Here is a 56,124-nt window from a genome sequence, read left to right as displayed (position 1 = left end):
AGAAAGTAATTTTTCTAGCATCATTTTTCTTTTATAAATTAAATAAATGAATAACAACCAAATTAATCGAACAATGTTACTTATACTACATGTGTTCACAACTTTGCTTATCACCTTTCTCATACATTGGAATTTATATACGAAATTTGTTTTGTATTAAATATGTAATCAGCAATATAATTAATAAAAATGATTCAAATTATGGCAGCACTCAAATAAATATAACGCACATAACTAGTTAACATAGCGGAACTCTTTTTACTTAATTAGAGGAGTTCTAAGTCTCATATTAGTTTTAAAAGATTGTTTGAAGAATATGCTACTTTTCTCTTAAAAAAAAGGGACAAATTAAATTGTAATGTAGGGTAGGTTGAGCTCATTTGCTAAAGGAAAATGAAGGTAGGTAGGGCGTGGATTCAACTACCAAAGGAAGCAAAGTGTTTGGTAATAAAAAAAAATCAAAAGGGTTTTTTTTTTTCCTTTCCTTTTTCTTGTTTTGAAACATGGGGCTAAAATCAAAAGCTCAACCAAACTTATTCAATAATAAATTTAAACCAGGACATATTAAGTCGATCTTCACGAATAAAATTAATTGAACAAGAAGGAGGAGTATCAGAATTAAAATTACTTAAATCTAAATTAAGACTACAGATAACTAAACTGTCCATCATAAAAAAAAATTTATCAACAAACATGTCGATTTCCCCTTTACCAACCTCTTAAAAGCAATTATTGACATGCCAAAATAAGAGGACCTAAAGAATCTTTTTGTGGAGCGAATCGATTGGGAATTCAACGTCACCTAATTATCGTTTGTTTGGCTCTAACGATTAGTACGGTGCAATAGAAGTCCAAATTTGACTTGCAAAAGTGGGGCCCTTTGTATTTCTCAACCAAGGGCGTGCAAAGAACGTCATTTTCATGTATATTAATATTTGAAGTGACAAATTGGCCCTTTTGCTAAGATGAGGAAGTCAATTTTATGTTCCTCAAAATCGATGCGCAATTTGCATTTTATCACAACGTTTGGGTCTAAAAACTAAATAAAAACACTTAAAATCATTTCAATTAGTCGATCGACTTACACCATAAATATCCATTGCAGAAGGACAATAATAACTCTTGAAGAAATGAATACTAAACTCCAAATTTGGACTAAGTATGTTTTTCATTTTGATACATCATATCCACTAAATCGCGATGTTAAAGCAAAACATTAACAAATATAGGTTTAGGAACCGCACAATATCTCTTCTTGCACATACCGACCCACGCCACAAGAATGGCTCTCAAAGATGTCACAACCAATTTCCAAGCTTGAATCTAGCATGAGTACAGTGATTTATGTACAAATTTGCAAAATCAACAAAAAAACAGTAAGTGTTAATCCACGTTTTTGTAAAAAAAAATGCACATTTTTTATTTTCTCAAAATATTTTCCGTGAGCATTAAGAAAATCTTTAAAATGTTTTTCGAAGCGGATTTGCGATTTATTGACCAACAAGTGTATATTTAGTAGAATATTTAAGCCCAAAAGTAATTAATGAAATAGGTGAAAAATATAGAGATGTTAAAATGTATATTTAGTGTATATTTTTTAATATATTTTTTTTAATTAGAGAATTTAAAATCACCTATAGGGTAAGGCTTCGACAAAAAATTAGCAAAATTTTGTTTTGTTAAATAGTGTTTCACCCTCTTCTGGTTGACAAATAGGGTTCTATTAATATATAGTTTAGATTTAGATAAAAGAAAAATTAAAAAAATATAAAATAAAAAAAAATAAAAAAAAAGGTCCAAATCTCTACAAATTTAGCTTGTGCTAAAAGTTGGGTGGTGATTGTTTTCTTTAGTTAAAAGTCCATGGTTTAAAAAAATTTAATTTGACGGCTGTGGGATTTGAACCCACGCCCTTTCGGACCAGAGCCTAAATCTGGCGCCTTAGACCACTCGGCCAAACCGTCTCATGAAATAATTCACCTAATTAGTTTATAAGTTTTGATAATTTGTTTGAAAATTGTTAACGGATTTTAAGTTGACTCGTTGGGCTCTTGGGTGATGGGCTTGTGTGACACGAGTTTGATACTACTCATCAATTGCACATATGAGCCCACGTCGCTTATTATTGCTTGGTTTAATTTGGGTCTAGTTGGTAAACATTTCGTTTTTAGCATTTAATTTTTATAGTTGATGTTTAATATAGACGAAAAATATATGATAAAGGGTTTAGGTTTTTAAAATTTCATTTTGCGTGTCATTCTATTAACATTTATTTTTCATTTATTTCACCATATATCCTTCGCCCTTCTCCAATTTTCTCACATACTTTTGTTCTATATCATTATATAATATTAAAACAAAAAACGAAATAATTATTAAAAAAATGTCCTTATACATGTAATTTTTCCTTCCTCTAAGAATTTTTCTTGTTTAATAATTATTTGTATATTTGCAAAATGTAATGTATAAGTTACAATCAAGGGCGGGGTTAAGATAATCCTAAGGGTGAACTACAACCCACTCCAATAAGGGGGTGTCTCCGCCGGTAAAGTTGGGATGTACGTATTAATAGAACCTTCTTTGTCAATCAAAAGAGGATGAAAGACTATTTAACAAAACAAAATTTTGCTATTTTTTTGTTTAAGCCTCAACTACAAGTGATTTTAACATTTCTAATTAATAAAAAAAATATACACTAAATATAAATTTTAACATCTCTTTATTTTTCACTTATTTTATTACTTTTGCACATAGAGAACGAGGATGTCTCCGTGCACGCCAAAACGATGTGGGCTCTGTGGACGCAAAACAGTGGCATGCTTATGGCACGCAAAACGATGCAAACATCTCACATGCAGAACGAGGCGAACCCAAGCACACAAGACAAGGCAAGCTCTGCTCACGCAGAACAAGGCGAACTCCCAAGTGCTCAGAAAACAAGTCAGGCTCCACGCACGAAAAATATATTTTGAAGAACATGAATACGATAGTTTTGTTGTAGTGGTAAGAGAAATAAAAGAAAAATTAACAAAAATAGTTCAAATTCCCAGAGTGTCAGACTTTCTGGCACCCTCAAGAATTTGAATCATTTTTATTTATTATTCTTTTATTTCTCTTACCACTACAACAAATTATCGTATTCATGTTCTTCAAAATCTATTATAATTCGTATTTAACCACTTGTTATCAACAATTTAAAACCTAAATTTGTAGAGATTTGGACCTTTTTTCTTTTTGTTAATTTTTCTTTTATCTAAATATGAACTACATTTTAGTAGAACCTTCTTTGTCAACCAAAAGAAGGTGAAAGACTATTTAACAAAACAAAATTTTGCTATTTTTTTGTTGAAGCCTCACCTACAGGTAATAGGACGGGCTTCTGGCACACAAAACGAGCACGAGCTTCGCGCACGAAAAATGAGGCGGGATAAGGCGCATAAATGAGGTGCACCCAGAAAACAAGGTTTGCTCCGTGCATACCAAAATGACACGGGCTCCATGGACTTAAAAAATGGGCGGGCTTTTGACACGCAAAACGATGCGGATACCACATATGCAGAACAAGTCGAACCAAGGCACATAAGACAAGGCGGGCTTCTCGCACGAAGAACACGGCAAACTCTCGGGTGCTTGGAAAACGAGTCGAGCTCCACGCACAAAAACATATATTTTGAAAACTTTCTGGCACCCTCAAGAATTTGAATCATTTTTGTTAATTTTTCTTTTATTTTTCTTACCACTATAACAAATTATCATATTCATGTTCTTCAAAATATATTTTTCCGTCAGTTTTCAGTCAGTTTTGAATTTTTTTACAAAAAAACGTGAACGTTGACTCACGGTTTTCAGTCAGTTTTGCAAATTTATACAGAAATCACGATTTAATCTTTTTATTTTCACCTTTGCCTCCCTGTGAAGTTTTAAAAATTAAGGTGAGACTTTCCGTTGAGATCCTTGAGTGTAGAACCCCATTGGACAATGTTCTGAGCCTCACTACTATATTTTTCATTTATTTTTTTAGTTTCCGACTCAAAAATTCTATTAAATATACATTTGTTTCTCAATAAACAGTAAATCTACTTCTAAATTCCTTAAAAAGTTTAACTTAATGCTTAGGAAAAATATTTTGCGAAAATAAAAAAATTGAATTTTTGTCCAAAAACATGGTTGTTAGGCAGCCTCACTGCATGCAAAACGATTTGAACTCAGCTCGCGCAAAACATGGCGAATCATGACACGAATAATAAGGCGGGCTCGACTCATAGAAAACGAGGCAGCCTTCTAGCACACAAAACTAGCGTGAGCTTCGTGCATGAAAAATGAGGCGGGATAAGACGCATAAATCGAGGTGCACAAGGAAAACAAGGTTGGTTCTGTGCACGCAAAAATGACGTGGGCTCCGTGGACTAAAAAAAAGGGCGAGCTTCCAGCACGCAAAATGATGCATACACCACACATGCAGAATGAGGCGAAACAGGGCACACAAGATGAGACAGGCTCCATGCATGCAAAACAAGGCAAGCTCTTGGGTGCTCGGGAAACAAGTCTGGCTCCACGCACGAAAAAATATATTTTGTAGAATATGAATACAATAGTTTGTTGTAATGGTAAAAGAAATAAAAGAAAAATTAACAAAAATGATTCAAATTCTTAGGGTGCCATAAGAATTTGAATCATTTTTGTTAATTTTTCTTTTATTTCTTTTACCATTACAACAAACTATCGTATTCATGTTGTTCAAAATATATTTTTCCACCAAAATCTATTATAATTCATATTTAAACACTTGTTATCAACGATCTAAAACCTAAATTTATAGAGATTTGGACATTTTTTCTTTTATCTAAATATGAACTACATATTAATAGAATCCTCTTTATCAACCAAAAGAGAGTGAAAACCTATTTAACAAAACAAAATTTTGCTATTTTTTGTTGAAACCTCACCTACATGTGATTTTAACATATCTAATTCAAAAAATATACACTAAATGTACATTTTAACATCTCTATATTTTTCACTTATTTCATTACTTTTGGGCTTAAATATTCTACTAAATATACACTTAGTGGTCAATAAATCTTAAATCCACTTCCAAAAACATTATAAAGATTTTCTTAATGCTTACGGAAAATATTTTGAGAAAATAAAAAAATGTGCATTTTTTTCAATAAACGTGAATTAACACTCATGGTTTTCAGTCGGTTTTGAAAATTCATGTAGAAATCATAGTTCAATCTTTTTATTTTAACCTTCGCCTTACTGTGAAGTTTAAAAAATTGAGGTGAGACTTTCCGTTGAGATCCTTGAGTGTAGAACCCCATTTGACAATGTTCTGGGTCTCACTACTATATTTTCCAATAATTTTTTTAGTTTCCTACTTAAATATTCTACTAAATATACATTTGTTGCTCAATAAACCGTAAAACTGCTTCCAAATTCCTTAAAAAGCTTAACTTAATGCTTAGGATGACACACCCTGACCCAGAAAGTCCACTTGGACCCTGAATCGAGCTGTGCTGGCCGACACCTGGAAGGTGACGAAACCATAAAATGTGATAGTGTATAAAAAGTGAATAAATTTGAATCTAAAAGTTTCTAAATACCAGAGTGCGCTATGAGTGGGAGCGAACCCATTTCACGCGCGATGTCAGAGCAAAAGTAAGGTACAGTAATGTGGGTAAGAATCATACCCTCAAAAATATCCATCAATACTAAGATTCGCCACAGATTCTTGTTGATACAAACTCAGCAGCTAAAACCTGGAGGGCACCAAACAGAAGGTGTGAGTAAGCAATAAAACCAAGTTTCCCAAAGTTACTACCTCTCTAAAAGTCATGCCCCTAAATGTAAAACCCGTATCGTTTTCCATAAAACAGTACAACATATATACATATATCCAAACCATACTCAGAAATGACCAAAACCACAATTTGCCATCAAATCCACCATACATTAATAAGTAGGCCAAATGAACTAAATCAATACAAAGTGATATATCAGTTAGAGTCATCTAAAATGACATGTACAACTTATCCGTATCTCATCAATCATGGCTAGCATATAAGTCGGAGTCACCTACAGTGACCTGTACGACTTATCCATATCTCATCAATCCTGGCTAGCATATAAGTCGGAGTCACCTATAATAACCTGTACGACTTATCCATATCTCGTCAATCCTGGCTAGCATATAAGTCGGAGTCACCTATAGTGACCTGTACGACTTATCCATATCTCATCAATCCTGGCTAGCCAATAGCTCAATAAGTATACCTGCACACGAGTCGGAACCACCTAAAGTGGTCTGTATGACAAGACTGGGTGTAAATAAATACGCTCAAGTGCTACGATCACGTGAAGGCTGGGCGAATAATCGCGGGTCACCTACAAGTCGGAACCACCTAAAGTGGTCTGTACGACAGGACGTGCACCTACCTTGGATCCAAGGTGAGCGTAAGGTGTGGGAGGTGAACATCACGTGAAGGACTGTGCCCTGGCCACGGGCGGGAACACTAACACCGGGGTGCAGGTTTATGAGCTCTCAATGCATCTCAATATAACATGTGCAACTCATGGCAACCAGTACGACAGTATCGAAGTTGCCTAACTCATAATTGTAGTCATGCTATAACACAATCGATTCAACTAGTACTATAAACTCACCTGAACTTACCTGGGTGTCCTGAGTTCACCTTTGCACTTGAAAGCATTCCCAATAATTATATGCAAGTAATATACATATGAATATATCATGATGCAATCTACTACTCAACCATGTCGTAGCATTTTCAATTATAAACAATATGGTGTGAAGTGTACAATCAATAACGCCCTACTCCCAAACTACTTATTTTCAGGGATAATTATCCCTAACAACCCAATTACCTCTAATTTAACTAACTAATTCACAAAACTAAAACTTGTCTTTACCAATTTCCTTCGTATTACTCAATTTCCCAAGCAAGGCTTTTGCCTCAAATATTTTATGGCTGCATCTAACGTCTCGTTAGACTGCCTACGTACCCTAAATAGGGATCAAGCCATTCGTAGTTCATATAGGTACTTCAAGCATTCACAATAATTATATGAAGGTAATATACCTAGTCAATTTAAAAGTGTCGATAGAACTCTCAATAATATGCACAATAAAAAGGAAAAGATTCACTCACCTCGAGTCCACGCTATACTTCTCTAGCACACGCATCGAGGCGTCCTGAATGATCGGTCCCTGTGGCCAATTATCAAATCACATCTCAGAACTCTTATCCGTAGAATACGTAATTCACGTAAAACACAACCTCAACGACATTCTAAAATAGTTTGATACCCATTGACCACAAGTCAACCGTCGATCAAAGATCGACAGTAGGGTTTACAACCCTGTATAACTTGACCCGGAAGATCCGCATATCAGATTTCCAATCCGCAACTCCCAACGATCCACAATATGTTTCTAGAATAACATATTAAAATTTCATTACGATCCAACGGTCAGATCTCCGCCAATTGCCTAAAACAAGTGGTCGTGAACATTTATTTTACTAACTTACAAATCCAATTCAGGAAGATCCATAAGTCGGATTCCTGATCCGTAAATTCCTATGATCTTTAAATATTACGTATTATAATGTATCCAATTTTGGTAATGATCCAACGGTCAGATCATCGATTCACATTTTTATCAAGTAACGTATCATAACGAATGTAGGTTCCAACGATCAACCTACGTCATTCAAATGACAAAACTGAATTCAAAATATTCGACATAGCCTAAAAATAACACTGGCGGCTCACTGGCCACGCGCCGCCGCTGGTGGCGGTCGGCCGCCCCGACTCGCCGGAAAATCCAACTATTTCCAAAAATTCTCAAACTTAACAAAAATGAAGATCTCAGTGAGTGGAGCACCTTTCATACCTACCACGAAGTCCAAAAGTGGACGGAAGATGGTCAATTTTGTTCACGAAGCCGACGGGTGCCTAAAACTTCCCGACATCGATTCGTCGTCTACGGTGGTCCAACGGGGTCAAGGTTGGTTGGGTTTTGCTCCTGGGATGATGGGCTACAAAGCCCAAGTGGTGGCATCGGCCATTGCTTTGCCGATTTGCCGGAAAATCGAAAAGGGTGGGCGGAGCACCATTGATTTTCGTCAACTTTCGTGGCCTCAAACCTCCACATCCCATGGTTAATCAAGGTGGTTCTTGGGTGGGTTTTGTAGAGGGGAATGAGAGCTTCAAGATGGTGGTGGTGGCATCGAAAAACTCCACCGGAGTTGGCCGGAATCGGCCTTGGAAAATGGACTCGCGGTGGTGCGGGTATGGGTGCACGGGAAGCTTTCCCCCCCTTTTTTTTTTTTTTTTGTTTTTTTCTTTTCTTCTTTCTTTCTGATTGGCTGCAAGCTTCACTTCCCTCTTCTAATTGGTTCCTTGTCCCTTTAATTTAATTGGTCTACTAATCCCACAAGGTGGGAATTCAAATATTTAAATAACCAATTTCAAATGTCCATAAGTATACCATTATAATCCGGACTCGCAAACGGTTTTTGCCTATACGTTTGTACCAATGAGTACTACGAGGATATGCTAAAAGAATAAGTCTCACATCTCCCAAGTCGATGGTCAACGGAAGTCAAAGTCCTTGCCTCTAGGGCAATTTCGCAAATTCACGCTTTTAAAATAAAATAAAAACGTAAAATTTGGAACGGGTTGTCACATAGGAAAAATATTTTGAGATAATAAAAATTTTGAATTTCTGTCAAAAAAACATGGGTGTTAGGCGGGCTCGCCGCACACAAAATGATGTCAACTAAGCTTGCGTAGAACGAGGAGAACCATGACACGAAAAACAAGGTGGGCTCGGCTCACAGAAAACAAGGCGGGCTTTTAGCACACAAAACGAGCACAGGCTCTGTGCATGAAAAATGAGGTGGTATAAGGTGCATAAATCGTGGTGGGCACAAAAAACAAGACTGGTTCAATGCACGCCAAAATGGTGCGGGCTTCGAGGACTAAAAAAAGGGGCAGGCTTCTGGCATGCAAAACGATGCAGACACTATACATGCAAAACGAGGCAAACAAAAGCATACAAGACGCTAGTCGGCCCTGAGAATTTGAGGCCCCTAGGCGAGCTTTCAAGATAAGGCCTTAAAGTTTTCTAACCCATGACTTTTTGTACATTGATATGTAAAAAAAAGAAATTTGCTAAATACACAATATATATATTTCAACATCAAATACCATTAGAAATTAATATCAAAAGAAGAAATACAAACATTACTTAAATATTACATATCTTGCGTTTTTAGACACAAATGCACCAATTAAGTTTACATAATCTAATTTTTCAACCAATTTTTTTTCAATTGATAAAATAGCTAAGTTGTTCAACCGTTCTTGTGACATAGTTGATCGAAAATAAGATTTTATCAACTTTAATTTTGAAAAACTTCTTTCAGCATACGCAACTGTAACTGGTATGGTTAACAAAATTCTATAAGCAACCCATGCATTTAGGAAACAACCATCCATTTGTCTCAAATAGTCCAACACTTCCATTGCCTGACTATCATTCGGTAAAGTCTCTCTCAAGATTCTTAGCTCTAGAAATAAGTCTTTCCATCAATATCAAAATGCTTACCATGTTTCAAAAATTCTTCAAGATTGATACAAAAACTCCTCGAGCTATCATTCTTTGCAGCTTTTAACTTCTTCAAGTTAAACAAAAGCCCAAAAGTTTCTTCATTTTTCTGAAATTGTTCAAATCTGTTATCAAGTGAAGTACGAGCTTGATCAATTATATAAAGAAAGTAATCAACTTTAGAAGTTTCAATAGCTAATTGTTTTACCGTATCACCAGCACTCTCATCAAACAGTTTCTGTCTTCGAATGATGCGTTTCTCATGAAAAATAGGATCAATCCCTATCTCACTTGCTATTTTCTTAGCTTCATTCATTGCCTCATCAAATCCATGTTCTCTATACTGATCAAGAATGGTTATAAGTCTTTTTAACTAATCAATAGCAACATCAATATGCATGTCTTCTTTTTGAAGAGCTTTGCTAACATTATTAATAACAAACAAGAATTCATGCCATATAACCATACCTAACAAGAATTCAAAATTCTCCAACTCATGAATTGATAGTGACTCGACACCACTCATTGACTTAGGATCTTCACTAGTATTTGCAAAGTGAATTAAAGCATCTCTTATATGTTGAGTGCTTTCTCTTATGGGTTTAACACTTTCAATATGACTTTCCCAATGAGTTTGTGAAAACGGTTTTAGGGTGTGACTTCCTTGCACATGATTTGTAAAAACTTTCCATCGCTTTGTAGAGGATGAGAACAATGTATATATGTGTTGTATTACTCCAAAAAAAAAAAAAGACATAGCTTTAGGGCAACAGTTTGCCATATCACAAAGTGCAAGATTAAGGCTATGACATCCACATGGAGTGTAGAATACTCTAGGATTTATTTTAAGTACCTTGCACACCTTTATTTTCCCCTTTCATATTAGAATTGTTGTCATAACCTTGTCTTTTGGCACCATCAAGAATTTGAATCATTTTTATTAATTTTTTTTTATTTCTCTTACCACTACAAAAAATTATTGTATTTATGTTATTCAAAATATATTTTTCCGTGTAAAATCTATTATAATTCGTATTTAACATTTGTTATCAACGTTTTAAGGATGGAATGATGAAGTGGTAATTTGAAGTCCAAATTATACCTTTAATAAAAATTGACGCTCATACACCTCATTGCATCTAATTAAGAAAGAGTAATTTGTAGTTAAACGACATAAGCAAAATTTCTTTTTTTTTTTTCTTTGACACAAAAAATATATATTTCGAATTAAATTGGTTGAAGTGATATTTTCAATGAAATGGGCTAAAGTGATATTTCATTAGTGATCCTGCTAGAGTCGTTGCTTCTCACATGAATCAGAATTTTATACTTTTATGGAAAACTAATTTTTGCACACCATTTTTTCATCCCATACAAAAAAACCCAACCTAAATGGGCCAGATTGAACAAATTGGGCCCAAAATCGAAAGAATAAATAAGCCCTGTAAAAACCCACCGAATCCAATAGGAGATCCAAACAGAGAACAAAAGGGGCGAGAGAGAGACAGAGAGAGAGAGAGAGAGAGAGATGGCGGGTGCGTTTTGGGGGACGCGAGTGCTGGAGATAGTGAAGAAGCACGACTCCGGCGGTCTCGTTTGGAAGAGAATAAAGCTGACCACCACCCGTAAAGCCAACGCCAAGAAGCGTCTCCTCCGCGTTTGGCAGGTTCTCTTCTCCCCCCTTTGACTGTTTCATATCATTTCTGATTTCCCACTCTCGGATGAGGGTTTTAGGGTTAGGGTTTTACTGAATTCTCGAAATTTCGTAGTTATTACTTGCTCGAAATCGGATTATTCCACGTTAAATGTGATTTGGAGTGTACATAGAAGCCAGGCAGTAGTGCATTGCTTCACTTGAAAGTCGAACTGTGCGTAAACCTCAGCATATGTGAAGGGATGTTGAGTCTTTTGGCAAATGAAAACTGAGAAATTCCCATTTGGGTTTGCTCAATCATTGTTTCAAGAGATAATTAACATGAAGAATGATTAATTTTGGTAACTTTGGTATCGGAAAATGGCGAAACAGCATTGTGTTGGATTGATTAGAAAAGGGTATCCTTCCGTCTTATTCATGTGATCATAATTTGTGGTCAATTAACCAGGTCTATTAGTTGAAATGCCCTATGAATGAAACTACACAATGTATTTACAAAAGCTTGTTTCTGTGGTTGTCATTGGGCTTAAACATGATTACCATCTAATGTGGTCCCAATTCGGAAATAAATACCAGACTGATTGTTTTTCATTTGAATTCTATTTTCTTCAATCATGGTTTAGACCCTAATTATCAATGATGGAATCAGTCTAATTATATTGTGGTGTGCTTGGAGGGAATTTCAAGTACCAAGGACTTATGCTACGTTAGTAACAAATGCACTGCAAAACATTTGATAGAGGGAATCGAAATGACTAGATGCAGGATTTATGTGTGACTACTTGAAAGCACTATTGCAATGTGCTTATGGAGTGTATGTTATACTTGCACACTCAAAACTGTGTGTTGGGATTTATGTTTATTTTTGTCAAAGTGTTGGGATTTATTTTGTGTCGCAAAATTTGGTGATCTTCTGTTAAACTGATATTGAACTCCTGGAATGCCACTTTCCTTGCAGAATGAAGCTGTCCTGAGGGCATGTGCAGAAACACCTTCACAGTCATTGGGTGCTGCCACTGATGGATTTTCTGAGAAAGATAACGCAAGTAGCCAATAATGAGTAAGAATGACTTAGATGCATTAGTTCAGGATAGCAATGCTATAAATGTCAACTGTTTGTTATAAACTTCAACTGAATGCCGTCCTGAACTTCCATTTTGATCTTTCTATTTCTTGAGTTGAGCGTTTTAAGTCCTGGACCAAAAACGATCATAATCTTGTGTAACGTGGATTATTCTGATGGCCAATAAGACTTTTAAGAATTGCTTGGTGTCGATGTGTATCTTGAATATGAAGCTTATTGGTTTTATAGTACCTGTATTGCCCTTTAGGATTGTGGTTTGAGCTGAGCAGGCCGTAAGAGATTGGCTGTTGGATTTCAGGACATCTTAAGTTATGTTACTTTTAAAACTCATCAGATGACCATTCTTTATGGTGGAAATATCTCTAGGCCTATTGTAATATTTACTTCTAAATATTGTTTGAAGAATTAAGAGTTTTATAGTCGAAAGGGGTCGTTTAATGAAATTCCATCGGCAAGTTATCATTGCTCATGAAAAGTCTCGTCTTGGTTTGAAGGGCTGCTGGAATTAGATTTTCTTTTAAATAGGGAATCTTTGCACTCGCAAACATAGGATACTACTGAGTTTTGTCATAGAATCTTGTATGGTCCATGTGTAGTTTATAAGATTATTGATCTATTTTCTTATCAAATGTGAACACAAAAACCGCCGAAAGACGGGTTGAAAACTTCCTTCTCCTTCCCAACCCCTTCTAGAGGATCGATCTAATACTGATTTTGACACCGGAAAACTTAAATAAATTAGTCTATTTTTCATTGCCTGCATATGTCGCTATTAACTCATAGAATATGAAGAGAGATGCTCGAGGCCATTCATTGACGATGAGTTTATGGTGGTACACGCAACCGTATATGATTTATGCAAGATTTTATGCTCCTCCATGGAAAATCTTGTGAGTGTTCAACCTCATATGTACGTCTTTGTCTTGTATTTATATAAGATTTATGTGGCAGGGAAATTTAATATTTTTGACAAGTTATTGCATCTGTGATGTTGAAATGTCTCACTTTGTACTGCAAAAAAGATGGAAAATTAATCATCTTTTAGCACAGGGAAAAAAAGGTAGGAAACTAGTCAGCCATCATGGAGGTTGTTGCCGTCCCTTATTGCTTGTCAATGAGCTCATCACCTCTAAATCCTTCAATGCTTTAGGAAAGAGAAATAATTTTCGCCCGTCCTGGTTTTTTTGCACACCCATGTTTATTTCTTCTTCTAATAGGAGCGCAGGGGAGGGGTGTGGAGAAGTTACTTCCCGTTGGAAAATCTTTTGGGGAGAAGAACTTTAGTAGGGGTGCTTTTTTCTGCATGTATTTTTCAGAAGGCCTTAAGTGTGTGATCGACCCCCATTTAATTGAATTAGGCAACATAATTTTACATCTTGTGCAACGGTTGGAGGGGTGAGCTGTGGGAAATAGCTGCCGTGTGGGGAGGTGTTTCCTTATGCCATAGGGCACCTACCCACTTGTTAAATGCATTAAATATAGCAAAAAAAAAAAAAAAAAAAAGAAATCTAACCCACCCTCGTGAGATTCTCAAGCATTGGATTCCTTTTTAGCTCAGGGCTGAAATTTTCTGAACCGAATACTGAAACCGAACCAAAATTTATCGAACTGAAATTGAAAGTTCCGAAAGCAAAAATTACCGAACTTGGACTCACATGAACGTTAGGATACTATACATTGGGAGGGTTTAATTACACATGATTTTTGTAGTTTACTCGGTTTTTCGCTTATGCCTCTATAATATATGATACAGGTATAGTTTTGTTGCGGGTGAATTATCTCGTCGCATGTGATAAAAATACCTTGAGCTTTACATTTCCCGCCATCCTAATTATGTAAGTTAAGTTGAGGTTTACAATAATTAAGATTTAACTTTACATAATCATCTTGCTCACTTGGCATGGAGTTGTTGAGAACCTCCATTTAAATTTCACAAACGGCATTAATTTAATGTGGGAGATTAATATTTGATTAGTGTTTGATTTGACCATGTCATTAGAAGTGGTATAAAAATTGGAGATGTCTTTGTTGCATAGATCCTAAGCAACCCCCTTAAATAAAACTTTAATTTTCTCCTTAAACATGAAAAATAATATAAAAGTGGATGGTTCTGGAACCGGTCAACAAACATTAAATACATTCCCCGTCTGCTTGGTAATGTTCTTCAAAATGTCAGAATTGCCCTTCCTCATCCCCTCAATTCATGTCTGTCTTCCGGACGTGAGATCAACTTTCATATCACAGTATATCGTTACCGTATCATTTCGTGCCATTGTATGGTGCAATACTATTTATATAAATTGTTTTCAACAAGACGTATTATTCACGAGATATTATAGAGTTGATGAACCCGTTCCATGACAAGCTAATCGGTTTGTGGCTGTAGTGTGTACTGTGGAGTCTACCATGACGGCCTGCCCCCGTGATTGACAATTTGGGAACCAAAGTCAGCATTTCACAATCCAATCCCTTCCCCCCTCTCTCTCTTTCTCTTACATACACACACAAATTTTATTTTAATTTATTTTATTTTTGTGTGATGAAAACGAAAGAAATATATAGAAAAAGTGACGTGAAGAACTCCAAAAGCAAAATAGGTGATTCAAAACCAGTGTCACAATAAACTTTGGTCGGCATATATTTATTTCTTTATTTTCCTAAAATTGGCAAATTACTCTCTTACTTATGCATTAATCAGAGTGTTAATCAAAGGTTTAATCTCATTATTTATGCCGTCCTTAGTCCACCTGGTGTCCACTCGGCACTCTCTCATGGGTTCGTGGCCCATCCTCTTCAAACCTATCCAACCTATTGTAATTTGTATCATCATCATCCATGCCTCAATGTTTGTATAGGACAACAACCTTCCTTGTAGGTTTTGTTCCTTCATTTTTTAACAATTTTTGTCTCTTAATCTTAGCATTAATCATGTTTATAAATTGACCTTTCAACTTCAATGAAAGAAGCTAAATTCAGAGAATTAAAGCTCGTTTTAGCTCCCTCTTTGCACTTCCGAATAGAAAATTAGATGCGTGAGGGATTTATACTTCTAGATGATTACTAAGTTAGCGGTTTTTAGTAACTTAGGTCAGATGTTGTATCTACACTCCATTTTTTTCTTTTTAGTACAACATGCCAATAACGAAGAGTATTAAACGTGACGATAAATAAGATACTGTCGAAGAAAATAATTAATGATCATAGAATTATATGTAATTATCATTAACTATGAATAGTTGTCTGTACTTACATTCACAATATTTTACGGATGATTTTTATGGTTAGTAATACTTTACGAGTATTGCTACACTTATCATCTATTTGTACCATCGTTTATATCATATCTCTAATAGAGGTAGGGTCCACTAACGTATGTGAGTCTTATCTCTATTAAAAAGATGATACAAATAGATGATAAGAGTAGCATGTTTAAGTCAATTATATCAGGCTCGTGGCCCTTGCATGTGCGACACGTGTGCAAAACATGCAGTCAATATAATTTGTAATTAAAAGAGAAATAATTGGGAGCTAATTAATGATAAAACTATCAAAACTTAATGCGGGTCAATGTTGCAGAGTGGTTGGAAGATTGCATTAGTGGGACAAACCTTTCCTCTAATCTGGGTTAATTTGTTGTCTAGCAAAAACTCTTATCAGAGTTATAACACTGTCTGGATTAAGAAAAAGAGGTATCGTTTACGTAAACTCGCAGGAATAAATGTGCAAGAAATCATATGCTTTTAGGAAATTTAAGGTGATGGGTTGATGGATCAGTTTTCAAAACTCGGGACCCTCCCAGACCCTCCCTACTGGCCGAATCCCATTTTTTCTTTTCAATTTGCAGCTGGTCCCTGCCAAGCAAATATTCCACTGTATTTATAGTCCCCTTCCCTACTTTCACCAACTGGTCCTTTAGATTCAATATTTAGTTAACCCTGTTTCCCTACATCACCAAACTCACTTTCGTACGTGAGAAACTTCAGTAAAACTGTTTGATTAGAGAAATTTTGGTAGGGTTGCTTTATCATGACAGCTCTCGCAATGGGCGAGAATAGCGGAGCATGGTGGAACCACCGAAATAGAGAGGCTATGTTTTGTGAAAGTGATTGGAAAGAGATAGTATGTGACTGCTTTACACAAGTTTTTCTTCCTTGGGGCTCCGGTTTCTTGTGAGACACTACAAATAGTACAAAATGGCAATATAGGTCAGAATGTCTGTTTTTTGGGAATAAGATTCTGGGATTTAATCTTGCACGATGCAGATTGGAGTGCATTTGAAGATTTGAGAGAGAGAGAGAGAGAGAGAGAGCCGATTTGGGATGAATTCGATCCATTTGAAAACAATGTTTCGGAATTGGGTTCCTTTTGAGTGTGAGTTTTTAACTTTCCACAAAGGGAGAAATGGAACCTCGTGCGAAGGTGACGATCCTTGCAAAGACAACAATTATTCCCTAGGAAAATCTCACGTTACATTTTTTTACACTTTCACTTTGCTTTTTACTCCTCTTTAGGTCACTTTTCAACACCTATTCCCTTGGAAATACCATGCCTTTCCATAAAGAAATTCTGCTGCATGATATGGAGTAGAACATGTTCAGATTATGAGCATTTTTTTACGATATCTCAGAGTATCTCATATTGCGAAGCGTTTTAGAATTTTAGAATTATAAATTATAAAAGAAAATTCATATTCAAATGTGGTTACTCCAAATCGTTCTAACAACTGGAACAAACAGAGAAAATAGAGAGTGGTAAATATGCGAGCATGTCGCTGTTAGAGCTAAAATAAGGTCCAAACAAATGGAAATAAAATGTAAAGACATCAGATATTAGAAAATTTGGGATTTGATTACATAAGGGCACACCATCCATTGCTCTCGAAATTACCGACTACAAGTAACTGCCGATTTTCTTCCTAAACTTGGATTTTTCTCAGATGATTATTCTGATAAAGCAACCAGAAGAGCCCAATTACTGGAACATAAGCCAACTAATTTAAGGGGATTATAAATTAATTAACTAAAACCGCTACTGTTTTCTTCTAATTAAACCTAAACTATTGCAACTACTGCTTTCTCCGTGATCATTGTCCACTTGCTCACTAGAAACCACATCTGTGATTCCACTCGATCCTGAGGAGGAAGAACAAGGCGCGAGGCTCAAATTTTCCCGGTCTTTTGTCATGAAATCGTAGAAAACAGGCCTCGAATTCTTCGGTTTTCGAACATTGAAGGAGGGCTGTTGAACTTGCTCCTCCTCATTTTTGCCTCCCCTTTTCTTCAAAAATATGCGGCAGAGAACCCAATTGTCCATTGGCACCACAGGGCTCTGCAACAGCAAAATAACAAAAATAAAAATGTGTTCTTTGTGGTTTGTCGAGCATAATTGAAGAAATTCTTACATGGGTTGAATTCTTTTCCGGTGCGGCAATGGAGGCCGGATTTTCGGGCAAAACAAGGCGGTATTCGTGCATAATCCAATCGGTCCTAGTGCCATGGGGAGGCTTTCCCCTATAAAACACCAGAGTTTTCTTCATCCCCACGACTTGGCCGCCCCTGCAAGTCACAATCTGCTTGTCCAATCCGGTCGCCTTCCAGTAACCGGAGCAGGTCGCTCTGTTCGATCTGTTCCCATTGGGGTACTTGGCCTCCCTAGTGCTGAAGAAGTACCTCTCTTGCTCACAATCACCTAAACCAAAACAAAACAAACCAATTGAGTCTTTCAATTCTCCATCTAATTTCTTCATAGCGGCGATTTCGCGCTCCATTTCAAGCCATCTGCGCTTCAAACTGAATACTTTACAATTTCCGCACTCACAGAACGAGTGCAGAAGCCGGGAAATGGGAGATTCGAGACCATTTCCGTCTAAAATACGATTTGGGTTTTGGTTGGTAGGCATTTGGCATTGTAGTTTGGCCAAACCAAACCAAAGAGAGAAAAAAAAATCACTTCAATTGAAGAAGTGAATTGTACGGAAATGTGAAAAACCAACCTGGCAAATCCCAAGGGTCGGCCTTGCAGACATCGACCTCCGGGATGATGGACGCAGGCAAGGGGCAGGAGTAAGCCTTGCGCCGCAAGTACTGCAGAACAAGCTCCTCGTCAGTCGGGTGGAATCGAAAACCGGGAGGCAATCTCAGCACACCATTCTTCACAAAACTAATCCTCTCCATGTCCGAGAAAATCCCAATGGACTGAAAAGCTAGAGTCTTTCAGTCCAATCCGAACTGAGAAATCTAATCCTAAGCAAACACAGTCGTGACAAGGTCTTATAGTCCGTTGGGGATTGGATAATACAAACAAAGTAGGAGATTAGACAAGAACGGGAGGGAACAAGAACAAGAAGGAAAGAAGAGTCCCAATGGAAATAAAAGCGTGGAGAGGTGGATGGTGGGGGGGGTTTCAAGGAGAGAGTGTGGCTTCTTTTATAGTAATGGGTGTTTGAGACAATGCGAGGAGAGAGAGAGAGGACGACGACCCATTTGTTGGCGTAAACAAGACTCAATCTCCTTTTCCTTTGACACAATTTTTACAAAACGTCGAGGGCTCTGCGAAAAGGTTAAAGTTTTTGACAATTAAACGAAACCCAAATTCGTAGAGAGAGAGAGAGAGAGAGAGAGAGAGATCTTTCTGGTTCTGTTCGACCTTTGTGTGTGGAAATAACCGAATCTCAAATTTTAATTGGATTATGGTTTTGCTTTGTCCTTTACCTAAATTGCCATTTTAAACCTTGCCCTCCAAGTTGGAAACTTGCATATGTTTTGGACGGTGGGGAGATGCATTGTGGTCTTCTCATAAAACAATCACATTGTGTATGTTAACCACCGATTCGCTCCTTACTTGCAATGGGTTATTTTAGAATCACGAAAAACAAAAACTGTTTTCGCATGGTCAATTTGTGATTGATTTGCGAGTGTTTTATGCAGATGATATTGTTGTTGTACTCCAAAGCAATCGCATATTGATATATAGGAAATCTTAAATGCAAGTCAATGGTTGATAGATTTGAGATACTGCGACATTAGCAATCTCATTTTAATTAGGTTTCTTCCATAGCATTTAGGAATCGAACAATGTTTGGCTTCTTACTTGCAATGAGATGCATGAAGGTTAATATCTACTTCCTGACTTGCACCATCTACCATACCGCTGCACAAAAGATGGATGAGCTATTCCATTGGCTTCCTCTGGAAACAAGTAAACTCACTTTATGACTACCCAAGAATTATGTTTTCATTCATTTATTTTTCACATCCGAAAGTTGAAATGAGGCATAAAAACAACATATATCATCTCCAAATCATAATCTAATATGCAGGGCCGGTCTAGAGATTTTTGAGGCCTAGGGCGACGTAAAAAAATGTCCCCTCACTTTATATAAGAAAATTATTTATTTTCACATGTAAGACATCAATAAAATTATACTTTGAAAAGCACTTCAAATTTAATAATTTAGAAACACGGAAAAACTAATTTATTTTGTATCGTGGGAAGAAAACAAAAAAACTCCAGGTTTACAAGTAGATAGATTTGAGTTTTGTTTTCCATCTGAACTTTTAAAGTGTTTTTGTATAAATCGTGGGGTGTTTTTTCTTATTTACTAACCTTGTCAATATGGGACTAAAAGATAATGATGTTTTTGAGTCTTTAATTGATATGTATAAGTAATAAATGGGTACTAAATTAAACTTTTGATGACACGTCATATGATTTGCAAATTTGGTCTAAAAATTTGGTCACGCATTACTCTTTTTTGAAAATCAGATTTGAATTGGAACAAATGTTTAAAAATAACAACCCGCATAGCTACTAGTTACTAATTAAAAATAAATTAACCAAACAAAAATTCGTAAAAAATGAAAAGAATAAACATGCACTTTGCATTTCGAACTTAGGATCTCTCTTTAATTTTAAACAACAAAAACCACTGGTTCTAATTAAACTTCATTTAGCCAAATTTTATATATTTATACTTTTATGAAAAGAAATTTGTAAAAATTGATACGTAAAGAAACACACATGGCGTTTTGAACCCAAGACTTCATCATTAATTTCAAACAACAAAACCACTAGTTTTAGGTAAATTTCTTTGTCGTTGATCAAATTTTATAAATTTATACTCTTATGAAAATATATATAAATATACCATCTTAATAATTTTGGTGTCTCTAATTATTTTGGGTCCCGGATGGTCGCCCTACCCACACTGGGCCTGAGCCGGCCCTGCTAATATATGCATTTTTTTTCTTATATGATACTGTAGCATACATGCCGTCATGTGCGAAGTTTAAAATAAATATCAGCATACGATCGATTTAGAATAACACCAAAGTAACCCCCTAGAAGGGAATACTCGGAAGGGTATTATGGTCCTTCTACCGGAGTTTGATGAGCAAAGGCTGCAAAGCCCAAGTACGAAACGCATAAGGTAGTAGTTGCAGCGAAGGGTTTACGGCCTCGTAGGGATGAAGTCACGTTATGTCATGCTGACAGCTGTACTTGACTAAAAGCATTTAAAGTTTAAAGTCATTGGGGGTGAAATTACGGTTGTAGCCTCTGCTCAGCAAGTGAAAAAAGTACGGACAAACGGAATATATTTGAAAGAACCAAAAGTGCCTAAACTTGTTGAGAAATGAGAATTTTGGACTTTTATTTTGTAGTTTTTTTTCAAGGCAGTTTTGTTACTTGTGTGTTACACAATTAAATATATTTTGTTTTTATAAATTATAATTAGGCATTTCAAATGTTTAGCATGTATGATGGCAATGGAGACCTTAAAATTAGGTGATTTGACACCTCAAGAGTCAAGATTCCTTATTAATATGTCTTGCTTAATGTTAGATATTACCAACTTCATGTCAAAACACTATTTAACTAAATTCACACGCTAGTGTCTCATTGACAAAAAAATCTTAAATTTGTAATAATCATTTTTAACAACAACAATTACAACTCGTCTTTGCTCAATGGATACAAAATACCCATGCTTTAGCACCCAATGTAACGGCCCTTGGTCGAGTCATTCTTCACTCCTCTTACAAGGTAGACCTCTCTTTGCATACCAACCCTCTAGTGAGTTCCACTTCTAGGGATAAGCTGAAAACTTGATGCGTTCATTTTGAACAACAAGGGGCGATTAATTAAGTTAGACAACGAGTTTTTCAGCAAGGAATTTTTTATTTTTTTTAACCCGAGTCAATAACATAATAGGACGTCTTCCCATTGTTTCATAGAGATTCGTGATAAAGAGATTCTCTCAAAAGTGAGGCTCTCCATGGATTATCCGCCACCTAATGTTTTTGGCATAATTCTTGCGTCAACATTATAACATGTTGTGCTAAAAATGTGACGTGGTAGAGAATCCATGTAGAGTTCCACTTTAAGAGAATCTTCTTAACATTTCTCTTTAGTTTTTTAGGTTAACCAATACTTTAATGAGCACTCATAAGTGTTATTCTTTTGTTTCAAACAATCTCTTTTGTTACATTTTTTTAGGTGATACAGTAGCGTTTCATTAATAAGGGAACTCTCTCAAAAGTGAGACTTTCTATAGATTTTATGTGACCTCATGATTTTCGCACAATATTTTATAATGTTGGTACGGACATTGACGTTTCTACTTTTTGGGAGAGTCCACTTAGCAGTTCTTAAATTTGCATTACTAATATCAAAGCTAGTAATCTTTTGAATTTTGATATCTTAACTAAAATAGATGGATTAAAAGAATGTTCCAAATATTTGATTGATGAGCTAACTAAGTTACTTGCAAAAATAGATCAAACCACGAATAATTGACTTATAAAAATTAAAAAAAAAAAGAGAAAAGAATCATATTATGCATGGAATATTTGAAAATTGATTTTCCATATTATTCCCCTTTTCAAAAATTGAGTCAAAGATATATTTGTTATATGGGATTGTACATTGTAGGGTGCACGCATAGGGAATTAGGGATGCGTGTAAAGCTAACTTGAATATTTCGTATAACACATGAAAAAAGATGCTCCTTGCGGTTGGATGGATGGATAATGCTTATTGGGCCCTAGCCCATGGGCCCATGTTGCCCCACTACCTTTGGAATTTATTTTAGTTTAGGATAAAAAGGAAAATTAAGGGTTGAATTTTAGAAGGGTATTATGGTAATTGGGATGATGATATGGCTCGCGGCCCGTTGGGGTGGGTGAGAGTTCAGGGACCTACTTGCCACCAAAAGGACGGCCAACCACGTCGGATTTAGGGTAACTGACAAAAATGCCACCTTCAATCAAAGACCCATTTCAAGATTTCCTCAATCTTCTTGTCTCACTATTTTCGATCAGATGAAGATTTGATAGAAATCATAACAATCTCTTTTCTGGAAAAGACACTCCTCTCCTTCTACCCATAGATTTTTTTTTTTTGATAATCTGAAGCGAACACCTCAAAAAACACTATACTATTTGAGAAATACAAACTGAACGGTTCCTAACAATTCTTAAAATATCATCAGATAAAAGATCACCGATCCAAACAAGAAGTTATTTGAGACAAAAACCCCAATCAAGGTCGCAGCTCCAATTGACTAAGTGGTTTCTACCCATAGAGTTACTCTATAACCCTTTAGTTAGAGGTTGTAGTTGACAATGGCAGAATCGTAGTAAACAGTACTCTCCAGAGGTAGTTTTGGAATAATAAAAACTGGAGTGTGGGTAACGTGGGCCGGTTGAGATTGTAGTGAACCGGAGCCTCAAAGGTTGACAAATGAAAGAGAGGCCCGACTCCGTAGGGAGAACGGAAGCCTCTTATCACAAAATTTAAACAATTTGTGGGCAGAATTATAAAATAAAAAAAAGGGAGCATTTTGTAATAAGAAAAACTATATCCAGTTAATCAGAAAAATATAAAAGTAAAGAGAATATCACAAGCAAATGAAGCAAAATGCGATTCTCAGCCCACTTGTAAAAATAAATTATAAAAAATTATTGGAAGGAATAGTTTGAGTTGGGTTTCGTAAAGACAAACTGCGGCTGTGTTTTTTTTTCTTCTATTTAATTCTTTATCTTTTTAATTAATTAATTAGTTTATTTAGGTATTGTTTTTGTTTAGGGTGAGGGTCAAAGGAGGTTGCGTGTGGGTGTTAAAGAGAGTTATAAGGAGAAAAGAGAGAAACGTCAAAGCCTGCAATTATTGTTTTTTTTAAGTAAAATATGTTGTCCAGTGGAAAATGCCTTTCTCTGCTTCCACCTCTTTCTATAATCCAATCATGTTTTCCATTACTCCAATAATTTTATTTATTTATAAAAGAGATCCGTTGATAATTTTATCATGTCAGTCCACATTTTTAAGAGTCAAAAAAACTTATAAAGATATTTTAGTCTGTGTTTCGCCACTATCATGTGATTCATTAGTGCAATAAATTAAACCTAAAACATGTCACGTAGAATACGGACTTGAAATTCGTCGTCAACTACTACTAATCTTTCAAGCAAATACTTTTTAATTTTTGGGTGATGGGGGGTTGGCTTGGTTTTTCTTCCCTTCCTCACTCCTTTTACTTTTAATGGGAACTCATCTTTTCAGGGTTGCCCCCATTACAAGCATCCTAATGGCTAATACACACTACTTCATCCGCAACATGACACGAAAAAAAAATAAATTAGGCATATAAACCATCTTTTGAAATTTGAGTTGGAGTAACCAATAAATAGGGCTACTCAGATGGAAAAACTAACTCCTCCTACATGTGAATTCAGAGAATATTTGCACAGATTCATTGTCATATGATATTACTATATTAATTTTACTATTATTATATACATAGATGGTAAATTTGAAATATGTTATGGACCAAAGATATAGTGCTAATGATTTGATATACTTTATAATATAAATGGATTGGTACGAGTACTTATGGAACGATGACATTGACCCGTCTTATGAAGTGTTCATCTTTACAATAAAATAGTGGCACAGTAGCTTTCTAAAGGCCTGCACTCTAATCTAATTAATAGTATAATTAATGAATAATTGACAACGAAACAAACAGTATTAGCAACACATTATATTAATTAGGGTTTAATTATTAGCTGGAAAGAGAGATCACCACCAAGTAGAAGGGCAGTTTGACGTGGAAGAATAAAATAGTGCCCACTCTCCTTTTATGTCAATGATTTAAGTATTATTTGGGCTTTTTTTCTTTAAAGGGCATCATTTCGCATTTTCTTAGTGTCGTCTAATTATTCATTACAACAACAGACTTCACTTGTATATGTGTCACAAGTTTATATATACATTTAAGGGTTTCGTGAGGTTCAAATTCATTGAGCTTGATAATTAATATATAGTTTTGTCCCTGAAGAAAAATGGATGAGTGATATCATATCATGCTATTTAAAATATTTGCAAGCAATCTCTTGTTACATATACATTTAACATATATAAATATAGTGAGTTTGACGGATTTTTTAAATAAGTTTACGTTACATTGTCTAATTTTTGGTATGAACAATCTATGTTGTTTGGATCATTGAACAAAGTTAATGGATGAAATCCATATAGAAGATGTGTGCGCGCATGTGCACACACACACACACAAACATATATATATATATATATAGAGAGAGATATATAGATATATAGATATATATATACACACACACACATACACTCAAACATGGTTACAAGTAAATGTATGCATGTATATATATATATACATGCATACATACATACATTTACTTGTAGCCATGTTTGAGTGTATGTTTATATATATATATATATATATATACACACACACATACATACATTTACTTGTAGCCATGTTTGAGTGTATGTGTGTGTGTGTGTGTGTGTGTGTGTGTGTGACGCACCAACAAGTAAACAAAAAATATCCACTGGGAGTGGAATATCTAGAACAAATTAAGGGTTAGTGATAGAATTTTTACCACCTGTAAAAGTACATACAAAAACACTTAAAAATACTTGCAAGAGAATAAGGTTGTCGTAGTATAACGGCTCAAGTAAGGTCGTTTTCCATAGTGATTAAATGAATAATTTGTGTTTAAAACCAACTCTTAATTAATTATTTAAAACAAAGTTTCGAAAATGTTGATTTTAGAATTTAATATAATAAAAACGAATTTTAAAATAAAACAATTAAAGAAATTAACTAGAGAACAATTTAAAGAAAATCAATTTGCAAAGGCCTAAGGTTCCTGTCACATCCCAGCCCGGAGGGGACCACTTTCCGGGCTCGCTCCACCACTGTAGCACGATATTGTCCGTTTTGGGCCCCGACCATGCCCTCACGGTTTTGTTTCTGGGAACTCACACGAGAATTCCCCAGTTGGTCACCCATCCTGGGAGTGCTCTCACACGCTACTCGCTTAACTTCGGAGTTCCGATGGAACCCGAAGCCAGTGAGCTCCCAAAATGCCTTATGCTAGGTAGGGATGAGAATATACATATAAGGATCACTCCCTGGGCAATGTGGGATCTTACAATTCACCCCCCTTAGGGGCCCGACGTCCTCGTCGGCACACACGCAACCAGGGTTAGGCTCTGATACCAAATTGTCACATTCTGGCCCCCGGGGGGGGACCACTTCCCAAGCCCTTTCCACCACCGTAACACGATATTGTCCGCTTTGGGCCCCGACCACGCCTTCACGGTTTTGTTTCTGGGAACTCACACGAGAACTTCCCAGTGGGTCATCCATCCTGGGAGTGCTCTCGCGCGCTACTCGCGTAACTTCGGAGTTCTGATGGAACCCGAAGCCAGTAAGCTCCCAAAAGGCCTCGTGCTAGGTAAGGATGAGAATATACATATAAGGATCACTCCCCTGGGCGATGTGGGATCTTACAGTTCCGCCGTCCCCTTAACAATCTTATGCAATTTTACCAATTACTTATGAATTTCTACATACATGCGTTGAATGTTAGGTTTTTCTAATACATATTTTCCTCGTGATGTTCAAGCGAAAATGTAAATCTAACATGCAACCTGTCTGTGATGTTCAGATCAAATATAAACATGCAAGACTTATTAAGCTTTGTGAAAACTCTTTGAAAAACCATGCAACTCTTAAGAGCATGATGTTCGCCTTAAGTGAACTTACAATTACTAATCACTAGAAGCCCTCTTCAATTTCAGGGTGTTGTTCCAACATAAATTGCATCAAATTACTTGTCTAAAAACCCTAATGGTCGCGAATCACTAAGACAATTAGATAGTTTAATCGCAGTGATTAATAATTCAAAGCAAGCATGCATCCATTCATAAGATAACTAGGAAATAAAAGGTTTCCTATTTGAATTAAAATTCAGACTTCTCAGAAAATTAGTTTTTGACCGACCAAATCAACTCCGATTTGGTCCAAAAATGTCTCTTTTGAAAGTTTGAGACGTCCCCTACAAATCCTCAGAAGGAATCTTCCTCAAAATATGTCATCTTGATCTCCAAAATACCCAAAACGTCTATAAACGTCAATCTGGAAAAGCTATGCACTGGGTCTTTATTTCATCACCACGGTCAAAGGGTTTGGTAGAAAAATCTGAAATTTTGATATAATCATCTTTAAAGGGGCACGAACATCCTCCAATTAGAATCACTCCAAAATTCATCTGTTTGATCATGTTTTGCTCCAGAGGAAATCGAATATCCTACATTGAAAATATATAACAAAGTATCAAAATTATATCAAAATAACCAATAAGCTATAACTAAGAATAGGGTAAAATATAGGGAATTTTAACGAAAAGCCCGGTACTGTTCACTTTAACGAAAAATCACATTTTTACACTAAAAAGTCAATCTTAGTACTATTCACTTTACCATTTATTTTGTCATTATCGTTAAAACTCAAAGTTTTCAAATCTTTTTTCATTAGTTTTTCTTAAAATATATGGTATAATATGGACTCATCAGTTAGGGACAAAGCAATTAAAAAATTGCCATTGATTCAAAGTTGACCAAGCTATTGTTTATGCTGGTGATGTAGATACCTTCCAGAGGTTATTACCTGTTACACATGCATTGCGTACACAGCGATCGATTCAACTCGTTTTCTTCATTGTCAAGCTAAAATATATTTTGTCAACCAGCCTGAAGCAAGCTATCAGATTAATGTCTGCAAAGACATAGATGTAAGCATCAAATTAATGGAAAAAGAACACTACCTGATAGAATTAATAGCTGTCTTTCTTCACTTATAGGCAAACACGACCTTACCAACAACATACATTCTTTGTATACAAGTAGCCGTCAGTCGAATTGATGTCTTGAACACATAAATATAACTTAATAGGATAATCATGAGCCGATCTTAGATTCTATGTGTGACTAAAATCACACGAAGAGAAAGACAAACAGAAAGATACGCAATGTGAAAAGTTGAGCTATTGAAATTTTAAGACGGAACTTCAACTTCTTTCACATCGTGCTCGTGACGTTGAAGTTTGACAACCGAAGCCTTGTAAACATGCATGGGGTTTCGTTTCAACCATAGATTATACGTGGGCTGCATGCAAATCCACCGCAGGTCACAAAGTACAAGTTCTATTTTGCTTTTGTTGGGTTGATTTTTAGCTTACTTGTGAATATCACCAATTGATTTATACGGTAGATAAACTAGTAGACTAGTAATACTAAAATATATACTAATGATTACATAGTATACGAATACGATATAATTATAGAAAAGTTGAACGAAGTTTTTGAGATGATCATGATTAGATGATAATGATATAGCAATGATAATCCCTCACCTGCTATTTCAGAGTCGTGATTACCTAATTAGACATAGCAAATACCATCTCGGGCTTTTTGGGGGGGGGGGGTGTGGTCGGGTGATTGAAACGAATATCAGGCTTGTATTCCACATAATACATTTTGGGTTCAAATCATGACATTGGTGAATCATACAGTGGTGCCCTGAATAAAGTTAAAATACATCTATGAGTCTTCCTCGCCTTTAAAAACCACCAGCTGGTACAATGTTGTTGCACTTACTTGTCTACTTGCTTTTGATGCTTGTACATATAAAATAGGAAACTTTAACGAAAAGTTCATAGTATTATTCACTTTAACGAAAAACTACATTTTTACAGTAAAAATTTAATCCTGGTATTATTCATTTTACTCTTTATTTTGTTCTTATTGTTAAAACTCAAAGCTTTCAAACTCTTTTCATTAATTTTATTTATTTATTTATTTATTTTTATAAAATAACGTACAATAACCATACTTTTCTTGCTTTTGTAGAAGTACTTTTAAGTGCCAACTTTCGAATCAATGCTTTACAGTGCACGCTTGAGAGAAACTTCCTCTCCTACTCAAAAGGCCCATCAAATGCTAACAAAAAGATGGGTATCTTTGGGCATGTGGGCAAATTGGCCCTCTTGATGATATGTGTATATATCACCTTCATTGTAAAGTTGCGTTTTTTTTTTTTGACCTCATTCCATGAAATTTACAAGGTATTTATATTCTTGTTTAGAAGCAAATTACATCGTCACTTTTAACTTTGTTCTGATCTTTTGGGGCTTCTAGGATAAGTAGGTTTCAACTGTAATATTTGAAAGAACAAAGAGGCTAAAACTTTGAGGCATATTGGTAAATGAGACATTTCATAACAATTTCGTTTTTAATTTTTTGAATGAATGAAACTAAAAACTAAAAACTTGAAATGAGCCTTGATTATGTCATTTTGGTCTGAATACATAGTTAATCAATAGACCAAATAGAACATATTGTTATTTACATTTCAAAAGAATCATCCTACATTTAGAACTCGTTTGGAAATGCTTCTAAAATGGTTGGAAGTGCTTTTAAAATGCTTTTAGCACATAATTGGTGCTTCTTGCATGAAGCACTTTAAACGCTTTTGAAATCCAAAAACATTTAAAAAAAAAATACTTTTAGCTATTTTAAAAACACTTCCAAATGATTTCAACTAAACCCTATATACGAAGAAACAAAAACCTTCTCGGTACCCTCTTCTTCTTCTTAAAAAAAGCACTTCTAAACGATTTCTTGTATGGTTCACCCTAAATTACTTTTTTGGGATAGGTAGTCGGGTAAACAAGCAACATGGACCTCTCCCGATAGTATCTGGTAGACAGACTTGTCGAAGCTGTGTGTCTCGATCTAGGTTGTAGTGACTACTTTCTACATTAAATAGTATTCTCATAGTTGTTTATTTATTTTAGGGAGTTTTATCAAAAATGGCTTGAGCTAACTTTTATTTAATGGAAAAACCACCCTAAACTATTATTTAATAAAAATGTTTTAATCATAAGGACACAACACTTTTATCTCAGGCCCTACAAACACTAAAACACACGGGCTCAACAAAAACCCCAAACCCCAAACCGCCTAACAATTAATATTTCAAAATTGCCCCTAACGGAGCCTAACCCAGGCCTGTTAGCCAAAGTTGCAGTTACTAAAATTCATCATTCCTCCAACGCCATTAATGTTCACCAACCCCTTCACACCGTACCAAAAAATCGAAACCTCCATTGCTCGAAACGTCAAAATCTCAAAGTATTTTCAAGTTCGATTCAAGTTTTCAAACAATAATCTACACATCAAATCTGGAATTTCTCAACCCAAAAACTCCATTTGAAGATGAAAAATTGAAAACATTTGAATTGTATATTTGCAGAGTCGAAATCGGACAAACACATGTATAAACCTATAAATTCTGATATTCTTGATGATTTCTTACTTTAATTTACTAAATGTGTACATCTGCTTGTTTGAGATTCTAAAAAATGAATTATGTTTACAGTTCAGAGTATTCTGATTTGCATCTAAACGAAAACGGACAAAAAAAAAAAAGGGAAATAAAAGCAACAGAGAAGAAACAGAGCTATGTACCACAAAATTTCTGATATTCTTGGTGATTTTACAGTAATATGTAAGTTTGCATGCTTCGAATTCATTGAATGAGCAATGTTTATGCAAAATGGTATATTTTTACTTCACTTTGATAATTGCTCGTTTTCTTATAACCTTTAAATAGTATGTTCTTGCCCTCATATGTTGGTTGCCTTGCTTAAATAACTTAAATATAATCAACATTCTATTCCGGTGGGATTTTAGTTTTTAATAAACAATGTTTACGAAATAATTCACAATTTTAAGTTTAATAAACAGTGTTTATGAAATAGTTTACAATTTGCTTCATTTGTAAATAGAATTGAAATGTACGGAAATAGTAAAATATGGGATGCATTCACAAACAAGTATAAACATATATTACGCTATTACACGAACTAGTGTGATTCTCTGTTAATAATTTGTACATTCAACAAACAGTATAGTTTGATAAATAGTGTAGTTTTTTTTTTTCTGTTTGATAAACAGTATGGATCCAGAATCAATGAGGTGTTTTAGTTCATTTTCTTAAATAGCGTGCCCTATTCCGATGTAAATCCATCAATACTTCAGTATTTTAAGTTAAGTTTCGTAAGTACTTTGAGTTATTTTGATTGATAAATTGGCCATGTTATCCAGAATCAGTGTGGTTTTCTAGTTGTGTTCTATTCAGATATAGATCATAAATAGTTCAGTTTTCTAGTAAAAAAAATGTGGTTTTCTAGTTCACTTTGATAAATAATTCACTTGTATAACAACTTTACATGAAACCTTGTTATGTCCCGAACATCCACACCTACTACAGGTGACAGTCTTCTCACTCCTACTAATTTCCCCAGTAAATTTAATCCTAGTTTTCTTTGGTCTTCCAAATGGAATCTTTGTAATTGGAGGCCTCACCATTTATGATAGTATCAACATTCGGCTTTTCCAAATCTAAAAATGGATGCATGACAAATTGATATCTTTTTTGATAAAAGCTTGTTTTCCAGTAATCATCAACGTAATAAAAAACATCATGATTATCATGTTGCAACACCTGCAAAGCATGAGAACATGGAAAACAATTATACTGCCATTGCACACAAGAACATGTCCTATCATCTAGACAAACAACAAACCGATTCTACTCCGTCCTAACTTCAAAAACATCTGCGTCAGAACGACTAATCCTCCAATGCATGCCCTCCTTCAACATCAACTTCATCTCATTTTCTTTCTTTGGACACAAAATCGTATGAATATTCTGACCAAATATTCTCTTCTCAGCCATACTACCCATCAATCGAACTCTAATGTCTTCAAGAAGATCCATAAGTGGCATACAACGACTATTCGACATCATGGTGTTAAAAGATTCTGAAAATGCATTGCTCATCGATCCCCATCTTTTACCAGGAAAATGGAGAGTAGCATTGTTCTCTTTTGGCAAATCACACAAAAAATTCTTCACATGCCCTTGCCCATTATCCTTGAATTCCGCCATGCAATCATCAAAATCAGATGGAGTACATGCGTGCGCACAATTTGCCAACAAATTCATCATTTTCTTCTTTAGTCATTAACCAGCAGCATTTGGAAATAAAGTACTCATATTCTGTTTCAAATGAACAATGTAAAATGAATGTGGACACTTGGGAAAGAATTCTCGAATGCTCTTCAAAATATTATCATGTCTATCCGACATAAATGTGATCACCATCCCTTGAGGTCTCAATATACCAGATAATATGCCAATAACTATCTTTAATTTGCTATTGTTTCTGAATCAACAATAGCATAAGCAATCTCAAAAATCTTTGCACAACATAAGTGAAAATACATTGTCAAATGTCAACTACTTCTGAAATTGTAATTGAACTATTTATTAAAATATGTTTGAACTACTTCTGCAACATTTTTCCTTTATTTGAACATAAAATCAAAACCAATGCACAACAAAAAGAAACAAATACAGTCAAGTATCACCTATTTATGAGACTGATTGAACTATTTCTTAAACAGTTCTTCAAGTAGTTATGGATATATTTTATTTGCACAGTAAGAAAACAGAAACAAATAATGTCCAATATAAAAATTTGAAATTATTAACTCACCATCGTTGTCATTTTTTCACAGCAAGATAGAAGTGTTCTCTTGTATTTGCTTTTGATAAAAGTATCATCAATGAATAACATCGGGTGACAAAATATGAAACCTTTTATCCATGCATCATAAGCAATAAACAAATGAAGAAATTTATTGCTCTCCGGTACAACTTCAAGCTCAAAAATAGATTCAGGATTGCTTGAATGGGCAGATTCAACATATCACGGCAAAAACTTGTAAGCATCAACATCATCACCATTTAACTCAAAAACTGTCATATGTTTGCCAAAGTATGCAGTAGAATAATCAATATTTAATCCATAAAATTGTTTTAAGTTTGAAATGATCTCATTCGGTTTAATAAGAGGATTTGACAGAATCTTATCCTTGATGAGAAAAGCAACAAACTGTCGTCCAACAACTTTGTTTTTCTTCTTTTGAATCATACCCTTGCATGTATGCAGATTATGCAAATTTCGAATAACAAAAAATCTTTAATATCATACTTGGATGCATACACATGTTAAAGACAACCATCAGATTCCTTCCTAGAACACTCTGCATTGATGCGATTTTTATCATTCTTCAAATACTTCAAATCAAAACCACATTTAATAGAAAACTTCTTCAACTTATCTCGGAAATCAACATAGCCTCCCCTAAAGACTTGCCCCTCAGATTCTATGTAACTATTCCATTCACATGACATATAATTATACACACCATGAGAACCATACTTCCCTAAATGATCATTTTCACTAGCAACAATTATAGAGTCTGATGTACGGTAAGAAGAAGATGTGTTTTCCGTAGGTAACTGAACCATGGAACCATCACATTTATCTATAACCAATATTTCTACAATGGATTTCTCAATAACATAAAAAACCATCAACATGTTTAGAACATTGGCATCACAATCTAACACACAATTAGGATCTTCATTCAAACCATATCGCAACTCAAACCAACCAATTCTCAAACCCTTAAACCTAGAACACATATTAATGCAAATCTGATTGAAGGTAGAAGTTGATGAAATAGAACTAACAATGCATAAACCACCATATGTAAATCGAGCTAGTTTACAATTCTCCATAACTATTGAATAAAAACAAAAAAAAACAAAACAATTCAAATCAATACACAATCTTTTATGCACATAACAATAAATAACAACAAAATGTAAAAACAACAACTGTTTATTAATCTGTTGCAAATCTAAATTTCAATTTTTGTAAAACAAATCAATACCTATTAGTTAAACAATATGCATATAAAGAGAACAAAAATAACACTATTTATACAACACAACAATCACAAAAACAAAAGTAAACTGAAATATCCACTGTTTCGTAAAAAAATAACACTATTTCTGAAAAATGTTAAAAACATCAAATGTGATGAACACCTATTAGTTAAACAATATACATATAAAGTGAACAAAGATAACACTATTTATAAAACACAACAATCACAAAAACAAAAAGTAAACTGAAATATCCATTGTTTCATAAAAAAATAAAAAATAAAAAAACACTATTTCTAAAAAATGTTAACAACATCAAATGTGATGAACACGAATTAATTCATAATAAATTTCTGAAAATGAAAACAAAATCAAGATGAACAACATGCAATATAAACGAAACAAAAAATAAAAAACAAAACAAATCAAAACTTACCTGAGATTCTTCGAAATAAGAAACTCCTAACTGAAAATTTCACAAACCGGAATCAATCTGCTAATATGAAAACAAATCAACAACAATATATAAGTCAAATAAAAAGCTAAGCATATTACATGCAAAAACGAATTCAAAATCAAATTCGAATTCAAAAGGAAAAATCGAATTCAAAACTACAAAAACAATGTCGATTACCTCCAAACGAAAATCTAACCAAATGTGAAAGACGATCACTCTAGTGAAAATATTCAAGCACAACGAACAACACCAATGACAACAATTCGATAGAATCTCAAAATATGCAACCACTGCGAATCTGTTCTGGAACAAAGGTTTATTTCGAAAAAATCCTAACAGTGACAAAGAACAACGGTGATCACGATGCGCTCTCAACATTCGTTAGCAAGCATTACTCAAACCACTCAACCAAATTTAGAAAAAATTGAAGAACTCTCTAAAACTGTTCTGCAAAAATTAAAATTCAATTGGCTTATAGGTTCGGCTAACTCCAAACTAACTAATCTAACAAAATAGTTAAGTTAGGTTAACCAAATTCATTAGGGGTAAAATTGACAAATCATCATGTTATTTTGTTTGGGCTGATATAAAAATGGGTTTTGTACTAACCATTAAATAAATACTTCCAATGTGGTTTTTGGTTAAAAATTAAAGTTTTTAAACCCTTTTGGTTAGTTTTCCTTTTATTTTATTCGTTTTGGTGCAAACCAAACCGCAGAAAGTGTTGATCTTGTTTCTGTACACAAAATACTATATTGACGATTGAAGACAATATATTCCTGAAAATCATTGTTCATAATATTTTCAACTCCAAATTCATCTTCCATTTGAGAAACCATTTGGATACTACTAAAAAAAAAGAAACTAAGGTTCGGTACACAACATTTTGCATCTGGTTCTGGCCACGTTGATGGGCCCTCGACGTCGTATCTACTCTGGCATAAGCTCTACTACGAAAGAAAGTTCCAAGTTCCTGCTTCTTTGACAAGAATTCGGGAGTTGGAAACCGCTTCTGTGATCTCTCGAACAAGGTCAACAATCACTCCCTCAACACCCATTAGAAGTTGCATGTAAATAGCGTCTGGCACATTGCTGCAAGTCCACAAACCATATGATCATATTATTAGTCGGATAAGTGTTTCTGATCTCAAAAGTGCTTTTAGGAAACAAAAATGATAGCTTACTTTAATTGTCCATAGGTTATAATGCAGAGTTTGGCCTGTTTAATCTTAGTCACTGCCCCTGGATTTCTCAAGATAGCTTTTACTTCTGATACAATTCCTTGCAAACCACCTCCCGAACACAACTTCATGGCCTCTTCTAGCGAATTCCTTCGAATGTCGGTGTAAATTTTAGACCCTCCGTTTGTGAGGAAATAAACCTGGTTTGCATACATTGCAGCATCAGAAACCAAGTCATTGAAATTTGTTCAACACGGCTTCGACAAAAGGTTTAGAATGTGATCTTACAGGATATGTCGTCTGCATTTTTCTCATCAGCAATGCAGCATCAGGCTGAAAGCTCGAAAACAGGATCGGCCTGTCCTTGGCATACTTAATTACCACCTGTTTAAAAAACTCTTAGTACATATTATGTGCCTAAAACAACATTGATCACAATGTTCTATAGAACATGCTAAACAAATTAGGCATCCTTACCTGCAAAATTACTTGAAGAACATGTTCGAGCTTTTCTTCTTTGTAGACAATCTGATCATCGAACTTCAACTCAATGTTAAAACCCTTGGAACGCTCAACTTTCTCGAACACCTCCTGCAATGTGCATAGGGAGTCATCCTGTTCTACCTTCCAGTCGAAAATTCTCCCGTCTTGTATTTTTCTGACCAAAGGCCTCCCCACCTACATTTGAGCGAATGAAAAAAAATAAACTTGTTAACAAAACATCCACATACATTTTAATGATTTGGAATCGGATAAAATCACCATTTTTGATACCTTTCCGGCCTCTTTTTGGGGTCCGTAGGAGAGAAATTCTAACAGAGTAATGTCTGTAACCCTTTCCTCCTTGAAAACACCCTGAAACAAAATTACATTTAACATCAATATTCAGCAGGAAAATAAAAACCAAGGAATTCAAGGGTCCGTTTGATAACAATTCTGAACTAACCTTGTCCTCGGCGCCAATAAAGTTGTCATGAAAAATGACCGGACAGTCGTCTTTGGTCACCTACAAAAATAGCTTTTGCTTACAATTTTCCCTAATTGTAAAACCAAGAAATGGAAACGAAAAGAAAGAAAGAAAGACAAGAAGCAGAACAATTAGTACCCTCAAATCAGAATGTAATATAAAACTTTGCACAACAAGATTCTATTTTTCTTAACAAAGATTGTGACTTCGATCAAATGTTTTCTTCTTGGTCCCTATAAAATCACAAAGATGATGCTCACCTGAACGTCGAACTCGACGAAATCAATCGGGAACTGAGTGGCGGCATTGAAGGAGAGAATGGAGTTCTCTTTGATGGATTTAAGCTTTGCATCAGAAGACTGCAACATGTTCATCCCGCTGCCTCTGTGTCCCATCACGACGAACTTTGGCCATTTGTATCCCCATTTCGTTTCCCCATTTTCATCTTTCACACCTATTCACAAAAACCCAATTCTAAAAATCAGATTCCATTTTGTTTTTGTTTCTTGGATTCCAAGTAATTTGATCGAAACGCCCACCTTGAGCCAACCACGGCGAATATACAGCCAATGCGACGGCACTTTCTGTGACTTGGTCGAGGTTCGGAACGTCGGAGGCATGAACGGCCTTTAGAGCCATTGATTTTTTCTTGCAAATTTGCAGACTTGCAAAAATGCAAGCTTTGGGAATTCAAGAAAAATGAGGACACTAAGAAAAATTGACACTCGATTTTAGAGAACACAGAAGCTCGGGACACGTTTGGACAGTGATGGCGGTATTTAAGAAGGTTCAAAAACTAAAAAAAACAGACAAATCTCAATTGCCAACTAATTTTGTTTTGAGATATTTCATTGTGTTCATTGAAAAAACGTGAAATTCGCAAAATTTCTAAATTATTCATATTCTAAAAGAATATGCTAATTCATATTTCGTTTGTCGTGTTCATCTTACGTATTTCTAAGATATCTTTATTTGTGAGGACAATTTGAACTTTTCAAACAACAAATTGACTTAACTTGATTTAGTATTTTCTATTTTGGCCTGACTAGGGAATTGCGTTTTACAGTGTTCATGCAAATCCAAAATATTCCCAAATCGGCAAATTTAATTAGCATTTCTTTGCTGACGAGGCAATGCTGACCATATTCCTGGCTTTTGTCTATGTTTAGGGTTCAAGGTTTGACTGTGTACTAAGGCGTTTGTAGCACTAAACTTACGTTAAGAGTGTTTATTTATGCATTTGAGGTATGTATTCAAATGTAAATAAACGACAAAGAGCGTACTACCAAAGGGCCTATCTAGTATAAGAGACAGACTAGTTGGGTCTCGAAACCTTACAGATGATTAGAAAGTAACTTGTAAGGTTCTCTAGGGACCTTAGCTATAACAGTCTAATATGAAACCAAATAGTGATAAAAAAATGTTTGATGAAGTGCTTACTCAAAAAATATCGGTACATAGAGCTTAGCGGATGTTGACAAACCTTGACAACATTGCTCCCAAATGTCAACATGCGCCCCCAAATGCTCAATGAAGTGCCACACTTACAAATGTTTTGAATTCTTCCCCTAAAACCCCATACCATAAGCACATACGGTTTATTTTGCATGCATGCATGGTTGGTTTGGGGGACTCCTGATTTCCCAACAAATTATTATCTTTGGAATATGAAGTGTAGTAGTCATACGTGCTCAAACATTTGCAATGATTTTCATATATTCTATCTTATATTTAAAAAGAACAAATATGAGTTCTATTTTAATGGGATGTAAATTTTAAAATTTCACTTATTTTTTTCTTTTTAAATGGCGGGTCGCGTCTTAAAGATTAAAACATGATGTGTATTTAATTATTTACATTTTTCAGTCTATTTGTATGATAGGATATATCCTGTCAATTGAAAAGCTTTCCAACCAACAAAAAAAAGAAAAAAAAAAAAAAAGAATATCCACTCCTTTACATTTTCCATCTTCATAACTAATATTAATTGACATACTCTTCCCGAGTTTTGACAGACTCGTTTAGAAATTCTAGATCTTAAAATCAAAGGTCACAATTAAAAGTGAGATGTAACTGCTAGGTTTTTTTATTTTTTTTTATTTTTTATTTTTATTTAAGTAAACGATAGTTGATTCATTGATAACAAAAGTTATACACATGCCAAAGCAAGCTTACAGAAATGCAATCCTCGACAAGAAGGTCTAACGACAGACAAATTAATGAAAGGATCCACAATTTAAAGCAAATCTCCTTCAATCAAAATATCTCGAAAACCCTTGTCGCCATCCAAGCCGCACCTTCTCTTGCTGCCAATGCCTCTGCTTGCAAAGAACGTCACTGCTAGGTTAGCCATGCATCATTAAGCAACCAAGTTGTTTGGGTGAGTGGAGCACCAACACTTGCTCAATATTTTTTCCGACTTTTTCAACATGATTTTTTAATCTGTTTCTTTTTTCGTTTACTTTATTCTCCAATTATTTTCACAATCATTACTTGCACAAATTTCACGTGAAACATACTGGACAATCAATATGTCTATGTGGGAGTTCATGAAGAATTTAATACCCGAAATCAATACAAAACTCATCAAATTTCACTAGTAGAAGAAATTCAACTTAACAAGGAACTGCCAATGCGTAGTTTACTTCTTTTTTCAAATGCATATTTTTGTACATTATCGATGTTTGAATTGAATAAATATATATATATAAATAAATACATGAAAACTAAAAAACAAAAATAAACAAAGCTTACAAAAGAAAAGAAAAAACGTGCAGAGATTATTTCTGAGAATTAATGAAAACATTTTTTATGAATAAAAATGCAAAGTATACTCTCTTAAAAGTGGGATGTTCGGGAATATTTTTGCTTACCACCATAATATGGTGTAGGTTTGTCATACACCTAATCAAATGACACGTGTTTTTCATCTAACTTTAGTTAAATTTCACTTTAAGTCTTACTTTTTCAATTTTGAAATTCACCAAGGTTAAATGAGCGGACATGTGTCAATTGATTAGGTGTATGGTGAGCATACATTATAGTTTATGGTGGTGAGGAAAAATGCTCCCTGAACTCTTTGTCACATCATGTTTTTGACACAATATTTTATAATGTTGTCATGAGAATTGACGTAAAAATGTAAGTAGTTGGCAAATAGTTCATAAGGAGTTCCATTTTAAGTGAGTTTCCTTAGCATTTCCCTTTATTTATTTATTTGGTCAAACAAGATTACTTCAATTAAAAATTAGTAAAGGCCCAAAAAGAATCAACTAAACAACAACATATAAAGTAAAAGGTTTAAGTGAAACGAGAGGGCTGTAATTCAAGATATAAAGAAAGATCCACACAATTAGGCCAAGGGCTGCCAAAAAAAAAAACAAAAAACAAAAAAAGGTAAAAACAATCACTTTTATCATTTCTTGAAATGGGCATGTGAAGAAAAAGTACGAGCTTCTTACCTCATTTGGAATAATGAAGACGTACATCCAATCCAAACCGAATTGGGCCAATATGGTCTTTGACCCAATTAATGCCATGGAACTGCCCATTTCTTGGTCAGGTTGATGTGGACTAACAAACACATAAACAACCATATAGAGATAATCCAATTGCAAACAAATAGGGACTCTTTTGGAATTAATCAATCTATATGGATATTATCCCTGATTTATCTTAAGAATTTGATTAGAATTGATAACTAATTAAATCAAAGCAAGTGGCCCTTTACCATATTGGTGGAAAGGTGTTGAGTCTTTGAATGACGTCGCGGGTTTGAACCCCGTTGACGGCTAATCTATCAAAATCTATCGTTTGACCAAAAAAAAGAAAAAGATAATTAATTAAATTAAAAAAAAAAATAGATACAAACTTCCAAATATTGTGTAAGTTTAAGGTAAAACTAAGGAAGATGAGTGAGTTCTAGCTGTAAAGACATAAAAGAAATATAATTCTGTAGAGATAAGATTACTTTTTGTAGAGATTAAAAGAATTAACTCGCTACTAATTCATCTTCTACTGTAACTAGATACTAATCTATCTTTTACCTTCTATTTTTGATAATAACGTATGGATAGATGCAATTATCAAAGTGAGGGCAGAATTATTAAGAAAAATAAATAATGTGGACCGAGAGAATGAAGCTTGGTGGTATGGATGAAATAAGTTCTTGATGGTTGTGTGAGAATGTGACATGAATTCTGTCCCTTCTGATAGGAATCAATGTAGTCTAGGTTCAGGTAATTTCTTGTATGACCCATTAACTCGACATGAATCAACATAACCTATTAACAAATCGAGTTATTATCGGGTCATTTATTAAGAATCTATTAAAATAATAATTTGATACCACACAACCCGTTATGATAATGAATATGACACAAAAACGATTGGAACACGACAAACACAATTCGTTTTCCGGAGAAATACTTCAACAAATACTTCATGAATCCCAAGTATAGAAAAATCTGTTGTTTATCAACGTCGAGCGCAATGGCATAGCCACATTAAGGGCTATGGTGGGCTGTAGCCTAGGGGGGATTTGTAGCAATATGTATATATACTTTAGTGTGTAGATATAATAGACAAAAAAAATGTGTAAGAATAATTATTTTAATGAAACTAGCCGAGTGAGTATTTAGCACAACTAAAAATATAAAAATTACCACAAAAATTGTGATGTCATTTTGTTCAAGATTATTCTGCTTTGATATAGTGGGGTTTATATTAGTTTCAACCAATTTTTTAATAGTGTCTTTATTTCTACTTTCAGTGTTTTTCTTTGATCTAGTTGTGTGATTGTAATTGAGATATTAAGTTTTCTATCTTCTTCCTATGTTTAAATCTAAATACATGTGAAATTTGATGATTTATTGTAATTTTGTTAGTTTGCAATTGCAAAGCTTATTCAGTTCCTGCTAGACAAATTTTAAATATATAAATACAAAAGTTAAACTTAAAATTTTTGCATAGAATACGTATGTAGCAAAAACCTAAAAATTTTTTAGGGTAATTTTTTTAACTAGCCCACCCATAAAATATTTTCTGGTTCCGCCATTGGTCGAGCATGATCATAATCGAGTGCAATAACAAGGTGCAGGGTACACCATTTTATTTTCTGTCATAAAGGGTGTGCTTTTATCACAAGTGCTTTTCACTGTGAGAGTATGGAACAGCAAATTAAAAGGACAACAGCATAAAGGAAATTGCAACTGAAATTGCTGCAATTAGAGCTTGGCAAATATGGGCTTTCTTTTCTGGGCAGATGCTGAGACAGCCTCCGTTAAATCATCAGATAACAGCATTGCCGAATTCCATGTTGCAACATAATCCAATCCTTGCTCCACATTCAGCTCCCTACTTCTTTGCAATACCGCTTTCGTCCCGGTCACAGCCAGTGGAGATTTCAATCCAATTCCTGAATGTCATATCCCAAAAATATTACTACTACGGGTTTATGATTTACTTCTGAAAAAGCGTTTTTTGTCAACTAAAAGCACTTCTCACTCCATATTAAAAAAGCAGGGTGCTTTTGGGTTGTAAAAGCGCATTCTTTACGCTTCCAAAGTCCACACCCTTGTCAGCATAAGTGTAATAACAAACTAATTTAATTGATTAATCACAAATTATTTGTTTTTGGAAATGACAAACTTACCCTCAGCGATGAGGCGTACACCGTTTTCCAACTCGTCCCTGGAGTCGAACACTCCAGAAACCAGGCCCAGCTGCTTAGCCTCCGGACCCGAGAACCTCCGACCCGTAAGCGCCAGTTCAATCGCGTTTCCGTACCCGACAATTCCCGGCAGCCTCTGAAGCGTCCCGAGGTCCGCCGTGATCGCCAAGTCGACCTCTTTGACCGAAAAGAACGCGTCCTTGCTGCAATACCTTATGTCGCAGGCGGTCACGATATCGATACCACCGCCGATACACGCTCCGTGGATGGATGCAATCACCGGCTTCCGGCACCGCTCAATCGCCGTGATCGCGTCCTGCAACCACTTGATCTCCCGCCGAAACTGCTCCCCGACGCGGCCTCGGTCTACGGAGACGAACTTTTCGGAGATCGATGTAAGCGTTTTGAGGTCGATTCCGGCGCAGAAGTGGTCACCGGTGCCGCTGAGGACGATGACGTTGACGTTAGGGTTTTGGTCAAGGGAAGAGAGGGCCTCGGGGAATTCGGTGAAAAAGTCGCGCGAGAGGGCGTTGCGGTGGCTGGGGCGGTTGAGGTGGAGGTAGAAGACGGAGGATTTGGGGTTTTTCTGAAAGATTTCTAGGGATTTGTAGATCGCCATTTTTGTCTGTCACTGGCTGAAGATTGTGAGAAAGGGAAGGGGAATAAAGACAGAAGCGAAATGACATTACCAAATTACCGCAACCCCCAAACGACAGCGTATAAAGATTTTTAAAAAAAAATGTTACAAAATATGAGGTCCTACCGGGAGTCGAACCCAGGTCGCTGGATTCAAAGTCCAGAGTGCTAACCACTACACCATAGAACCTTGTTGTTTAAGTTTGTCTTTTTATTTAATTTCCCCATTGTTCCATAGCAGAGTTGAATGCTGTGATATTATTGAAAAAGAAGTGCCAAAATTTACACATGATATGCATTTAATTATTAAAAATTGAAAATAAAATTTACAACGAGAAAAAAAATATAAAATGGTTGCTAAAATTAGTTTGTGAGGACTTTCAAATGATTTTTCATAGCTGAAGAGACTGGTCATAACTATTTCATCTCTGAAGTTTTTTTTTTCCTTTTTTATTTTCAGGAGAAAAATGTAGAAGAGAAAATGAGGGCAACTGATATGGTTGCCTGGCTGTGAAACTTAAAAAAAAAAAAAATAAAAAAAACCCGTTTGTATTTAAATTGCCCATAATTTTTAGTATTAGGTACCTAAAACCCTCAACCTTTTAGTGTCATTCAATGACTAGATAATATCGCGAGATGTAACCCAAAAATACTTGAAAAATGCTGAAAAATCCCAATCTTTCACATAGAGGGGATTCGAACCCCTCCCATTTTACTCCTTCAACACCTTGACCACCATATCACTTATGTTTTTGTGAAAATATGCTAATATATATATATATATATATATATATATATATATATGGTTTTGGGGATTTATCATTTGATGACTACTCTTCACAATACACTTACTCTACGCATAGAGATGATGAAGATAGTGAAAATTTTGAACCTCATAGGAACTATATGTGGTACTAAGTCACTCATGTATCTTACCATGCAATTTATAAAGTGTAAAATATTGTACTAATTCATTACATATAAATGATTATGGTGTGTTTAAACTTCTTTCATTAATTACTACATATTTTCTACACTCACAATGTTTGCTAGCTTGCTATATAATCAACTTAAATCAGTTAAATCCATCATGCAATGCATTTCCTTCCAATTTTTTGTGATAAACTAATAGATAATTGACTAAATAAACATCCTGCAAAGTTTCAATAAAAATTTCCAAGTTTTTCTTACAATTTCCGTGGTTTTTATTCAATTTTTATCAATATCGATAATATCCCAATATTTCCATCGAAATTTTCGTGTTTTTGGACTACCGATATTTCCGATATCATCGATATTTTAGACCTTGGTGTCATTCCAAATTGGTCTCAACATTTTTAAAAATTCCAACCTATTGAAAATGTCACATCCATTAAACCCCAGTTAATTTTTCTGTTAAATGCACATGTGGCAACAATGGATCCAACATGTTGTGACATCCCGTCCCGAAAGTATCGGAAACGTACGTGTGAAATGACATTTTTACCCCTAGTTCGTTCTCTTGACATTATTGGTTGTTTTTGGTGTCGTGCTGGCATGTCCTTGGGCCACACACACACTCCCATACCTGCACCACCTTCTGTTTCTCTCTGTGAGTTCCCCGAGCCCCATTTCCTTCCTCTTCCTTCTGAAAGTGTACGGACACACACAACCACACTCAACCACTTGCAGATCGAGGGAACCAAGACCACCCTCGTGCTCGTGAGGCTGAGAGGAGTCCAGTGGTACCATTTTCAGGTAAGGGTATCGCCGTTTTCACGTCGATTCGACGATGTCAGTTTTGAGTACTATTCATGCAAAATTAATCTAGCACGTTTTTGGGATTTTGAAGCTCGTAGGTGACTTATTGAGGTCCCAAGGAGCCTCGGAGTGCTTCGTTTGAAGAGTTTTGACGTCGGAATCACTACGTTTGGAGTTGACCGGAGTTGGGAGGTTTGGACAGGTATGATCTAGTAGTTTTTGACCCTTAAAAATTGTTTGGACGTGTTCTACTAGTCTTAGGCTTCATTTTGGTGCAAGATTCACGAAAAATGGTTGAAAAACGAGAGAGAAAACAAGGTTTGCAGGTTTTCCAGTTTCCGGCGCCGGCGACGTCGCCGGAGAAGGTGACGGAATATTCCGTCAATTCTGACGGAATATTCCTGACGCCGTTAACGGAATCTGTCAAAACTGACGGAATATTCCTAACGGCGTCAGTTGGCGCCGTCAGCGTGCCAGGCACGTGCCTGCGCGTGGCCGGCGCGTGGGGGCGCGTGCGGCGGTGGAAAATTTTTCTAAAAATATGGGTGTGATCCTGAGGTTGTGTAGAGCACGTTGGTATATTCAATTGTCCATTTTGAGCAATGTATGAGAAGTTATTACGAAAGGAAGGTTATGTGCTTTAAAATTAACGTTTTTATAGTATTTTCGCATATAGGTGAAACGTATCCCGAGGACGACCGTGGTCACTCGAGGCAGGGGGGCTATGACCCTTCCACATACCAGTGAGTGGGCTTTTGATTTCCGTATATACCTATATACCTATAATTCCCAGAAATTAATATAAATGCTTACTAGTTATATGCCATTCCTTTTACGTTATTGGTTGATATGCATGGTTAGTGGCATATATGTTGGTTTACATATTCATTCATATGTCATATATATATATTGGTCCTGTGGAGGCACAGGTAAGTGCCAGGTAAGTGTTATTTAACATTTGCATTAAATAGTGATTAGAGGTGCTTAGAGAGCTCATAACCTGCACCCCCGGTGTTAGTGCTTCCGCCCAGAGTAGGGCACAGTCCTTCACGTGTTGTTCACCTCCCGCACCACACGCTCAGCTTGGATCCAAGTTAGGTGCACAGTCTTGTCGTACAGACCACTTTAGGTGGTTCCGACTCGTAGGTGACCCGCGATTATTCGCACAGCCTTTACGTGATCGTAGCACTAGAGCGTTTATATATATTACACCCAGGCTTGTCGTACAGACCACTTTAGGTGGTTCCGACTCGTGGGCAGGTTCAGATATAGTGATTGAGATTTGAGCTCTAGATACAGCCGTACAGGTCACTTTAGGTGACTCCGGCTGCCAGACTATATATACTTTGATGTGATTATACCCGAGCACTTGCATTCTATTCTGAGGCTCCGACATGGCATATTATGGAGCATGATTGGCATATCTATATATGCGAACATATGTTTATTTTCTGGGAAGTATACAGGTTTTACGGCGAGGGGTTAGAATATTGTTTTTGAAATGGTTTTTGAAAAGCTTTGTTTTTGCCCACTCACGCTTTTGTTTTGCGCCCCTCCAGGTTCTAGTTGCTTAGCAGGCTCGGTGGTTTCCCATAGGGCTTCCCGGCATTTCTGACAGACACTCACCAATGTAGGGTCACCTTCGGGTGCACTGTTGTCGCATCATTTTAATTTGGACTGCTGTAGACTTGCTCTGAACTTAGCGTCTCACTTACGCTAGCACTTGTTTTTACTACTTTGTATGCTAGTTTTTAATTATTCGTACTTTTATATTACTTTTTATTAGCTTCCGCACGTGCATATGGCTACGTCACTTCCACGTGACGGCCAGCACGCCCTGATCTCGGTCGGGGTGTGTCATTTTAGCTTACATGGACACTAATAATAAAAATAACTTTAAAAAAGACAAGAATAAAAATGAAGATTGGGAATTATCATGCCCCCGCCACCACCAAGCTCAACCTACAACCACCGAAACCCCGTTCCAACCTTTATATTCAAAACCCACCAACTAGGTATAATGGAACCCAATGATCAACAAGTGTTGAATTGAATCGAAAATAGACTCAAATGAAACTACATCAGGCAGACAATCTCCTCACATAGAAGAGAGTTAAGAATTCGTATAGGGTTTCAAAAAGCTTGTTTCTGATCATGTGATTTTCTCATTGGTAAATTCTCAGTGTGTAGCTTCCAATTCTTCTTTGTGAGCAATGAAGATGGTGGTGGGCGCATTATGACAGTCAATACCATTTCAGTAACTTCCATGACCTTCTTCTTGGTGTTGGCAGTTTGAGTTGTAGGTGAAATTGGTGGTTGTTCGTTAAGTTTGGAGGTGATGGCGTGGTGACCATTAGTTGGTCGAGGCTATGCTTCCATGACTTTTTATTGAATTTGGAGACAAAATAAGTCATAGTTAATTTAACATAAATTTAATTGAGGCTTAACGAATGCAATATTTTCAATAAGTTGGGTACTTGTTTGAAATATTTAAAAATGTTGAGACCAATATGGAATAGCACTAAAATGTTGAAGATTTTTAAGTACTTAATCCTAAATTTTAGTTATTTTTCTTTAGTTTTGCTGCAGGATTAATTTAGTATTTTCACTTTTGATAAAGAAAATTATATTAATGAATATCTAATGCTGCTACTTTTCTAGCTAGGGTTTCTACCTAGCCAGAATCAAATTTCCAAAGAGAGTAATATGGTCCCACGACGTAATGCCAGGATTAAGGAATCATAATTTTACATGAATTAGGGCACAATTAAGAAGCTTCTGCTTGCACTGCACGTAATCAAACGATTACTTTTTTGCATCAACGTTTTTAATATTAGATGATTACGATACAAGATAGGATCTTGTGATTTGAATCCAATTTTGTTGTTGTGATGAATTTGACTCCAACATGATCAAAAGATGAAGCTGCATTTCAAATTAAGCTTCCTGTTCTTGAAGATAACTCTGTTCGGCATCCTCTACCTTTTGCCTTTATATCTTGTTTTTGTTATGTGACATGGTGATCTGACTCCCATCAATGGTAGAAAAGGAGCCTGGAGCCCAATGCCATCGCACCACCAATTTTAATTGAGATATCTCTGACTGATCATCAGAAATGAAATGTCGTAAACATCCAGTGATCATGATAAGATCCCACATAGTGCATTCTCATCACCAAATTAATTAGTAATCTTGGCATTGGCAATTAGGATTAGTTTTCTTCAATTAGTAAACTCATGTTGTTTGCCACCATGAGCGCATCTTTAGACAATAATTTAAATTTAGCAATTTGGTTCACTTTTATATTAAGATACTTTTTGAGTATTTAAGATTTTTTAGTAGGATAAGAATTTAGATTACTCTTCTATGTTTACTAGGTGTACCATTGTGTTCTTGTTTGTTAGGAATTGGGTCTGCAGGCGGGGATTGAATTTGGCAAGGTGTAATCAATCTTTTCGGATTATGAATCACGTCGTCCATTATGTCGTATTCTTCGTAATTTTAGTGAATAAAAATTTAGAGTTTGCAATTCATTTTTCACATTTTTTTGGTTTCTGGTCCTCTAATTTGTTAACAATATACAAACCAACATTATATATCTTTGATACATTTGATTGGTATTTCTGATAAGTAATATAACATTTATAATCCATCAATGATAAAGGGTAATGTTAGGGAGACTAAATTTATAGACAAAATTTCGAAAACTAAAGAACATGAAAGTTGATGATTGGTTTATTACTTAAGCATTGATAGACGTATTCATTCTTATTGGTGACACATCATTTAGTTTGCAAATTTTGTCTTCAAATTTAGTCTCCCTAGCATTACCTGATGATAAATGACCTACTTAACTTAATGGTTAGATTATTGCTTCCATACGGCGGGAGTCATTGGTTCAAATCCAATAGTATACTCAATGCTAGATGCAGAGACACATAATAGATCAATATGAACATCATGATTAGTCCCGTAACAAAATTGATTGTTGCCGATACTTTATTCTCGGTTCCTTCTTCTCCTTCTTCCATAACCCATGCTCAGAGATCGGAAGAGATAAGAGAACCCTATGGAGAATGTGGTCATAAATCCATAATATCGTCTGGCCACACCGACCGAATTGATTATCTTCATGCATAAGGAGACTAGATTAATGTAATAACTAAGTTTCTTCCCTTCTGAAAGTGAAATTAATCAACCCCAAATGAGTTTGGCTCATATGTAATATAAGAGTATCAATTATGGGAGGTATCGAGCTCTCTCTTAATTCAATTCCAATCATTTGAGGGTTTACGTACCTACCTAAGCTAGTCACCTTAATTTCAATAATTAAAAGTCAAATCCTTAATTATTTAAGCATAGATTATTAGCTAGGGTTTTGGGGTGTACGTAATCATATTTTTAGTTCTATATTTTCTTTTATCGATAGAATGTGTAGTGTTTGACTTCATTTCAAGCACAGTACACCAGGATGAAAAATCATGGCAATATCCTTCATGCATGTTTGGCAATATCCTTCATGTGCATGTAAGAGCAAGTCCACTGGGAGTGGATTGCCCAGCACCCAAAACAGGCTAGCCCCCAACCAAATCACTCCACCCCAGCCTAATAGGCTGGCACCCAGCCCAAGTCAGGCAAGAGACCAGCCCAGAATCGACAGACCCACATGCCAGGCCATCCATGTTGTTAATGCCGACGCCAACTCTTCCTACAACCTTCAACCTCCCGCTGGAGGACTCGAACACCTCGCGGGTGAACTTGGTCTTGCTACGCACGATCAACGCGTCGCAGAGCTCGATCTTGGTGCAGAGCTCCTCGAGGCTGAGGTTGATTCCAGGTTCTTCGAGCTTCGACGAGGTCGGTGGGCTTGGCGTCGAGGTTCATAGCAAATAGCACCATGACGAGCCGCGGAAGAGCTCGGCGGCTCAAGGCCGGAGTCACTGAGAAAGCAGAGAGGGAGGGCTTGGAGGTGAGAGAGAGGGCGGGGTTTCAGAAAAATGGGGAGCGGATTTGGGACGGCGACAATGGTGTTTTTGTATGTATAGGTGTGTGTGGGTGTAATTTATAATAATATTTTATAAAAATATCAAAAATTAATAATATTTTTTTTTATAAAGTTAGAAATTAAAAATAAAAATATTATTATTTTATTATTTTATAATAAAAAATAATAATATTTTAATAAAATTGACTAGACTATTTTTTGTTAGGAGTGGATATGCATTTGACCTATTATTGTTCATTGAAGTCTATCACTGTTCATTGAGTGGATTAAATAGGTTAGATGCTGACACATTTTTTTAGGGGTGGACTTGCTCTAATCACCTGTGCCTTTTGAAAAATTGGCAGCTTTAATTTCGATGAGATCGATATATAACAAATAGCAAGCAATCATGGATGATGAATCATACCATATGTAATCCTTTGTATTTTTATTTTTTTTAAGTTTCTTTTTTCTATTTTTGTGTGTGGTTCTTCTGGCTATACATGAACGATAGGGCAATTTCAGTGTTAGGTGTTCACTAAGCTGGCCACCGATAAATGCCAACTATATAATGCAAATGCAAGATTAGATTGCCATCGCTTTATATATATCGTATAAGGAGTGAGAGGTAGCTCAACGTCGTAATATTTGGTTGAATAATATCAACGGTATAGTATTGGTGGCACTCAATGAACATGTCGATATCACTGCATTATTGGTCTCTCAATACTCATGAGATAAGGACAAGATTCTCTTCGGATCCTCTTTAAATTTGTGGGGATCAAGCATCAATCAATCGTGTACGTTCATCATACATCGTGCGACCAATTTTCTTTAAGTACTATTTATATTCAATTTTAAATTAAAATTTTAAAATAATTTTTAACTGCATGATATACGATGAATGGACACGATTGATTGATCCTCTGGATCCCCACAAAAAGGATATGGAGAGGATCCTATTCCATGAGATAAAAAGCTCAAATCATTTCAGGAGGCAAGGACTAGCTATTACATCATAAAGTTAGGAATTGGATCCCATCCGGATCCACTTTGTGGGGATCCTCATATCTTAGTTATTTATCGTGTATCGTGTGGTCAGAAATCATTTGACTTTTTTTATTTAAAATTACACACAAATAGTATTTGACGAAAACTGACCGCACGATATACGATGAATGGTTAGGATGTGGGGATCCTAGATCCCCACAAAATGGATCCGAAGAGGATCCCTTTCCAGAAAATCAGCACACTGACCTACAGTTCTGGCTTTTGGGGTGAGGAAAAGAAACTTATTTTTCCCAAATTTGTCAAAATATCAACCTACCTAGCTTAGATTACTAATCAAGCACTTGGTTGAATATACTGCTCAAATTAAAAGTCTGAAAAACGCACGTATCAATTAGCTCTTAATTTAGCTGTATTTATCTTTCCAAATTAGAAAATGTCTCAAGTTCACATTTCTTGTTATTTCCTCATTAATCAATGACGAGTTGTTAGTCTAGTTATGAAACTTGTTTAAATTTTATCATGCTTACGTCGCGCCTTCTCATTGATCAATAACGAGTTGTTACTCTAATATTATTAAAGTAACATAACTTATAAAGGATCTAAACTCCAGAAAAATAAAAGTATATCGCAACCAAATCACACAAATTAATGAACGTCGATGGAAATAGCCATGTACATATCTAGCAATCTGTCCAAAGGCTCCCAGGGTGTCCACCTAGCATTCTCGAATCCCAGCCAAATGATAGAGACAAGAACGAGTAACAACATCATGATTGTCTTGTGGCTCATCTTTAATTATTCTTTTGTCATAACTTAAAACCTCCCTCCCTCCGTCCCCATCTCATAACCGCAAAAAATATGAAAAAAGCTGGCCAGGCTGCTTGGATTGTGGAATTTGATTACTTGAAGAAGAAAAAAGTCAGTCAGATGAACCCCCGATGCACACGAAACCCTCTAAATATTGCATGAACATTGAAGCACTACCAAACAAACATTCAACGGCATAGAACAAAAGCTTTGTGAACAATATTGTAAATCTTTGAGTGTGTGACTTGGAAAGATTGTTTGTTGTAATTGAAATATTGTCAGGTTGTGTTATTCAATTCAATTTATAATAAGTATATTTATTTGTGAGGCTCTACAAGTTGAACATATCAAATTTGTTGTCTATATTCTTAAGAAATTATTATTGTCATTTCAAGAATTTAATTGTGCAATCCAAACTTTCTATATTTAAAAAAATTTATGAGAAGTGCATAATTAATTTTTTTAGATTGCTAATAATAATAATTTATTATTATTATAACACGTCGTGGCAAGTGTTCCGAGAGTATATATATACAACTATATTGTCTGCGTGTGACTTGTGAGAATTTACAAGTGACAACTAGGGCTGAAGCCTGACGCGCCAAGGCGTGTTTCGTTTAGGGTTTTAGAAGATGGAGAGAAACGGTCCAAACAATGGCCATACAGTATGCACTAGTGCTTGGAATTAGAGATATAGAAGTCACGTGAATCGGGCTCTACTCTGGACAGCTTTGCGGTCTTAGAAGAGATGAGTAACGTAAAAAATCATATTCTTATTTTAGTTGGAAGAAGCCACTTGTTTTTTTTTTCAAAGAGCGTGGAATTCATGTTTGATTAGAAAAAACTCATAAAAAATTAGTAAATTAGTGTCGATTAACCAAAACTATAACTATATAACTCTTCCTAATTCGCAGTTATGGTGAAATTAATTATTTGAATAATTATGGTGATGATTTGGGGGACTACCCTAATTCCTATCCAAAGTAGTGTCAAGAAGTGTGGTGAATAATGCTCTGCTTTTTTTTTCTTTTTTTCTTTTTTTTTGTGGCCGTTGGATGGAGGTTACGCACACGTGATAGAGGGGCACGTGGAACTTGGATTTGTGGTTCATTGAATGAGTTCGTTGAGTAGCTTTTCATTGTACGGGAACATGACCTGGTACACCAAATGTTATAATACTAGTGATTTGATATTAAATTTTTTTTTCCCAATCACTTGTATTATGACACTTGATGTATTAGACAGTGTTCCCGGCACATTGAAAAAATTCTCGAGAGCATGGTACACCACCTACTAATCCTCCATCTGTCATGCAGCCACAATGAGTTCAATACGCACACCCTATTTCTTTTTCTTTCACTTTTTGTGTGTATATAAACAAGCTGCGTAAACCCATTGACCATCCTCAGCTAATAGTCCTCTAATTTTCTCTGCATGAGAATTTGAGAGGGAGGGAGAGAGAGAGCTCTAGGGTTTCTCAACACCAACTGAGTCCTCCTCCTCCTTAGCTTCTTCAACATATCATTCTCTTCATTTTCATTGAGAGAGAGAGAGAGAGAGAGAGAGAGAGAGAGAGAGAGTTCATCAGTCTGAGTTTTCTTAGCTAACTAGGGTTTTCAGATCTAGAGAGATCATGGCTACAGTAGCAGACAGTCACCATCCTTTGGCATTTACATTTGGAGTTCTAGGTAAACAAAATTGCATATGTACATTATTCATTGAAATTTCTTTTTTTCCAAATTTTTTTGTTACATTAGAGAGTGTCGACCTCTGTACTTAGCATATCCCTACCGATCACCCTACTCATGCATCCTCACCACTGAACTAACGCGAATGGCTCATTACGTACTAGTTGTTTCCGTGAAATTTTAGGTGAGTTATTGTGATGGGAACTAGCCAGCTACTAGCAAGCTAGCTGGGTGTACCAAATGAAGGAGCTGAACAAACACGATACATAAAATGTCATTTCTGGGGCTCGATCGATCATATGTATTTGTTTGAGTGCCATATACTATTGTTTGTTATTGTCATATTCTTCTCTAGTTATGACGCCCTTAAAACCTAGTTGGCCCGCATTTGTTATCTAATCTTTGTCATCAACTTGGCCATATTCTTTTTCCGTTAGTGAACCGTCTGAAATTCATCAGTAACTACTTTTTCTTTGCAGAAAAGCCTAGCTAAATAAATTTATATAAAAACAACCAAATATACAACAATAAAATTTCTTTGTATGTACACTATTCAAAGATTAGTTGTCCAATTTTTTACTTCTTGTTAATTTATAGGTAACTTTTTATATTAAGTAACACTGTACATCATTGTGATCCTTGATGATCAACCTTCCTCACCACTACCCACTAATATATAGATAATGAAAAGTGTGATTTATTTTAATTAATTGTAATCTTTTGATAGTCAAGAAATTCTATTTGAATGACCACTATTGTATTATTTCTTTGATGATGCCAGGAAATCTAGTCTCAACCATGGTTTACTTAGCCCCAGTGTAAGTGATGCATACTTTTTTTTTTTCTTTTTTTTTTTCTTTTTAAATGTAAGGAATAATATGTATATAAGTCTATAAAGAGACATATGATTAACCTTTTTTTTTTAAATGCAGGCCGACATTTTATCGAATTTACAGGAAAAAATCGACAGAAGGATTCCACTCGGTGCCATATCTGGTAGCAATGTTCAGTTCCATGCTTTGGTTCTATTATGCGTCGCTAAAAAAGAATGCTATGCTGCTCATCACCATTAACTCATTCGGAAGTTTTGCAGAGATGACCTACATCGTCATCTTCGTTGTGTATGCACCAAGGGATGCTAGGGTACGTACGTATGTTTCATCTTTAATTGTTATTTTTCTTGTATATATCAATATAATTTCAGTTTCCCTGTATTTTATATGTGTGTGTGTATATATATATATATATATTCTCTAATAACTCTATATATTTACGGAATGCAGAAGCTTACAGTGAAATTATTTGGTATTATGAACGTGGGACTTTTCACCTTGATCCTTGTCGTGTCTCACTTTCTAGTGAGTCGTGCGTACCGGGTCCCAGTTCTTGGATGGATTAATGTTGCCATTTCTACCAGTGTTTTTGCTGCGCCCTTAAGCATTGTGGTAATTGACTCAATCGTACAAACATATGACCATATTATTTGTTGGTGCTTTTTTCAATTACGTAAATGTTATTCACACTCTGATATTGTCTTCTTCTATTTATTTTTTAAGTGTTTTAAAATATAAAAATGTTAAATTTGGAGCTTTAAATGAACTCTTAACGCCATTTAATTACCTTTACTTTTATTCTGAGCACACATAATGTGTGTAATATATAACATATTCATTCAGTCTATTGATTTGTATTGCAGGCACAAGTTATCCGAACAAGAAGTGTCGAATTCATGCCATTTAGGTTATCATTTTTCCTCACTCTGAGTGCCGTTATGTGGTTTGCATATGGATTGTTCCTCAAGGACATATGTATTGCAGTGAGTATACTTACACTAAATTAAATCTATTTTCAAATCAATTATCCCTGCATAATTGATTAATCACTTGTTGCAGATTCCAAACGTTCTGGGTTTTGTGTTGGGACTGCTTCAGATGCTGCTGTATGCGATGTACCGAAACCGAAAGCAGGAGATACTAGAAGATCATGAGAAAAAGCTACCGGCTGCTACACCAGATCACGTGAACAACATTGTGATCATAGCCACATTAGCAGCTTCCGAGGTTCATCCGGTGGATGCTCAACCGAACAATCGCAATGATGATGGTGACGTTAATAATAACGCGGTCGTTACAGAGGCAAAGGAGCATGAACAAACGGATGATCATCGTCATGTGGAAAATGCTTCCGTCGAGCTTCAACCTAATGAAACACCATCAGCAGTGTGATGCTGGCAAAGTCCTATGTCGTACTTCTCGGAAAGAAAAAAACTACGATCAGTCGAACCTCGTTTGATGTGTAACAGCAGCAGCCGCTTGATCACGCCAAGATGTGGTCTGATCTTGTTATATTATATGTTTCGTTAATTGTCTCTTATTTATTTATTAAATTCCCAGTTCCAAGCGTGGGGACTGTGGCTGTGCTCATCGATGCACAAGTATATGTGAATTGGAAAGCTACAGCTATCCACGCTTGGCTTTGAATACTACTACTCAATATTAATATCAATGGACGTATGCTTAATTTATGTCCTCCGTTTCCTTGAGCAATATTTTTGTTTAAACGGCCCGGAAAACAGCTATGTGGTGTTCAAGGAAATAAAGAGTCCCACATCGGAACATTCATAAATAAATTACAACGTATATTGAATAGTTCCACTTCTAAACACCAAGATTTTTTATGATAAAATTCACCAACTCGACCACAAATGCTCATGCATGACAGTGTTCCCAAAACACACAATTTCTCATATTTTCTCCACAAATTTATACATTAATTTCGTATTTTTCATATTAATTGATTAAGCCGTAATCGATAGACATAATTAAGCACGAAGTTGAGATATGAGAGTGCCAGTTTATAGTAGGAGAAGCCAATGGTGGAGTTTGCGTAAAGAGCTTTAACACAATTATCTCACGGGTTGTGAGGTTGCATATTTCCGCATATCCTGCACATTGGCACGAAATTTTCTTGCTTACACATTAAGATTGATATCAAGTTTGAAATTTAGTGCATAGATCGATAGAGTAGTGAGGACGTCAAACATCATAGGACAACATAAACCATGCTCTGGGGTTCACACTTTTAGTACACTACTGTACCAAATTATGCAATAGATGATGCATCAATTTCCAACTCGTCACACAATAATTGCTGTAATAAGCAAGTAGGCTACACCTACGATATTGGTTATGGTAACATTCGCTACACCAAAATCTTGTTTTAATATGTGGATTACACTTACCTTGATGAATGTGAGAGAGATGTGAACGTAATTGTCTTATAACTTAAATTAGAAGAATTTAAATAAGGAGCTAGAAAGTGAAATTTTACTTCTAACATGATAATTCATAATATAGTAAATCGATGTGAACCTTATTAAGTAATAGGGAATTTTCAAATTGCCACATCAACTTT

The 56,124-nt window shown here is 35.5% G+C and overlaps 5 protein-coding genes and 2 non-coding genes across 7 annotated transcripts; 2 read left to right on the top strand and 5 right to left on the bottom strand.

Moving 5' to 3' along the window:
* Positions 1-1,884: 1,884 nt before the first annotated feature.
* Positions 1,885-1,964, bottom strand: TRNAL-UAG. Its single transcript has one exon. It is a non-coding gene; the product is annotated as a tRNA-Leu (tRNA).
* A 9,148-nt stretch (positions 1,965-11,112) lies between these two features.
* Positions 11,113-12,565, top strand: LOC103929036. The gene is made up of 2 exons (XM_009338181.3): positions 11,113-11,303; positions 12,250-12,565. Exons 1-2 carry the CDS (start codon positions 11,166-11,168, stop codon positions 12,346-12,348), a joined length of 237 nt encoding a protein of 78 aa, XP_009336456.2. The 5' UTR covers positions 11,113-11,165; the 3' UTR covers positions 12,349-12,565.
* A 4,611-nt stretch (positions 12,566-17,176) lies between these two features.
* LOC103929037 (NAC domain-containing protein 83) lies at positions 17,177-18,905 on the bottom strand. The gene is made up of 3 exons (XM_009338182.3): positions 18,368-18,905; positions 17,777-18,063; positions 17,177-17,703 (listed from the first exon to the last, which is right to left on the bottom strand). Exons 1-3 carry the CDS (start codon positions 18,546-18,548, stop codon positions 17,404-17,406), a joined length of 768 nt encoding a protein of 255 aa, XP_009336457.1. The 5' UTR covers positions 18,549-18,905; the 3' UTR covers positions 17,177-17,403.
* A 15,928-nt stretch (positions 18,906-34,833) lies between these two features.
* On the bottom strand, positions 34,834-36,902 carry LOC103929059 (glycerophosphodiester phosphodiesterase GDPD2-like). Its single transcript, XM_018642963.2, has 8 exons — positions 36,713-36,902; positions 36,434-36,627; positions 36,153-36,212; positions 35,981-36,061; positions 35,684-35,884; positions 35,495-35,590; positions 35,210-35,406; positions 34,834-35,117 (listed from the first exon to the last, which is right to left on the bottom strand). The coding sequence occupies exons 1-8, from the start codon at positions 36,810-36,812 to the stop codon at positions 34,976-34,978; spliced, it is 1,071 nt and encodes a 356-aa protein (XP_018498479.1). The 5' UTR covers positions 36,813-36,902; the 3' UTR covers positions 34,834-34,975.
* A 4,351-nt stretch (positions 36,903-41,253) lies between these two features.
* On the bottom strand, positions 41,254-42,522 carry LOC103929034 (delta(3,5)-Delta(2,4)-dienoyl-CoA isomerase, peroxisomal). The gene is made up of 2 exons (XM_009338180.3): positions 41,827-42,522; positions 41,254-41,589 (listed from the first exon to the last, which is right to left on the bottom strand). The coding sequence occupies exons 1-2, from the start codon at positions 42,461-42,463 to the stop codon at positions 41,399-41,401; spliced, it is 828 nt and encodes a 275-aa protein (XP_009336455.1). The 5' UTR covers positions 42,464-42,522; the 3' UTR covers positions 41,254-41,398.
* A 76-nt stretch (positions 42,523-42,598) lies between these two features.
* TRNAQ-UUG lies at positions 42,599-42,670 on the bottom strand. Its single transcript has one exon. It is a non-coding gene; the product is annotated as a tRNA-Gln (tRNA).
* A 9,759-nt stretch (positions 42,671-52,429) lies between these two features.
* LOC103929033 (bidirectional sugar transporter N3-like) lies at positions 52,430-55,234 on the top strand. The gene is made up of 6 exons (XM_009338179.3): positions 52,430-52,710; positions 53,492-53,528; positions 53,643-53,853; positions 53,994-54,155; positions 54,407-54,526; positions 54,603-55,234. The coding sequence occupies exons 1-6, from the start codon at positions 52,656-52,658 to the stop codon at positions 54,933-54,935; spliced, it is 918 nt and encodes a 305-aa protein (XP_009336454.1). The 5' UTR covers positions 52,430-52,655; the 3' UTR covers positions 54,936-55,234.
* The last annotated feature ends 890 nt before the right edge of the window (positions 55,235-56,124 follow it).

This window comes from the organism of the source record quoted next, unplaced genomic scaffold (assembly GCF_019419815.1).
Source record: "Pyrus x bretschneideri cultivar Hongxiangsu unplaced genomic scaffold, Pyrus_bretschneideri_v1 Contig6, whole genome shotgun sequence".
NCBI classification, from domain to species: Eukaryota; Viridiplantae; Streptophyta; class Magnoliopsida; order Rosales; family Rosaceae; genus Pyrus; species Pyrus x bretschneideri.
The sequence above is the reverse complement of the archived record's forward strand: the minus strand, read 5'-3'. Positions and strand labels throughout refer to the sequence as shown.

Coding starts and splice junctions, on each gene's coding strand:
- LOC103929036 (XM_009338181.3), top strand. CDS start 11,166: ATGGCGGGTGCGTTTTGGGGGACGCGAGTGCTGGAGATAGTGAAGAAG. Junction 11,304..12,249: donor GTCTCCTCCGCGTTTGGCAG/GTTCTCTTCTCC, acceptor CTTTCCTTGCAG/AATGAAGCTGTCCTGAGGGC.
- LOC103929037 (XM_009338182.3), bottom strand. CDS start 18,548: ATGGAGAGGATTAGTTTTGTGAAGAATGGTGTGCTGAGATTGCCTCCC. Junction 18,064..18,367: donor CGACCCTTGGGATTTGCCAG/GTTGGTTTTTCA, acceptor GTTTTGGTTTAG/GTGATTGTGAGCAAGAGAGG. Junction 17,704..17,776: donor CGGAAAAGAATTCAACCCAT/GTAAGAATTTCT, acceptor TTGCTGTTGCAG/AGCCCTGTGGTGCCAATGGA.
- LOC103929059 (XM_018642963.2), bottom strand. CDS start 36,812: ATGGCTCTAAAGGCCGTTCATGCCTCCGACGTTCCGAACCTCGACCAA. Junction 36,628..36,712: donor TTCGCCGTGGTTGGCTCAAG/GTGGGCGTTTCG, acceptor TTTTGTGAATAG/GTGTGAAAGATGAAAATGGG. Junction 36,213..36,433: donor TCGTCGAGTTCGACGTTCAG/GTGAGCATCATC, acceptor CTATTTTTGTAG/GTGACCAAAGACGACTGTCC.
- LOC103929034 (XM_009338180.3), bottom strand. CDS start 42,463: ATGGCGATCTACAAATCCCTAGAAATCTTTCAGAAAAACCCCAAATCC. Junction 41,590..41,826: donor TGTACGCCTCATCGCTGAGG/GTAAGTTTGTCA, acceptor TATGACATTCAG/GAATTGGATTGAAATCTCCA.
- LOC103929033 (XM_009338179.3), top strand. CDS start 52,656: ATGGCTACAGTAGCAGACAGTCACCATCCTTTGGCATTTACATTTGGA. Junction 53,529..53,642: donor ATGGTTTACTTAGCCCCAGT/GTAAGTGATGCA, acceptor TTTTAAATGCAG/GCCGACATTTTATCGAATTT. Junction 54,527..54,602: donor TCAAGGACATATGTATTGCA/GTGAGTATACTT, acceptor CACTTGTTGCAG/ATTCCAAACGTTCTGGGTTT.